Source organism: Esox lucius, chromosome 11, assembly GCF_011004845.1.
Source record: "Esox lucius isolate fEsoLuc1 chromosome 11, fEsoLuc1.pri, whole genome shotgun sequence".
Lineage (NCBI taxonomy): Eukaryota > Metazoa > Chordata > Actinopteri > Esociformes > Esocidae > Esox > Esox lucius.
This window is the reverse complement of record NC_047579.1, coordinates 14,000,272-14,053,344: the sequence shown is the minus strand read 5'-3', so window position 1 is coordinate 14,053,344 and position 53,073 is coordinate 14,000,272. Positions and strand designations below refer to the sequence as shown.

Here is a 53,073-nt window from a genome sequence, read left to right as displayed (position 1 = left end):
AACTGTCACATCAATCCAATGTCTTTGGTGGTCTGTGTTTAGTCAAGTATTTACAGCATATGCACACACACAAAACTTACTCTAGTAGTTGATTAACCCACTCTCGCTCTACTGTTGTTCTCACCAGCCTGTCTAGTAGTCAGTTAGTTGACAGAGAGCAAGACAACTAAACAAAAGCTGAGGAACCAGATAAACATTATTTAAAACTTTACATAGAAGGTGATGAATACATAAAACATACGATATGAAAAACCAAGCTAAGGAGATTATATAATTGTTATTTTGTGAGTGCAATTTTATAGTTTTATTAAATTAGAAATATATGTTAGCATTTAAGCTAACGTCTGACATTTTTATCTACAAAGAAAGTGAAGGAAGTCGTTTTTAATGATAACAGAGCTAAACAGAGAGAGTGTCTCCTAAGTAGGTCATTATCAATGTTTAAATCCTGCTCAGCATAGCAAGTCAGCCTACATTTATATTCACTATACATTTTTATATACTTGATGTGGCCAATAAGTAACAACTTATAATGTACAGCACCAACAATACTGTTTCTGTTTTATCTCCATTACACTGAATGTAATTTACATGTCACAAACATGACCAAACCAAGGTTACTAAAACAGATACTGTATTGACTTCAAATGTCTGTTAGCTCCTCCTACTGTTGACTTATGTAATACATGTTTGGAGGCAGGTCAGTTAGCACAGCTGAAACTGAAAGTAAAGTTCCTGCACAGGATCCATTTTGATTTGACGTAGAAGTGTAATATATATTTTTCAATATTTGAACTGAAAAAGAGAAGACAAATTGTTTCATAATGATTCATCAAAGAACAAACCAGAGAGAGTGATCATTTGGAGTAAGTCATTATCAGTGTTAATGTAAGTTGTTGTAACTTCAATGTAGTTAGTCAGTCCACGTTCTCAAATGTGTTGATTTGTTGTCAGTAAAACTTAAGTTAAAGTTAAAGCATAATTTAGTTCTGTGTTTGTTATTTAGTGGTATTTCTTTGATTATAGTAATGCTTGTTATTCTTCAGTTTGTATCTGATCCAGACATTGTGTCTTCTAGTCTTTGATTCTTAATCCAGGAAGTGTGTGTTTCTCTCCATTATGTGCTTACAGGTCTAATCAGATAGAGAGAGAAGAGGGGACTGCCTCTAAAATGAGTCTCTCTGGGGAGAGGGAGGAGGGCGCCTCTGCCTCTAAAATAAGTATTTTTGGGGAACATGACACCACAGCTAAGAGGTAAAATTATATTCATTTGGTTTGTGAATGGGTTTCCACATCTGAGGTCAGAGTAGAAAAGTGACTGAATATTTTCCCTAAGATGCATTAAATGAAGCTGGTAAAATGGGAGTATAATGAATTTTATTAGTAAACCCACAAAAGTCAAAATAGTTTGGTTTGTGTTCTAGATACATATTCATTATTATGGGCTTTTGAGCAAGACAACTAAACAATGGCTGAGGAACCAGATAAACATAATTTAAATCGTTATACAGAAGGTGCGGAATTCATAAAACATACTATATGTTTTGCTATTTTAATGAACACTCGGACCAAGGGATGAGGTTCCAATTGCGGATCGCAACCGTCTGATTTATTTTTACGGCACAAGAGGGCTGAGGCAAGAATCACAACGAGATGGACAGGCAGGAGTTCGGTATCCGGTTGACAGTTCGAGAAGGCGACGGTACGGGCAGGCTTGGCAGAATAGTCCACTGGGCAGGCAGGCAGCTCAGAAGGCAGGCTACACACGGAGACAGACAGGAACAGGGCAAGGGGAGAGAATAACAACCGGTAGGGACAACAGTAGTTCGCTCGGTCGCTAGGCAAAGGGAGACACTGAGACGCAGGTGTTAGTATGCCAGTGATTGTGACCTTGAATGAGAGCTGCCGTGAGGGCGCAGTGGTACCGGGCAGAGGGCGCGGGAGGCTGGTGTCAGGGCGTTGCGAGGACCTAACAGCTATGTCTAGGTACTGGTGTATCTGGTTATTAATGTTTGAAATAATGGTTTGTCTTTAATATTGATGCAATGGGTGTTTTAGTGTAATCAGTCAGTTGTTAAACTGCACTTTCAAAATGTGTATTATATCAGTATAATATTTATCAATGTTAACTTACACTTTTCATGTGTGTAATACTTATTGATGTGGATGTTTTTCAATAATAATTATGAACTCAATTACAAAATCAATATGATCTTATTGTAACATTTACACAAAACAGTTAAGCTTCAAAGATTCTTAGTTGGTTCAAACCCACCAATCAATCCTAAGTCCACCATATTCAAAACACTCTGGGTCCTCCTTCATTATTAATTATAGGGTCCAGAAAGAGACACACACTCACTGTGTCCAAATACACCAATCACTACTTAGAAAGTCCACTATGAACAAAAACACTCTGCTGTTTTGTATTTTACAGTATCATTTCCAGGGACCATATAAAGGGACCAGCATCTCCTGTACCCAGCTGTGTGTCCATGAAGAGTGACCGGTCTATGAATCAACCTATAGGGTTCAGAGAGGGAGACGTCTCTACTGATCAAAGGTAATACAAACTCATGGGTCAATGTCAGTGATTTTCAAAATTGTCTCTTATTTGTTTATTTTGTTTCCATTATCTGATTGCCACAACAACAGCTAATCTTCCTGGTTTCAACATTTAACGAAAAATACATTACAGGCAAACAACATCTTAATAATGTAAATACATTTAACAAAAACATGTATGAAGATGACATTAAAAACATCATAATATAAACACTGGAAAGATAATTTTTACGTTTTTACGTCTCTCAGTGTTGTTTTTATTATCCATAATTACTTTTCCTGTTTTATAAAACTTTTACTATGAAAGTCTATCCTTATAAAAATGGAAAACATTTGGTCCTACTAAGGTACTTCCACTTATAACATGGATGAGTCTGAATTATATAAATGTATCATGCTGTTGGACTTAAAATATGATGGTCCTACCATTAATAACACCATGCTATTACATCATTCATACCATTGCATAGATATAGATCATGGAAATGGTTAACCTGCATTATACATTATACCATGGTAATTAATAATTAAGATTAATTACAAAACGTATGTCACTGTATTTATTCAAATGCATTACATGAAGCTGGTACAATGGGAATATAATGCATTATAGTAATAAACTCAAAATAGTTTGGTTTGTGTTATTGATACGTATTCAACGTTATGGGCATTTGTAATATTCATTTATAGGTCCCAAGCACGTTTTGGGTTCCCTGTGTTATCAACCAGTAATGTGGGAGAACATGAAGTGCTGTATATTCTAAGAGGTGTTGGTCTTGCCAGCAGAGGGAGACACTTACTCTATTAGTTGATTAACCCGCTCTCACTCTAGTGTTGTTCTCACCAGTAGAGCCCGGCGCGGGACTGTTTTCTTCATCCCACTCCCGCCCGCTCCCGCCGAATTTCTGAGCATTACCGCCAGCACCCGCAGCGTATGTGTTACACTCCCGCCCGCTCCCGCAATATGTATGTCCAATCCCGCCCGCTCCCGCAATATGTATGTCCAATCCCTCCCGCACCTGCAATATGTATGTCCAATCCCGCCCGCACCTGCAATATGTATGTCCAATCCCTCCCGCACCTGCAATATGTATGTCCAATCCCTCCCGCACCTGCAATATGTATGTCCAATCCCTCCCGCACCTGCAATATGTATGTCCAATCCCTCCCGCACCTGCAATATGTATGTCCAATCCCACCCACACCTGCAATATGTATGTCCAATCCCGCCCGCACCTGCAATATGTATGTCCAATCCCTCCCGCACCTGCAATATGTATGTCCAATCCCTCCCGCACCTGCAATATGTATGTCCAATCCCTCCCGCACCTGCAATATGTATGTCCAATCCCTCCCACACCTGCAATATGTATGTCCAATCCCTCCCGCACCTGCAATATGTATGTCCAATCCCTCCCGCACCTGCAATATGTATGTCCAATCCCTCCCGCACCTGCAATATGTATGTCCAATCCCGCCCGCACCTGCAAAACTGTATGTCCCATCAGTGTCTCTATGGCACTGCACCATTATACCTCAAACAAATCATAACTCCCCTTTCTGCCTCACGCCATCTCCGCTCTGGACAGGCTAACCTCCTACAGCCTCTGAGGACAAGGCTGCGAACAATGGGTGACCGTGCCTTCTGCTCAGTTGCATCAGCTCTGTGGAATGCTCTCCCTGTTCATCTAAGGGCCCCACAGACTGTGGACTCTTTTAAAAAGGGCCTGAAAACCCATCTTTTTAGAAAAGCCTTTTTTGTTTAATTATGTTATTTTAATGTCGCTGTTCTATGCTTTTAGGCTAGTGCATTGTAGCACTTTGAGGTCATTTAATTGATATAAAGTGCATTATAAATAAAATGTATTATTATTATTATTATTAAAACTCTGAGAATTTATTCCCGCACAATAATAGAGATGCATTGAGTTTGTGTCTTCTCTCGTCCGTATTTGTATTGCTATTATTAAAGAGATTCAATAATAGCAATGGTCCTGGTGTAAATGTGAAGAAAGCATGTCTGGAAGCAGTTAGCCTGAACACAGAACGTTTTTTATTATATAATATATTAGGCTATATAATTTAGTTTTTATCAAAAACTTTGCACCATCACATGGCAAATAACTGCTTTGCAAAAAATAAAATAAAATAAATAACAATATGATAAACTAGGCTACATGAAAAACAGCCTGCTCAACACAACACTGTCTGGCATCATCACGCCTCTTGACCTAATTAACAAATGGCAACGAGAGGCTGTACTAAAAAAAACAACACTAATAAGTAACATAAAATAAACAACATAAAACGAATTAATTTAAGAAATGAATCACTTTGCAATGTTGCTGTGGAGGAAGAGAATGTTCCTTATCGACTGCGGTCCCAATCTTCTAAGATGCGCCCACAGACACTAAAGGCCCGCTCTGAAGGCTCACTGAATGCAGGGATACTAAAAATAAAACGTGCCAGCTTTGATAGCGCTGGGAAGCGCTCTTTGTTGAACTTCCACCATTGAAGCACGCTGTCTGAGTTATCAGAGAGCCGGGAGCTGAGATATTCAGCCATTTCATCATCGATCGGCTTTGGCACTGAAGCAAAGGAGGACGGATCGTCTTCCCAGTCTGCGAATCGGTCTGTGGTGATTTGTTTTTTGGCTGGTGGTGGCTCATCCTCTGCTGTGGCTGGGCTCAGGTGAAACTGCATCTTCTGAATCATTTCCTTTGCGCCTTTGGATAGGCTCATTCTGTTATTCATTTATATTTTTTATTTATTCATTCTCTCCGTTTATATTTTTTTGACTGCATTTCACTTATTCTATTGTCATTGCATTGTGTTTTTTGTGTTTGTTAGCCTACCTTTACCACTTCGTCTTTTTCATCTGGGGGCAGCATCCGTAGCATTCGCATTTTAGGAGTCAGGAGAGTTGCAATCCTGTACATCATGTGGAGAGGTAATGCAGATGTGTCACTGGTGCCCATCAGTTCTTCCAGACGCGAGGCACACACATTGGCCACTCCAGAGAGCAAGGGCTCCAGCATTGCTGCTTGGCAGTGTTCAATGAGTTTCACGGACCACGGCAGTGGAAGTGATGCGCTGGGAGTGGAGTTGTCAGACTCCAAGTCATTAGTAGCTTCCTTGAATAACTTAAGGAACGCAACTACTGTTTTTAAAGTATTTGCATTGATCTGTGCAATTCTTTCATACTGGTTATTTCTAAGCAGTATGGTGGAGATCTCCTCATGCTGTTGCAGTATGGAATCCAGCATTTCATAATTTTAATTCCATCTTGTATCGATGGATTGCTTGAGGGATTTCTTCAAGCTGTTTTGCAGACCTGAATGAAATATTTCACCAGTTTTTTTGCACTGGTCAACAGTTCAAACAGCTCAGTACTTTCAGCCGACACGTCTGGTGGAAATGCACTTGATTGGGTGACGTTCAGGATGTGCGCGTTGCAGTTCAGCCTGGTGGTTCCACGTTCAGTGACAAACACAACACGGCCATATAGAAGTGACGCATCTATTCCAAATTCACAGAGTTTCTGGAAGAGCAGGCTCCTGATATTCTCCCCTGTTTTTGATACACCACTCTCAAAGGGAGCCGCGAATAACACCCTGGAAACGAGGTCGAAGTTGTTGTTTGTATAATGGATGGTGCCGGATATGACTGAAGTTTTCTGGTAATCCTCCGTCCATATATCTGTTGTGATGGCACATCCATATGTTTCAATGATAGGCTTTATCTCCGCTGCCACTGACGCCTGCAGTACTTGGGCTCACCCCTCGACATGTCTGGATACAGTGGTTGGATGAGGTCAAACATCTTTTACATCAAATCTGCCATATTTAGCGGCGAGGGCAACTAAGTGTTGCGATAAATCAACAAAGCCTTTCCCGGCGACAAAGTCATATGGCCTTATGTCTAGACAGCACAATTCCACACATTTCTCTGTAGTTTCTTGTTTAATGTGTGTAGGGAGATGTTGTTTATCCTTGAAAACCAGCTTACTTTGACCAGGTAGAACAGAGCAGGTGTGTCGCTTCAACCCAGACGTGCCGGATTTGTGCCCATTGTAGATTAGTATTTTTGCACATTTGTCACAATGAACGAAGTTCAGTTCCTTTCCATCTTTATCACAAACAATTGAGAAACTTCTCCAAATGTCAGACTTGCCTTGCTTGGGTTTTGTGCTGTAAATACCTTGTTTGAGGTTCTTTTCCACATCATTTATTGACATCTCCATCACAACTTCCAATCCTGCGTTGGGTTTTTTTTGCCGCCCATTCCCGCCCGCAGTTCAAACCGCCTGCTCCCGTGAGGTTTGCGTTGGGTCCCACGGGACCCAATCCCACTGCAGCCCTCTAGTCACCAGCCTGTCTAGTAGTCAGTTAGTTGACAGAGAGCAAGACAACCAAACAAAGACTGAGGAACCAGATAAACATTATTTAAAACGTTATATAGAGGGTGAGGAATTCATAAAACATACGATATGAAACACCAAGCTTAGAAAACTATATGTACGATATAATTGTTATTTTGTGATTGCCTTATTATAGTTTTTTATTAAATTATGAATATGTCAGCATTGAAGCTAACGTCAGCTATCGGTATCAAACACACACACAGGAGGCACCAATGTATGTAATCTGTTTTTGTTAGAAATAGTACATTTTTAAAAATTCCATTCCCATTAAATGACTTCCAATGCCTTTTTTACAAATGGGTTTTAGTAACTTCCGATTTAGAATTGTATTGTGGCCTTGTAAAAGGAAAGAGACTTACAAATTATATTAAAAAAAATATATTATATGCAAACCAGTTAAATTCTTTGACATGTTTTTTAACTGTGAGTTAACAGGATTTAAGAGCCCACATGTTTCTATTACAAAGCTACAATAGTCAATGTTGGATTATGAATAGTAGCATTTATTTATTTTGTATTTAAAAAAAGTTGTTAGTTCTGAAATTGGAAGCACAAAACTGTGTGAGTCTGTAAAACTCTGGAAGTGTAGATGTAATATCATGTTTTGTCCACAGAGACCAACAGGAGAGATCAGAGTCTGAGATTCTCAGTGGTCAATCTGTCCAGAGTCATCAAACAGACCTGTCCTCTATATTCAGTGTATGTGGTCCTGTTATGTACATTTGTTTTTGTATACCTCAAGTAAGGTTAACCTGTTAATCTTTCGTGTATTTGTTAATATTGTTCTGATAATTAAGTCACTTTAATTCAGTCTAATTTCAGCTTTTTCAATTTCATTTTTTCACTTTCAGTTACTTGAACAGAATATCATGACATTTGTGAAGAAAGAGTTAAAGAGGTTTAAGACAATGCTGAGTTCAGATCTCCCAGAAGGATTCAAGAGTCAGAGGGAGGATGAGGAAGGTGTGGACCCTGAAGATGAGAAGCAGGAGAGCAGTGCCAAAGAGGGGGCTCTGAAGATCACACTGCATGTCCTGAGGAACATGAACCAGAAGGATCTTGCTGACACACTGGAGAAAAGTAAGAGTTGTCTGACTTTACTGTTGAATGTTCCAAATAATATTATTGTGACCTTTAAACAACATATAACAACCTCTTCTGCGTTGAAAAACTTAACATAGAAGAAAGAAAGAGACGCGAGACCGATATCTTACAATTAGAGGTGCACAATATATTGATTAAATACCGCTATCGCAATAACACGTTGCACAATATAAAAATAGAAAATTACTTTTCACTAGATTTGAGATTTAAACAGTTCAAAAAATCTCAAATGATGAATGCGCTGCCCAGAAATACAATAGGCACCTTTTACTGAAACACCAGACTCTTCTAGTGAACAGTGTTCAGATTTCTTTTTGCGGAAGCTTACAAAGCTTTGTGTAGCTAGTTTGCAGTCTGTGTCCATGTGATCATTTGTTTTCAAAATGATTTTGCTTTTAGTGTTGATTTAGTGTTGATTAAGTACTGTGTTTAAAAAGCCAATACCTGTGACTGGCCCTGTTTGAGTGATGCCAAGCCTTCCTCCACTGTAGAGACTAAGCCTGGGGGCATATCTTAAGAAAAACTTTAGATTACATTGAAGTGCCAGAAAACCTGGTTCACCAGTCTAATACTTGGTAGGTCTCCCATGGGAGCACCTATATCCATGAGGGAACGTTGCACAGTCCTCATGCTGATGTTTGTTGAGGGCCCAGCATTGAATTGAAATCGTGTGAAACAATTCTTGCTAGTTGACGCTGGTCACGTTCTCCCACAGCACTGGCAGATGCAACCAATGACATTCATGGCTGGCGTTGCTATGTATTTTGAATGGGCTCATCTGGACCAGTTTTTCTAAAACTTCAGTGTAGATTCAACTTCATTGTCATTGAACAGTACAACAAGTACAGTACAACAAAATGTAGTATCATCTAACCAGAAGTGCAAATAGAAGAGGATAGAAAATGTACAAGTATTAAGTATAATGTAAGTATTAAGTATAATGTTAGTATTAAGTATAATATAGGTATTAACTATAATATAAGTGTTAAGTATAATATAAGTATTAAGTATAATATCATTATTAAGTATAATATAAGTTTTAAGTATAAAGTATGTACAAGTGGGATTTATAAATGTGCAATTAATGCAAATGCAAGTACAAATCACAGTTCTGATCCCCAGTTTGCTGCATGTCTGGAACTCTAAAAGGTTGTACAGGGTTGTCAGGTCTCCTGTACCACCAGTACAACATGTCCTGTTCTGTAGACATGGTCTTTATTTATTCATGTTGTATCAGTCCAGTATGACTGTCAGTTGAAATAAACCCTTGTGTTGTAAGAAAACTAGTTGTTTTCATATGTTATTAATCTATTTTGATGGGTTTTCCCATAACCTTTGTGTTTTTACATTTGTTTAAGAATATATCTAAATTAATATTTCAATAATCATGATAAATATCACAGTATCACTCTTTGTCAATATCGTCCTATTACAATACAGCCATTTAAAGCAACATTCATATTCTTATTATTGTCTTGTTATTTATTAATTGATAAAATACAGAAAGCATTTATAGGGACATCATTAATATCATCTGGGTTATTTATTTCAGATGAGCTTGCTGTGATTTGCCAACATGATCTCAAATCTAACCTGAAGAAGAAGTGTCAGTGCTTATTTGAGGGTATCGCTAAACAAGGGAACCCAACACTTCTCAATAAGATCTACACAGAGCTCTACATCACAGAGGGTGGAAGTGGAGGAGTCAATAATGAACATGAGGTGAGACAGATTGAGACAACAGCCAGGAAACAAGCAAGACCAGAGACAGCAATCAAATGTAATGACATCTTCAAACCCATACCTGGACAAGACAAACCTATCAGAACTGTGCTGACAAAGGGTGTTGCTGGAATTGGAAAAACAGTTTCTGTGCAGAAGTTCATTCTTGACTGGGCTGAAGGAAAAGCCAATCAGGATGTCCAATTTGTATTTCCCCTCCCTTTTAGGGAGTTGAATTTAATGAAAGGGGATAAACTCAGTTTGATTCAACTCATCAATCATTTCTCAGTTGAAACCAATAAAGCAAGAATCTCTAACTACAACAAATACAAAGTTGTGTTCATCTTTGATGGTCTGGATGAGTGCCGACTGCCCCTTGACTTCCAGAACAACAAGAGCTGTTATGATGTGACAGAGTCAACCTCAGTGGATGTGCTGCTGACAAACCTCATCAAGGGAAATCTGCTTCCCTCTGCTCTCCTCTGGATAACTACCAGACCTGCAGCAGCCAATCAGATCCCTTCAGGGTGTGTTGACCAGGTCACAGAGGTGAGAGGGTTCAATGACCCACAGAAAGAGGAGTACTTCAGGAAGAGATTCAGTGATGAGGACCTGGCCAGCAGAATCATCTCACACATAAAGACATCAAGGAGCCTCCACATCATGTGTTACATACCAGTCTTCTGTTGGATCGTTGCTACAATCCTTGAGCACATGATGACTACAGATGATAAAGGAGAGCTGCCCAAGACCCTAACAGACATGTATTCACACTTCCTTGTGTTTCAGTCCACACACAGGAATGTAAAGTATGATGGGAAAAAAGAGACAGAACCACACTGGAATAAAGAGAGCATTGTGACACTGGGAAAACTGGCTTTTCAACAGCTACAGAAAGGCAATCAGATTTTCTATGAAGAAGACCTGAAAGATTGTGGCATTGATATCAATGAAGCATCAGTCTACTCAGGAATCTGTACACAGATCTTTAAAGAGGAATGTGGGCTGAACCAGGACAAGGTGTTCTGCTTTGTCCATCTGAGTATTCAGGAGTTTCTAGCAGCTGTCTATGTGTTTCTCTCATTCAAAAACAAAAATAAGAATCTAATGGATGAACAACAATCAACTGATGGAAACGTTTCAGTGCAGTTGAGGTACGAGCCTGAAGTAACATTTTTCAAGACTGCTGTGGATAAAGCCTTCCAGAGTAAGACTGGACACCTGGACCTTTTCCTTCGCTTCCTTCTGGGTCTCTCACTGGAGTCAAATCAGAAGCATTTACAAGGTCTACTGAGAGAGACCAGAAGCAGCTCACAGAGCCATGAAGAAACCATCAAGTACATCAAGGAAAAGATCAGGGAGAATCCCTCTTCAGAGAGGTGCATCAATCTGTTCCACTGTCTGAATGAACTGAATGACCGTTCTCTAGTGGAGGAGATCCAAAGATACCTGAGTTCAGGACATCTCTCCAGAGAAGAACTGTCACCTGCACAGTGGTCAGCTCTGGTCTTTGTATTACTGACTTCAGAAGAGGAGATTGATGTGTTTGACCTGAAGAAATACTCCACATCAGAGAAAGGTCTTCTGGGGTTGTTGCCAGTGATCAAAACCTGCAGAACTGCTCTGTAAGTACAGTCATGCAAAATTACCCCCCCCCCCCCAACACAAACCCTCTTTTACATCTACAGTATATTTACTGACATGACAGCACTGATGATTTTCTAAATAGGAGGCGTCGCTGGGATCACAATACATTCGGGGCTGAGACATATTCTAATATTATTCTGAACTATTGTTCTGTTTGTGTCATCATAATTATCTCTCTCTAGGCTGTCAGGTTGTGGAATCACAAAGAAAGGCTGTGCTTCTCTGGTCTCAGCTCTGAAGTCAAACCCCTCACACCTGAAAGAACTGGATCTGAGCTACAATCAGCCAGAGGATTCAGGAGTGAAGAAACTCTCTGCTTTGATGGAGGATCCACAATGTAGACTGGAGACTCTGAGGTGAGTAATAATAGTTAATTAATGTTATAATATTACAACAGAGGTGTTAGACTACAACAAGGGATTAAAAACAGCTGCTGTTGTCAATGGGTGAACCTCCACCAGCCCTGAGCTCCCAGCAGGACAAAGTCCCCAACCACCTGGTGAAGTCCACTGTTCACTGGTACAATATAAATGTTCACTGCTCTTCTATAATCAAACCAGCATGAGAATAATGACCAGATGAGATTTTATTAGCAATTATTCAGTAATTTTGTGATCACCTGGCCACTTCTATGGCATTAAACATTCAGTTCATGAAAATAACATGATATATAACTAAGGAACGTAATCAGGGAAACTACACAACTCTGTGGTCTCAAGCAGCTAGTTTCCCTATATATTCATACCTTTGAACATACCGTGTCCAAACACAACCATCAATGAAAGTGATCTTCTACATCTGGGTTATTTAGACAATATGTTTTTTTGGGGAGAACATGGTCTGAATCCATCAGCTAGTTATTCTTTTTCGGACCATCGGTCCTAGAGTTTGAGGAAGTCAGATGAGGTCAGTCTTTCCATCCAGCTGTGAGTGTGAGAGATATATATAGTCCTGATTGGTTAATAACTGTATGTCTTTGACATTTTAAATGGTGTTATTTGAAAAGACAGATGCGATGTTCAGGGCTATTCTATATGCTTTATTTAAATGTTAAATCATAGTGAATGTTTACATGGAGAAAGACAACTCTGAGCCCATATTACGACATTTGTGTTATATTTATATGGTGAAACCAACCGGGGTCATTTTGACCCCAATATAAAATAATTCAAATTAGATTAGATTCAACATGAGATTCTGTTCAGAGTTTCCAAATATACTGTATGTAGGATAGTTGGCAATATAATTGACTAATCAAAGGCCATAAAAGAACAGATTTTACTAGATACATTGACTTAGTCTAATTATCATTACAGTCCTACTTTCCAGGTTTATCAACCATTCAAACATATTTTCATTTCAACCCTCTGATGTCCACAGATCCACCCCTCTTTGTCTGTTTTTATCATTCCTGCTACTCCCATCTTCACATTCACACACACACACATTTTTTTTACATCTATAGTATTTTTATCGACAGAGAACACTGATGATTTTCTATATAGTAAATTACATTCTAGTGTAATTTATTGGCAATGTTAGTTATACAAGTTCACAAGACAAAGATGTAATATATTGAGGATATTCTAATGTTATTCTGAACTATTGTTCTGTTTGTGACATGATGATAATCTCTCTCCAGACTGTCAGGTTGTGGAATCACTGAGGAAGGCTGTGCTTCTCTGGTCTCAGCTCTGAAGTCAAACCCCTCACATCTGAAAGAACTGGATCTGAGTAACAATGACCTGAAGGATACAGGAGTGGAGAAGCTCTCTGCTCTGCTGAAGGACCCACAATGTAGACTGGAGACCCTGAGGTGAGTAACACAATTGACAACAGAACAATTTACATGACAACAACACAACAGAGCGGCAACACAACAAAAGGGGAATACAAAAATCTTCTGTGTTTCCACCTCTACCTGCTCTGAGCTGCCAGCAGGTCCAAACCTCCATCCCTGGTAAAGACCAAACCCTGTCAGACATCCCAGCAGGCCTGGAGGAAAACACAACACAACTAACAGGACCACCATTACAAACATGAACATATTCTTACATAATAAATATTAATTTCTGTTAGTCCAAGTCCATCACACATTAGAACTAATCTTCATTCCACCCCTCTGATGTCCACTGATCCACCATTCATTCCCACTGTATTATTGTTACACTCTTTCTTATTGAAGACATCCCTTCATTCTACCATGTTGTCTCATAGGGACTTGAACTTCCCATCTGTTACATTTCTTCATGAATTGTCTGGTTACATCATACTGATGCTGCCCAGGGATCCATCATTGTGCAGAGTAATTTGTCTCAGTTCTTCCAGGGTGAATGGGTGGAAGTCACACAGGGCTGCCTTGTCATGTTGCACTCTAGCGACTCCTTGTGGTAGAGTGGCTGACTGTAATCTCAGTCATGGTTGTTAAGCTGCGGAATGTGTTACCCTCAAGCACACGTGTATCAGATAAACACTTCCTAACTGATTGAGCAGTGTCATTAGAATCGGAACAGCTTGGTAAAACATGCTTATAAGATATACTCACCTAAAGGATTATTAGGAACACCTGTTCAATTTCTCATTAATGCAATTATCTAATCAACCAATCACATGGCAGTTGCTTCAATCCATTTCGGGGTGTGGTCCTGGTCAAGACAATCTCCTGAACTCCAAACTGAATGTCAGAATGGGAATGAAAGGTGATTTAAGCAATTTTGAGCGTGGCATGGTTGTTGGTGCCAGACAGGCCGATCTGAGTATTTAACAATCTGCTCAGTTACTGGGATTTTCATGCACAACCATTTCTAGGGTTTACAAAGAATGGTGTGAAAAGGGAAAAACATCCAGTATGCGGCAGTCCTGTGGGCGAAAATGCCTTGTTGATGCTGGAGGTCAGAGTAGAATGGGCCGACTGATTCAAGCTGATAGAAGAGCAACTTTGACTGAAATAACCACTCAATACACCCGAGGTATGCAGCAAAGCATTTGTGAAGCCACAACACGCACAACCTTGATGCGGATGGGCTACAACAGCAGAAGACCCCACCGGGTACCACTCATCTCCACTACAAATAGGAAAAAGAGGCTACAATTTGCACGACCTCACAAAAATTGGACAGTTGAAGACTGGAAAAATGTTGCCTGGTCTGATGAGTCTCGATTTCTGTTGAGACATTCAGATGATAGAGTCAGAATTTGGCGTAAACAGAATGAGAACATGGATCCATCATGCCTTGTTGGCCCCTTAGTGCCAATTGGGCATCGTTTGAATGCCACGGCCTACCTGAGCATTGTTTCTGACCATGTCCATCCCTTTATGACCACCATGTACCCATCCTCTGATGGCTACTTCCAGTAGGATAATGCACCATGTTACAAAGCTTGAATCATTTCAAATTGGTTTCTTGAACATGACAATGAGTTCACTGTACTAAAATGGCCCCCACAGTCACCAGATCTCAACCCAATAGAGCATCTTTGGGATGTGGTGGAACGGGAGCTTCGTGCCCTGGATGTGCATCCCACAAATCTCCATCAACTGCAAGATGCTATCCTATCAATATGGGCCAACATTTCTAAAGAATGCTTTCAGCACCTTGTTGAATCAATGCCACGTAGAATTAAGGCAGTTCTGAAGGCGAAAGGGGGTCAAACACAGTATTAGTATGGTGTTCCTAATAATCCTTTAGGTGAGTGTTTGTCCCAATCTAGTTAATTCATTTTGACTATCCCGTAACTTCTGTGTGGATGTTGAGACAAGGCAGCATAATGCAGCATAATGCCTTGTCTCAGCATCCACAGGTCATAAAAGAGAATTTGATTAGAGATGTGCATGGCAATTATTTTTACTATTGATAATTCCTCAGCTTTTGTTATTGAATAGTCGATCCCACCCACTCATACCCAAAAGAAAGGTATTAAATGAAAAAAATGAATGTAAACTGTAATATGTTATACAATAAATTCAACATTTTATTTAAAAATGTAGTTAACAAGCTCAATAACGATTTAATATAAACAAGTAGGCTAGATATACTTTTACTCAGGAGCCATTTAGATTCAGAAATGCCACAACAGCATCAAATAGCCTAATGCATAGACCTGACAAACCGTTTACAAGTAATTTAGTTCATATTATTGTTACAAGCTTTTACATTATTTACAATACAAATTAACTATAATGAACTATGAACATTGTCAAAAAACCTGCATTTTTTCCCATGAATTAGCGCAGATATATGTATAAATTACCTTACATTAGCTAATGTTTTCTGGCCATAACAACAAAATACCAAATGTATTAGACCATCTAGCCAGCTGTTTCTATATATACAGTCCCTTGAAACTATACTTTCCAAACGAAACTACACTTAATATATAGACTGACAGAGTTACGTTTCAGTCTATATAGACTAACAGAGTTACGTTTCAGTCTGCATTAAATCAAACAAACCTACCGATGTGTTCCAGTGAATAAACAAATATCTTTGGGAGGAAGCTTAATAGGAATAAATTATATAAAATGAATTAATCTGGCTAGCGCATCCATAAATGCTAAATCTTAACAAAAATATAAAGAATCATTAGGCAATGTCCATATTATTATGATAATTTATTCTTGTTCAGTAGAATTAGCATGTCCATGTGCTCCGGGAGCAGACGGTGTTCCACCTTGTCCCTTTTATATGCAGAGATTTCACTGGATTCTCAATCTTTTAATGATGTTATGTACTGTGGATGATGAAATCCCCAAACTCTTTGCAATTTAACGTTGAGAAGCATTATTCTTAAATTGTTTTACCATTGGCCTGCACAGTCTTTCACAGAGTGGTGAACCCCTCCCCATCTTCTGAAAGACTCATCCTCTCTGGGATGCTGTTTTTATACCCAATCATGTAATTAGACAATAAACCTAATTAGTTGTATGCTCCTTCACCAGGTTTGTTTTTCATTACACAACGTTTCCAGTCTTTTGTAATGTTTTGTATTATTAAGACAATAGTTTCATAAGATACACCCAAATAAAAACAATTATTTAAAAACAATAAACAGTATCGTTTGAACTTAAAAAAGTGAAACATGATCTGGCACCATAACAAGTCACAGAGTGAGAGTCGGTTACTAGGGTTGCCAACTGTCCCGAATTAGGCGGGAGGTCCCGAATTTAGAGCCTAATTAATTTGTCTAACCACTCAAAAACGGTAGTCAAAAAACGGGACAAGTGAGGTCCCGTGCGGGACAAATTAATTAGGTTCAAAATGCGGGACGTCCCGCCTAATTAGGGACAGTTGGCAACCCTATCGGTGACACTACCCACTGGGGCATCGATGGACTTAAAATGCAAACAACAAATAAATGACTAAATAAGGTGACCAGTAGAGGGTGGAGTTTGAAAGTCTCAGGCACCAAACAACCATAGAAGCCTGTATTTTACAAGAGGATTTGGAAAAAGCATGTGATCAAACGAGGCTTCGTACATCATCAATCACATGGTATTACAGCGATACAAGACTCAGCCCTTTAACATGGATTAGAATGGATTGACATTTCAAAACAACCCTTGATTGGAGAGTTTAGTTCAATCTCCTGATCAACAATAGCAGAGTGGCAGCTGAAATAGTGTTTTGTAAATAGTTTTCTTTTATAAACCTGGCTTCTTTTCAATTGAGATTTAATTACCAGGGGCTAGGTTGATAGATTTAGTCATAGATTTCAAACATGTAGTTTCTAAATGGGAAGTTACTTCTTCAAAATCTTGTGATCAATGACGTCTGAATCTTTTATTACATGATTTTTTAAACCTTGTTGTAAAATGCTCCCAGTTCTGTCTTGGATGCCAAGTTGCTTTCACTCACTGACCTCTACTTGACACCTAATTCACCATTTTATGTACATTCTACAACAGGTTGGTCAAATAGGTGGTGTTGGGGACATGGGTTACAGGCAGTGACATGAGACACTATCAATTAATGTTCAAATAACTTGTTTCATTTCATATATGCTATGACACTTTATCCTAAATATTACTATGGATAAACAGTTTAAAATAAATGTTTCCCTGGGAGGCAACCCCCCCATTCTGACTGAACTCATAACCTCAATTTATTTATTGCTGATCAGATGTCACTATTGTGAACTTTTTAGTTTAGTAACTGAATTCATCTTTAGTCGCTATTTCATCTTTTTTATATTTTTCAAAGGATTTAAAAAGCCTTGGTTGCCCATCAGTACTTCAAAGTTCAGAGACTTTGTTAATGTGAATCATTTGTGAAATCATGATAATATCTGTGCAGGCTGTCAGGCTGTCTGGTCACAGAGGAAGGCTGTGCTTCTCTGGTCTCAGCTCTAAAGTCAAACCCCTCACATCTGAAAGAACTGGATCTGAGCTACAATCACCCAGGAGACTTGGGAGTCAGACTGCTCTCTGCTGGACTGGAGGATCCACACTGGAGACTGGAGACACTCAAGTAAGTCCTGTAGATGTTTTCTCTATCAGTAATCAGCAATGTAATTTTTTGTAGCATGAACAATAATTGTTAATTTGAGGAAAACATTATTTCTTGTATCCATGAAATTCAGTTTTCCCCTAATATATATATATATATATATATATATATATATATATATATATATATATATATATAAATATTCTAACTCTGTGAATGAACACACCCCACCCAAAATATGATTTAAACTCAACTCATCCCTTCTTCTCTCAAACCCAGTCTTAATCTCAGCCTCTCCCCCTCATATCACCCACACTGCCTCAACACATGTTCCACTGTCTCAACTTCCTGACAATGGTCACACTGACCTGTTGGATGTTTCCCTATCAGATGTAATGTATTGTTTAAATGACTGTGTCCCACCCACAGTCTAGTTAACACAGATTCCTCCACTCTGCTCCTAGCTGCCCTCCTTCCATCCCCAACTACACCCTGTATTCTGAACAGGTGTCTGTCTGTAGTGTCTCCATTCCACTGCTCCTGCCACCTCCTCATCATCTCAGTCCAGACAATACATTTATCCACTTCTCCTCAACTCTCTCAACCTGCTCAATCCAAGTCAGTCTGGCATCAAAATACACCCCAAGGAATCTAAGACCCCCACCCTCTCCAAATCCTTCCCATACAATCTCAGCTGGACCTCATCACCCCTCTTCCTTGTGTAAAAAGACGTCCACCACTGTCTCCCTGTTCACCTGTGTCTTCCTGACCTCTGCTTCTAAACAGAACACAGGGTCCATAGTACCCCTCCCCTTCCTGACCTCTGCTTCTAAACAGAACACAGGGTCCATAGTACCCCTCCCCTTCCTGACCTCTGCTTCTAAACAGAACACAGGGTCCATAGTACCCCTCCCCTTCCTGACCTCTGCTTCTAAACAGAACAGAGGGTCCATAGTACCCCTCCCCTTCCTGACCTCTGCTTCTAAACAGAACACAGGGTCCATAGTACCCCTCCCCTTCCTGACCTCTGCTTCTAAACAGAACAGAGGGTCAATAGTAACCCTCCCCTTCCTGACCTCTGCTTCTAAACAGAACACAGGGTCCATAGTACCCCTCCCCTTCCTGACCTCTGCTTCTAAACAGAACAGAGGGTCAATAGTAACCCTCCCCTTCCTGACCTCTACTTCTAAACAGAACACAGTGTCCATAGTACCCAGTTGTCGTTTATTTCTGACTACCAAGTTATTGGAGGAGGGGTTGTGTATGTTGTGTTATTGGAGGAGGGGTTGTGTATGGTGTGTTATTGGAGGAGGGGTTGTGTATGTTGTGTTATTGGAGGAGGGGTTGTGTATGGTGTGTTATTGGAGGAGGGGTTGTGTATGGTGTGTTATTAGAGGGGGGTTGTGTATGGTGTGTTATTAGAGTAGGGGTTGTGTATGGTGTGTTATTAGAGGAGGGGTTGTGTATGGTGTGTTATTGGAGGAGGGGTTGTTTATGGTGTGTTATTAGAGGAGGGGTTGTGTATGGTGTGTTATTAGAGGAGGGGTTGTGTATGGTGTGTTATTGGAGGAGGGGTTGTGTATGGTGTGTTATTAGAGGAGGGGTTGTGTATGTTGTGTTATTGGAGGAGGGGTTGTTTATGGTGTGTTATTAGAGGAGGGGTTGTGTATGGTGTGTTATTGGAGGAGGGGTTGTGTATGGTGTGTTATTAGAGGAGGGGTTGTGTATGTTGTGTTATTGGAGGAGGGGTTGTTTATGGTGTGTTATTGGAGGAGGGGTTGTGTATGGTGTGTTATTAGAGGAGGGGTTGTGTATGGTGTGTTATTAGAGGAGGGGTTGTGTATGGTGTGTTATTAGAGGAGGGGTTGTGTATGGTGTGTTATTGGAGGAGGGGTTGTGTATGGTGTGTTATTAGAGGAGGGGTTGTGTATGGTGTGTTATTGGAGGAGGGGTTGTGTATGGTGTGTTATTGGAGGAGTGGTTGTGTATGGTGTGTTATCAGAGGAGGGGTTGTGTATGGTGTGTTATCGGAGGAGGGGTTGTGTATGGTGTGTTATTAGAGGAGGGGTTGTGTATGGTGTGTTATTAGAGTAGGGGTTGTGTATGGTGTGTTATTAGAGGAGGGGTTGAGTATGGTGTGTTATTGGAGGAGGGGTTGTTTATGGTGTGTTATTAGAGGAGGGGTTGTGTATGGTGTGTTATTAGAGGAGGGGTTGTGTATGGTGTGTTATTGGAGGAGGGGTTGTGTATGGTGTGTTATTAGAGGAGGGGTTGTGTATGTTGTGTTATTGGAGGAGGGGTTGTTTATGGTGTGTTATTAGAGGAGGGGTTGTGTATGGTGTGTTATTAGAGGAGGGGTTGTGTATGGTGTGTTATTAGAGGAGGGGTTGTGTATGGTGTGTTATTAGAGGAGGGGTTGTGTATGGTGTGTTATTGGAGGAGGGGTTGTGTATGGTGTGTTATTAGAGGAGGGGTTGTGTATGGTGTGTTATTGGAGGAGGGGTTGTGTATGGTGTGTTATTGGAGGAGTGGTTGTGTATGGTGTGTTATCAGAGGAGGGGTTGTGTATGGTGTGTTATCGGAGGAGGGGTTGTGTATGGTGTGTTATTAGAGGAGGGGTTGTGTATGGTGTGTTATTAGAGTAGGGGTTGTGTATGGTGTGTTATTAGAGGAGGGGTTGAGTATGGTGTGTTATTGGAGGAGGGGTTGTTTATGGTGTGTTATTAGAGGAGGGGTTGTGTATGGTGTGTTATTAGAGGAGGGGTTGTGTATGGTGTGTTATTGGAGGAGGGGTTGTGTATGGTGTGTTATTAGAGGAGGGGTTGTGTATGTTGTGTTATTGGAGGAGGGGTTGTTTATGGTGTGTTATTAGAGGAGGGGTTGTGTATGGTGTGTTATTAGAGGAGGGGTTGTGTATGGTGTGTTATTAGAGGAGGGGTTGTGTATGGTGTGTTATTGGAGGAGGGGTTGTGTATGGTGTGTTATTAGAGGAGGGGTTGTGTATGGTGTGTTATTGGAGGAGGGGTTGTGTATGGTGTGTTATTGGAGGAGTGGTTGTGTATGGTGTGTTATCAGAGGAGGGGTTGTGTATGGTGTGTTATCGGAGGAGGGGTTGTGTATGGTGTGTTATTAGAGGAGGGGTTGTGTATGGTGTGTTATTAGAGTAGGGGTTGTGTATGGTGTGTTATTAGAGGAGGGGTTGAGTATGGTGTGTTATTGGAGGAGGGGTTGTTTATGGTGTGTTATTAGAGGAGGGGTTGTGTATGGTGTGTTATTGGAGGAGGGGTTGTGTATGGTGTGTTATTAGAGGAGGGGTTGTGTATGGTGTGTTATTGGAGGAGGGGTTGTGTATGGTGTGTTATTAGAGGAGGGGTTGTGTATGTTGTGTTATTGGAGGAGGGGTTGTGTATGGTGTGTTATTAGAGGAGGGGTTGTGTATGGTGTGTTATTAGAGGAGGGGTTGTGTATGGTGTGTTATTGGAGGAGGGGTTGTGTATGGTGTGTTATTAGAGGAGGGGTTGTGTATGGTGTGTTATTGGAGGAGGGGTTGTGTATGGTGTGTTATTAGAGGAGGGGTTGTGTATGGTGTGTTATTAGAGGAGGGGTTGTGTATGGTGTGTTATTGGAGGAGGGGTTGTGTATGGTGTGTTATTAGAGGAGGGGTTGTGTATGGTGTGTTATTAGAGGAGGGGTTGTGTATGGTGTGTTATTAGAGGAGGGGTTGTGTATGGTGTATGATGGGAGGAGGTGTGAGTGTGTTTTCGGGGTATTGTGTAGTGTGTTTGTGTGTGATTGAGGTGTTGTGTATTTTGTTTGTGTGTGTTTGGGGGGTTGTGTGGTGTGTTTGTGTGTAATTGGGGGTTGTGTATTGTGTATGTGTGTGATAGTGTTGTGTGTATTGTGTTTGTGTTTGATTGGGGGGTTGTGTATTGTGTTAATGTGTGATTGGGTTGTGTATGGTGTGTTTTTGTGTAATTGGGGGTTGTGTATTGGGTTTGTGTGTGAGTGGGGGGTTGTGTATTGTTTTTTGACTGGGGTGTTGTGTGTGATTGGGGGGTTGTGTGTTGTGTGTTTTCGGGGTGTAACATTGGAGAGATGAGGCAGTACATGTGGTCAATATTGTTCATTCTGAGACTGACTCTTCTGTGTTGTTTTCAGTTTTCATTGAATGACAACGAACCCTGACTAGTGTTGAACAATCCTCTCTTTTTGAAGGGCTATTTTTGGGGAACGTTGGAAACCAATTCACATTAGAGAATGAAACCATTAATTTACTTAACTTCTTTCATTTACTTAAGTGTAACAAGCGCCCAAGTGTAGATCGCAATTTAGATCATCATTTGATTAATTGTCCAACCCAAGTGTGGTGTGTTTATGAAGGGGGACAAGGAGAGGTGGTGTGTGTGTGTGTGTGTGTTGGGAGGTGGGTTGTGTGTAATGTCTGTTTGGTTGTTTGTGTTGCAGTTATGTAAGGTGTGTGTGGTTGTGTGTGTGTGTGTGTGTGGTTGTGTGTGTGTGTGTGTGTGTGTTTGTTTGTGTGTAAGACAGGTTGTGTGTCACTGAATGACAGTCTGCTCCTCTGCTTCTTCCACAGTATGGATCATGGTGGAGAGTGGATGTTGAAATCAGGACCGAAGAAATGTAAGTGATTTATAATACAGAACACAGCTGGTGTGTGTGTGTGTAAGTTTGTGCATATTCGTTTCATTCTGCATGTGTGTGTTTAATATGAATGATGATGATGTGTAATATTGTGTCTTGGTCTCATCCATCAGATGTCTGTGATCTCACACTGGACCCAAACACAGTAAACAGAAACCTCTCTCTGTCTGAGGAGAACAGAAAGGTGACAAGGAGGAGAGAGGAGCAGCAGTATCCTGATCACCCAGAGAGATTTGAGGTCTATCCACAGGTGTTGTGTAGAGAGGGTCTGTCTGGACGCCGTTACTGGGAGGTAGAGTGGAGTGGGAGAGGGGCTGAGATAGGAGTGACATATAAAGGAATCAACAGGAGAGGAGGGGATCTTGACTGTTGTCTTGAATACAATGACAAGTCCTGGATTCTGGAATGTTATGATGACAGTTACTTTGTCAGGCACAATAATAAGACATCTGTCCTACCTGTCACCTCCTCAGACTCCCACAGAGTAGGAGTGTATCTGGACTGGACAGCCGGCACTCTGTCCTTCTACAGGGTCTCCTCTGACACACTGACCCACCTGTACACATTCAACAACACATTCACTGAGCCCCTCTATTCAGGGTTTGGGGTTTACTATTCTGAGTCCTCAGTGTCTCTGTGTGAGATGGTCCCTGTGTCAAACACAACATGATGTTTCACTCTAATCATGGTCATGTTCAGTAGGACACTATAGTTTGTCACCTCCTCTCTCCTGCTGTCCCTCTGCTTTTCTGCTTCTCTTCCACACACTCTCTCCTCTTTTCCTCTCCTCATCCTTGCTCCTCTCCACCTCCTCTCTTGCTCCTCTATTCAACTTCCATCTTACTCTCCCTCTCTCACCTCCCTATTTTCTCCTGTTCTCTCTCCCTCTCTTCCTCACCTCTTCTTCTGTTCCTCTTTGTTTCAAACTCTACTCTTCTCCTTTTTTGTCTCCCTCTACTCCTCCTCTCCCTCTGCTCCTTTCTTCCTATTCTTGTCACTTCCTCTCCTCCTTGTCTTCTTCTCCTCTACTTCTCTCTCTACTCCCCCTTTCCTTTCCTCTTCTACTCCTCTTCATCGTTCCCTCTCTTGCTCTTCTCCTTTCTTCCTTTCCGTGTGTCCTCTTCCTCACCGTCTTTCTTTCTGAACCTCTCTTTTCTCTCTCCCTAAACTCCTCTTTCCCTTTCCTCTACTCCCCCTCTCCTCATCTCTCCCTCTGCTCCTCTCTGTCATCATGACTTCCTCCCCCCTTGTCTTCTCCTATTTTTCTCTACTCCTCTTTCTCTACTCCTCTTTTCTTCTCCCCCTCTACTTCTCTCCTCTCTCCCTCTCGTCTTTGTCCCTTCTGCTCCTCTCTTCATCTCCCTATATCCTTTTCCTCCTCCTCTTTCCTCCTCTCTTCAACTCCCCTATCCTCCTCTGGTGTCTCCCTCTCATCCTGTCTTTCTTTTCTCTTGAATTACTCCTTACTCCCTCCTCTCTTCCTCCTCTCATATTCTTCTCCCTTCCTCTTCCTCTCTGTTCTTGTCATCTCTTTCCTCCTCATCCTCTTTGTCTCTCATATCCTCCTCTTTCCTCCCTCTCCCCTGCTCTCCCTCCTCTCACTTCATCTCCTTTCCTCCTCTTCCTCTTCTCTTTCTTTCTTCCTCTCCTGCTCTCCCCATTTCCTCCTTCAACTCCCCCTCTCCTTCTCTACTCTCTTCCTCTCTTCTCTCTCTCTGTTTTCATATATATTCAATTCAAAAGGTTTTATTGTGATGGGAAACAAATGTTTACATTTCCAAAGAAGTTAGAAAAAAACTTTATTAAATGTAATTGTTAATGTTTTTGTTGTGTGTTATTATCTTCTATGTACATTGTTTTTTAACAAGGTGCCAGAGCAAAACTCTATATAAATGTAAATAACAGAAATTAAATGAACTGTACAATATAATGTGTTTATTAAATCCTTGATGTTGCACCAGATGCCCTTTTATTATTTCACCCAATAGATTTGGTATCAGGACCCATATTCACAAAGCATCCTAGGAATAAAAGAAGCTCATATCTTGCTGATTTAGGAGTCACTCTTAAAATAAAATGGCTGTGTCAGTCCTAAATTTAGGCCTAAGAGAAATTGACAAAGCATTTAGGGCTAAAAGCCACTTCTAAATCTGTGAAAAGTTACAAGTAGTCAAGAGGTTACCAACAAACAGAAACAACCCAAGAGTATTATGATCATAGAGCTGGTCAGGGATGCTGTCACTTCACCAACAAACAGAAACAACCCAAGAGTATTATGATCATAGAGCTGGTCAGGGATGCTGTCACTTCACCAACAAACAGAAACAACCAAAGAGTATTAGGATCATAGAGCTGGTCAGGGATGCTGTCACTTCACCAACAAACAGAAACAACCCATGAGTATTATGATCATAGAGCTGGTCAGGGATGCTGTCACTTCACCAACAAACAGAAACAACCCAAGAGTATTATGATTATTGAGCTGGTCAGGGATGCTGTCACTTCACCAACAAACAGACACAACCCAAGAGTATTATGATCATAGAGCTGGTCAGGGATGCTGTCACTTCACCAACAAACAGAAACAACCCAAGAGTATTATGATCATAGAGCTGGTCAGGGATGCTGTCACTTCTCCAACAAACAGAAACAACCCAAGAGTATTATGATCATAGAGCTGGTCAGGGATGCTGTCACTTCACCAACAAACAGACAAAACTCTCAGGACTGAGAGAAGGTGCAGTAAAAACAGCGGAGTCAATCTCAGGTGGGTTTTAATAAAGAATAAACAAGAAGTCCAACGTTGCTCGAAACACGAGACAATAACACACAAAGACTAGGGGAGCAGAGGGTAACATATATACTGGGGGAATCAAGTAAATGAGGACCAGGTGCACTAAAGAAGACAACAGGTGAGATGAACTGATGGGAGGGGCGTGGTGTCAGAAGGACCAGGTGCACTAAACAAGACAACAGGTGAGATGAACTGATGGGAGGGGCGTGGTGTCAGAAGGACCAGGTGCACTAAACAAGACAATAGGTGATGAACTGTTGGGAGGGGCGTGGTGTCAGAAGGACCAGGTGCACTAAACAAGACAACAGGTGAGATGAACTGATGGGAGGGGCATGGTGTCAGAAGGACCAGGTGCTCTAAACAAGACAACAGGTGAGATGAACTGATGGGAGGGGCGTGGTGTCAGAAGGACCAGGTGCTCTAAACAAGACAACAGGTGAGATGAACTGATGGGAGGGGCGTGGTGTCAGAAGGACCAGGTGTACTAAACAAGACAACAGGTGATGAACTGATGGGAGGGGCATGGTGTCAGAAGGACCAGGTGTACTAGGTGGAAAAGAAAGAAAAAGCTGCAGTGGTCCGGAGCTGTATATCTCAGTCATCTGTCAGTAGAATATTACATCGAACAATAAACACCCTCCCCAGACCCCATATCATGTGATCAAATCATTCAGTTTCCTCATGATGTTCAACAACTACAATGAAACAAAGCCGACTTCATGGTCATAGCTGGACCACCTGGTGTAGTTGGTTCTATAGATGGGAGATGGGACATAGCTGGACCACCTGGTGTAGTTGGTTCTATAGATGGGAGATGGGACATAGCTGGACCACCTGTTGTAGTTGGTTCTGTAGATGGGAGATGGGACACATAATTGCAAGAATTATTGCACCTTCAAAAGATAAATGTGCATTTCTTTACGCGCTGCCAGACATGTAAGAGGCTGACAATTTGCTGAACATGTCTTGACTAGTCAGTATGTCATTCTTGGTTTCATGTTTAATCAGTGACACCCTACATTTTTATTTTAATATCTTAATTTCAGTGTGACAACATGACATCCATCTACAGTACTACAAAGATGAATTCACTGACAGAGACCCCACCCCTGTCAGCCAATCACTGTGGGCATAGTCATTCAGCTTGTTTGTGGATCATGACATCATCCATAGCAACGGGTTCAACCACACCCTTTCTCTTAGCTTATGACTTTTCCCAAATCCTTAGTAAAAGTTGGTCTTAGCAGCTTTGTGTTTAGGTTTTATGAGGAAACTTTTAGTGCTGTTTGCTCCTAGTGGCAAGAAACATTTTTTTGTGAATACGGCCTCTGGTCTATACTGGAAATTCTTTCAAATTCTGCAGTCTGCAGAATAGAAACACATAGTGGCTACTGTTGGCACTTCTTTACATGTTCCCTCCTTCTCTCATCTCCTCACTCTTTCAGGGGCTCCTCAGAAGGGCTCAGTCTTCCGATTCTGATTCTGTCTGTCAGACATTCAAACACACAGAGATTCTGTCCTGTCCATGGTGTTGACCCTCAGGGGCCAGGTGTGTCCTGTCCATGGTGTTGACCCTCAGGGGTCAGGTGTGTCCTGTCCATGGTGTTGACCCTCAGGGACCAGGTGTGTCCTGTCCATGGTGTTGACCCTCAGGGGTCAGGTGTGTCCTGTCCATGGTGTTGACCCTCAGGGACCAGGTGTGTCCTGTCCATGGTGTTGACCCTCAGGGGTCAGGTGTGTCCTGTCCATGGTGTTGACCCTCAGGGGCCAGGTGTGTCCTGTCCATGGAGTTGACCCTCAGGGGTCAGGTGTGTCCTGTCCATGGTGTTGACCCTCAGGGACCAGGTGTGTCCTGTCCATGGTGTTGACCCTCAGGGGCCAGGTGTGTCCTGTCCATGGTGCTGACCCTCAGGAGTCAGGTGTGTCCTGTCCATGGTGTTGACCCTCAGGGGTCAGGTGTGTCCTGTCCATGGTGTTGACCCTCAGGGGCCAGGTGTGTCCTGTCCATGGAGTTGACCCTCAGGGGTCAGGTGTGTCCTGTCCATGGTGTTGACCCTCAGGGACCAGGTGTGTCCTGTCCATGGTGTTGACCCTCAGGGACCAGGTGTGTCCTGTCCATGGTGCTGACCCTCAGGGGTCAGGTGTGTCCTGTCCATAGTGCTGACCCTCAGGGGTCAGGTGTGTCCTGTCCATGGTGTTGACCCTCAGGGGTCAGGTGTGTCCTGTCCATGGTGTTGACCCTCAGGGGTCAAGTGTGTCCTGTTCATGGTGTTGACCCTCAGGGGTCAGGTGTGTCCTGTCCATGGTGTTGACCCTCAGGGGTCAGGTGTATCCTGTCCATGGTGCTGACCCTCAGGGGTCAGGTGTGTCCTGTCCATGGTTGACCCTCAGGGGTCAGGTGTGTCCTGTCCATGGTGCTGACCCTCAGGGGTCAGGTGTGTCCTGTCCATGGTTGACCCTCAAGGGTCAGGTGTGTCCTGTCCATGGATCTTGAGAAGGTCTGTATGGAGGATTGGGCCAAAATCCCTGCTGCAGTGTGTGCAAACCTGGTCAAGAACTACAGGAAATGTATGATCTCTGAAATTGCAAACAAAGGTTTCTGTACCAAATATGAAGTTCTGCTTTTCTGATGTATCAAATACTTATGTCATGCAATCAAATGCAAATGAATTACTTAAAAATCATACAATGTGATTTTCTGGATTTTTGTTTTAGATTCTGTCTCTCACAGTTGAAGAGTATCTATGGGTACAGACTTTTACATGCTTTGTAAGTGGGAAAACCTGCAAAATCAGCAGTGTACCAAATACTTGTTCTCCCCACAGTATGTAAAATATGCCATTTTTAACTGTGTGTAAGTACCTGCTTAATATATACAGATACATATACAGTACCGTTTAAAAGCCAATTTCCTCCTACAGCAGGACAATGACCCAAAGCACAGCTCCAAACCATGCAAGAACGTTTAGGGAAAAAGCAGTCGGCTGGTATTCTGTCTATGATGGAGTGTCCAGCAGACACCGGATCTCAACCCTATTGAGCTGTTTTGAGAGCAACTTCACTGTATGGTACTTAAATGCCCATCAAGCCAATACAATTTGTGGGGGGGTTGTGGGAGGGGCCACCCGTTGGAAGCATGGGGTGAAATCTCTTCAGATGACCTCAGAAAATTGACAACTAGAATGCCAAAGGTCTGCAAGACTGTAAGTACTGAAATTGGAGGATTCTTTGATGAAAGCATTGTTTTAAGGACAATTATTATTTGAATTAAAAATCATTATTTCTAACCTTGTCAAGGACTATATTACCTACTCATTTTGCATGTATGTTTAAAAATTTTACAAAATCAAATAGTGCAAGAAAACGTGTCCAGCAACAGTTAGTAAAATTATAGTATTTGAATGTGAAAGTACAAATAAACATAATACAATACAAAATAAACAAGGGCAAGAATGGCAGTAATATAAAAAAGTGTGACCTACCAGCAATCGATAGTTATTGAATCATAGATACATCAGTGCAATAAGCTTATGAATGGTGGCATAACACTACAACTACAGTCAGAATTAAGAACATTCACACAGAGCTATAAATATATGTAAGAAGTTAATGTTTCATATAGGATCTGTCTCAATCATTGTGAAAGCTTTCTATCTAAATTACGTTCAGTATAAGCCTAGAATAACATGTTCCAATTGAAACAGTTATGTGATTTTCATTACTGTCTGATATGAAACAACATCCTTCCTACCTATAACGCTCAGAGACAGTACAACCTTTGAGCAATAAAAAGAGGTTCCAGTATGCAATAACAACTAGAGATAACCAAGAGGAAAAGGACATGTGTGTTAAGACTACTGAACGCTGTGCTTCTAAATAAAAACGAGTCTACCCATGGAGAAGTGTTGAGTTGCTGAGTTGAATCCTACTGTCAGGCTCGTTCCTGGCTCAGTGGGGATCAACGGCTCTCTCCCTTCTGCAGAAGTGACTTCTAAAACGTCTGTCTGACTCTTGGTGTGGTTCTTTCTCATTAGACAAAATAGACTATATAGAAGTTTGGTGAACTGAACCTAACAATATATTAAGAGGATAATGCAATCATATATATAACACTGTACATAGCAGTAGTAAAAAAAAAAAATACAGTACTGGAGTTTAGCAGCAATATTGGTTGTGCTGGAGATGTCATTCATATTCACGCCAGTTCCCTTGTATCCCTGCGACATCTTCTCCCACCTGCACGGTCAGCTGCCCCTTTCTGGTTCCTGGGGACTTGGTTCTGGACAGCCTCATCAGTGGCATCCCGGTTGGAAAGATTCTTCCTTATGGCTCCTGTAATACAGTAATCAGATATTGTACTTAAATGGTCTGACATGATTTTGAGAATTGCATGATATTCAAGACAAATGAAATGTTTCATGAAGACAACATTCTAGCGCAACTATAGTCTTGTTTTTACCTGATTGTAGAGCCAGCTGTGCCCTCGGCTTGACATTCTCTTCAGTCAGATGTTTATCAGAAGCTAAAAAGCACAATGTAATGTCAATAGCTTAATAGTGAAATGAACAAAACTGACATATACATGTCATTTCAGAAAGGCTTACAATCAGAACTCAAATCGCAGTGTCCGCCAAAATGTTCATTCTTACCTTCATGTGCAGAGCTATAACTTCCCCCTACCTCTGCCTTCTTGCCCTTAAAAAAATAAAAAATAAAATTGGAAGCAACATGCTTTAATAACAAGTTAAGCATCTGGGTTAAGTGAATGAACCCACACTTACCTATGTAGCCAACCTCTACATGGTGCCTTGGAGTACTGTGCTTGCTCCATCCTAAAAATAAACATAAAAGTTGGTGAACAGGTAAATATGGAGAAACCAAGTAAACATTGCAGCAATTACGAGATCAACATGTAATTCCCATACCTCCAGGGCTGCAATCCACAGGGTATTGTGGTGTAGATGTGTGTCCTTGGGGTGGTAGGGGCCCACGCTGGAACGGTTTTCACTCCTCTGGCGATACACACGTTTGGTCTCTCACGTGTCTAGGAAAAGTTAAGGTTTTGTAAGCATTTACCCTGCAAAACATATTTTCATTCCAAGTTTTAAATTGTTATTATGTTTTCAAATTCACCTGCATGCTTGATGAGCTTACAAGGGACACTCTCCCAGGTGTCTTCAGGTGGTGAACATGTTCTGGCAAACTTGTCGTGGCTGAAGGACTTCCTGCTGGTGATGCTGTATGGTGGCCAGTAGCAAAGTCCTCCTTTGAGCCACAGGCGTGGAACTGCTGCCACACAGTCATCCTCCTCCGGGAACAAAACTACAGAAAACGCCATCACCTGAAAGCAAAGTTTAGAAAAGATGTTTAAAAAAACGGTAGCATAAGACCCACACAGGCTAGCTAAGAACAATGTGGATACACAGACACCTCAGTAACAGAATTGCAACAGGTCTAGGTTTAGCTAGTCTATCTAAATGTTACTGCCAAGTGTAACGTTATCCACATGATGTGGATTACGTTACACAAAGAAACACGATTTAGCCAATGTTACGTATCAGTTGATAAAAGTTACAAGGAGTAAGCAGATATTGTTGATACCCTAAGAAACACGATTTAGACAAGTTAGCCAACGATGTTACCGTACCTATTCAACTGTTGATAGGCGAAGAAGCACAAAACATCCGAACTTGAGGATAAACGAACAAACTAAATATAGTAATCAACCAAACTTTTGGCCACACTAATAAACAAGGGTTACTGTAGGTATTTAATCTCAGGCCAACGCTGTTTTTTTCAAGCTCAGTTTCTATAACTTGTTTTCCCGCCAATGGTTTAAAACTTGCGTTCAGTTACCAGTAACTTGACTAAAGAATTTGAATGTTAATAGAATATTGCAAACAGTCATTGTTTAATGCAAAACAGTCATTACGTTCTTACTCAGTAACCTAACAACACTTAACGCTAGTTATTTATAATAAAACTGAACAGAACTCACCATAGCTATGTAGGTGACTCAGCGTTCAACAATTTTCGGTCTGATGTCCAAAATATCCTTGATCTTTGTTTGTTTCGGGAGTTCATTAAATTGTAGTAAAACAATGTGCTAATCCACATGTGGTATTGTCCAATTCAGAGCATATAGCTTATACCTAATAAACTTTGAACAATAGTTGACGAGAGAACCAAGTCGCTAAAATGAATGTTCCTTCTAGTTTGCACGGTACAACAGCGTGAGATCCAATTGACGATTGTCTTGCCTTACACATGTGCAATTCGCTATAGCGCCATCTACAGACACGGCATTGTTTAAACACAGTAAAGAACTGTCCCCCATGAAGCATTAAAGTCGAGGCTACAGACGAGTTGTGCCGGTACCATGCAATGGAAAATGGCCATTAGTTCGATAAATATTATGGTAAGCAATGGCGAGATGTGTTTACTGTACATGACTACACAAAGGTCCTTTACACAAGCAATGGTGCAATAGTCAGTCTATTTTATTTATAAACTACCAATGTTGACCAAAATTTCTGTACAATAACATTTTACAATATTAAAATAAATCAAATAATCAGTATAAGAATAAAAGGGGTACAATGGCATCTCTGCTGGAAGAAAATGGCAACACAAGCAGATACAGCAGACTAAAGCGCCGCCCTCTTTTCGGTGGCTAGCCCCCAGCGTAAGGCAGTCGGCCGCTGGTGGAAAGCCGTCTGAGATGCAAATTAGCATATCAGGAGAAAAGCGGCAAAAGCTGGTGGCCCCCTGGCTGTACGACATTATAACCGCCGGCGGCCCGCCAGCAGCAAAACGCCGGCGGCTCACTGGGTACTTATGGTGGCCTCATCCCATCCTGGTTGTGTGGGTATGTCCTCCATACACAGGAGCAGCACAGCGTGGGTTTCCCAAACTGCATTGACAGTTCTACTTTTAAAGTTCCATCGTACAGCGGGTGGCCTTGGAATGAGTCTCTGTGTTGCCTCAGCAAGTGCTGCAACACATTTTGGAGCGCCAGAGGCTGTGCAAGTGGAGTAGACCTAGAAGGACCACTGCATGTGCTGCCACCATCAGGCCCAACAGGGACATGACGGCCCGAACTGAACAGGTTGAGGGCAGAGAGCAGATTGAGAGCCCTCGTGTCTGAAACCCAAGTAAGAAACCTGCTGGTCTGGTCTCGGAATGCTGCTTTTCCAATTCACAGCGGGTCCCAATAGCGTCAGAAGGGACACCACTTGGAAGGTGTGTATCCTGGCTAGTTCCAGGGACAAGGCTAGAATCAGGAGATCGTCTAGATGAGCTAAATTCCGGATGCCCTCCCTGCATAGTGCCGTCTCCAAGCGTTTGGAGAAGGTGCATGGACCAGAGCGTAGCCGAATAGAATCCTCATATACTCGTAGACCTGCCCTGAAAGGCAAACCGGAAACACTTCCCGTGTCTCCAAACGATCGGGACATGGAAGGAAGCATCCTTGAGGTCTATGCTCACACAGAAACCTCCCAGTAGGAAGGCTTCCAACAGGCGATTAGTGGTGAGCATACGGAACGGTCATTTGGCTACGCGTAGATCCAAGATCTGTCTCACTCCTCCTGTTTTCGTGGGAACCAGGAGTAACAGGAGTAAAAAACATCCTGTCCGAGATCCTGTTCCTTTGCTCAACAGTTCCGTTATCTCCGACAGGAGATCAGAGGCTCTGTAGGCGATGACATCACTGTCTCCACTATTCCCGAGAAGGGAGGGGGAGCAGAGTGAAACTGAATTAGATAACCCAGTCTGATTGGTCGATCGAGCCAGGCTGACATGGTACAGTGATGACGCCACAACCAATAACGCTCTGAGAGGAGGTTAGGGTTTGAATTCCCTCTCTGCCCTAAAGCCAAAGCACCTTTCAGCCTTTTTATTAAAGACACAACACTTATTATTCATAAACAGAGAAAAATAGTTTTAGTACAAACCCCCCCACACACACAAACTTTGTTTTAACTTACACACACACACACAGACACACACACATATTCAGTCCACACTGCTGTAGATGATCAACAATACATTTCCAACATCTTCCATCTTGTTTGTACGTCCTGTTTATTAGATGTAGTTATTTTTTTGCTGTATTTGTTAATATGTAATTCAACTTTCCCAAAATAACTTTGACTTAAGTTACTTCAGTTTTAGTAGCCAAATCATTTTATTAGACCCGGAGTAACCAATAAAAGATGTTGCTACAGAGAAAGAGAGAGCCACCTGGTGGATAGGATCAGCTACTACATGGCTCAGGGTTTCACTTCAGGAAGGCCCACTGTTTGCAAGCTGCCCAAGTTTCAAAATATGTAATGGTTGTATGCAAATAATACATATAGAAAACCACACAATGAAGTTGTCACTTGCTGATGTGAAGTGTGGACCAGAGATATAGAGTCTACTGCTGTATGATGATCGGGTGGGGCCTCAAATATGACAGCCCTAAATTACGTCTTAAGAATTGATGTATTCCCTGAGTCCTGAAGTGCACCCTCATTCAGTACTTTCCACAATATTAAAAGCATTGAAAAACTGGAGGCACAGGCTAATAGAAAATATAATAGAAATATACTAAATTTATATGTATTTTTCTTTAAATCCAGTAGAGGGAACCGAACACTTCATAAGGAAAGGAACATGCTTTTAATCTTAATCGACACCTGAGGTTATAGACTCCTCCCAAAGCAAATATCTGATTGACAACGCCTGAACTTACATAGGCTTTTTTAGTTTGTGATCCTCCCAAACAAATGGTTTAGTTGCCAGATGTTTCATCTAACAGAGTTTCTACATGGTGAGTTACATGACAAGTGCTGTATGGAATATTGAGACGTACCGGTAAACTGTACAACATCGGAGGCTCCACTTTTCAGTTTTCACTAATACTATTGGTCCATTTCCATGTCAATGAAGTACTGAAAGGTTCCCCAGTTAAAGGAACGTATTTTGATGATTACACATTAACAATAGTTAGGTTGTTTGTCGTTGTAGCCTCGTTTGAACGCTACACTTGAAGTAAATCTGTACTGAACACTGTGAGGGCACTTTGTACGGGTACAGTCTTTCTGGTTTCAGTCACTATGTATTCATGTCATGTCAACTAGTGTAGTGAGCCTCATGTGTGTTGAGCCCAGTGTTAAATCAGTTTATTCCACTACATATGGTTATTGTCACTGTGAACATGAGTTGGTTACGTTGAATTTCATTAGCCTATAGCCCTATAGTGTCATATAGTGACGTTATTAGAATGCGGTTTAATTAGGGGAAAATAGTGATGAAGGGCATAAAATGCACGGTCAGCCACTGCCAGAATGTCAGTAATGTCCCATGTTCACTGGACCTCAATAGTCTGAGGAGCAACTGCTTCTCTCCTGAATGCTGGATTCACAACAGAGAGGAAACAACCCGGCTGAGTCTCCTCTCCTTTCTGCTATCCTGGTTGACTTACGGCCCCGCCAGGCTCTTCCCTATTAGATGGATCCAGTGGTTCTTCTTTTCTCTGTTCTGTTCTACTTATTGTTCCTATAGTGGGAAACGTTCCCTCAATTAGGCATGACCATCGGGGAACATGCTCCAAAACACACCCCATTTATTACTCATTATTTTAAAGGGTCCCATGAGAGGCTCTGTGAGAGCAGGCAAGCTGCCTTTATTTGGTCTGTTCCCCATTAACTGAAAAACAGAATCACAACACAGAAACCAATATCCTTTGTTAGTCAAATGGAAACCATTCCACAGGTTGACTTGAAAAATATTGATCAATATATTTTTGTACAATTGGATTATTTATCTGTATCATTCCTGGATGGGTCTTTCTAAAACAGTGTTGGTCTTTTCTACCAGTCCACTGAAATGTCACAGAGTCCTGAATGGGTCTTTCTAAACCAGTGTTGGTCTTTTCTACCAGTCCACTGATATGTCACAGAGTCCTGAATGGGTCTTTCCAAACCAGTGTTGGTCTTTTCTACCAGTCCACTGATATGACACAGAGTCCTGAATGGGTCTTTCTAAAACAGTGTTGGTCTTTTCTACCAGTCCACTGATATGTCACAGAGTCCTGAATGGGTCTTTCTAAAACAGTGTTGGTCTTTTCTACCAGTCCACTGATATGTCACAGAGTCCTGAATGGGTCTTTCCAAACCAGTGTTGGTCTTTTCTACCAGTCCACTGATATGACACAGAGTCCTGAATGGGTCTTTCTAAACCAGTGTTGGTCTTTTCTACCAGTCCACTGAAATGTCACAGAGTCCTGAATGAGTCTTTCTAAAACAGTGTTGGTCTTTTCTACCAGTCCACTGATATGACACAGAGTCCTGAATGAGTCTTTCTAAACCAGTGTTGGTCTTTTCTACCAGTCCACTGACATGTCACAGAGTCCTGAATGGGTCTTTCTAAACCAGTGTTGGTCTTTTCTACCAGTCCACTGAAATGTCACAGAGTCCTGAATGGGTCTTTCTAAACCAGTGTTGGTCTTTTCTACCAGTCCACTGATATGTCACAGAGTCCTGAATGAGTCTATTCTAATGAAATAATTGGGTTAGGACTATATGTATGTATGTTTCATTAGAAGTAAAATGTGCCTAGATAATGAGAAACAACAGAAACCTCTGCGTTCAGATTCTCTCTCTGTGGGCCACGCTCTGCCAAACTCAAGAATGTGAAATGTTTACATTGACCATCTGGCATGAGGGTTCTTGTGGAGGTAAAAATGTGATCTGTGAAAGGTAAAAATGACCTTTAATGTATAGGCTAGCTAACAACCATCTTTAATGTGGGAAATACTGGAACATTCACCTGACGACCTCTGTGCTGCATATTTCCAATAAAACTGAACTCATATCTTTCTCGATATTAAACTGATTCTCTACTATTAAATCCCTATTCATAACAGCTAAATTCTAACAGATTTGGTAGCCATGAACCATAAGGAAGGTATTCCGACCTAGGCTTTTTTGCTAGAGATCCTGAAAGACGAAGCTGGCTGCATGCACCCTTAAGAGAGTCGGTCTTCTCTGTTCCTATGAACAACTGAACAGTTGGTGAGTCTGAAACCCACACAATTTAACCAACGAATTGAGAAATGCAAGAGCATAGGTAGTCAAATAAGACCTTTCCAGCACACATTGAGTTTTACTTACTCAAACATGTTCTGAGGGCAGAAAGAAATTAATTTGTTCAGACGAACACCCAATCGAAATGGAGAGGAGGCGGTGCTCATGAATGTTTCAAGGTGGATAAAATAAATGAATGTCAAGTGAATGTTATAACGACCAGAAATTCACCTCTGAATGTTAATGTAATCAAGTAATTTAGCATAAACTTCATTACAACATAACAGTCAACAGACATTAGCAGAATTGCACGCTATTTGATGTAATTTGAAGTGTTCATGAGCACTGCCTCCTCTACATTTGGATTGGATGCTAGCCTGTACCAAACACATTTCTTTCTGCCCTCAGGACATGTTTCAGTAAGTCAAACCTGCATGTAAATGATGGCACAATGCGCACCATGTAAATCTTGTTGTGGGTATAGAAAGTCTGTACTCGTTTGATTAAGTTCAAAGTTCAAAAGATTTATTTGTCATTTGCAATAACAAGTTACGGCAATGAAATGCTTAGTTTTCCAACTCCCGACAGTGCAGTTCAAAGTTAAATAGAAACAGTACTTATAATTAAAACAAATAAGATAACACAATCAATCAGTAATAACACTATACAAAAACACACATTAATAATAATAACTATACTGTAGTGCAATGTAAAAGTGACAGGTGTGCATGGGACTGTGGATGGAAGGGAAGATGGGTCCCTGAGTTGAGCAGCCTTACAGCCTGAGGAAAGAAACTGTCCTGTAGCCTGTTAGTTTTGGACTGAATACTCCTGTACCTTCTGCCTGATGACAGCTTGGTAAACAGTCCATGACATGGGTGGCTGGGATCTGTAATGATCCGTTTGCTCCTCCTCCTACACCTCTCTGTGTAGAGATCCTGCAGGGATGGCAGGTCAGACCTTGTGATGCTCTCTGCTGTTTTAATCACCCTCTGAAGTGCTTTACGGTCGAGGGCGGTGCAGCTGCCATACCAGGCGGTGACACAGCCGGACAGGATACTCTCGATACTGCATCTGTAGAAGTTGGAGAGTATCCTGGAATCCATGCCAAATCTCCTTAATCGGCGTAGGAAGACAATGGTGTTGGAGACGTGAGTTGCCAGGCAGTCGTGGGTGTAGAGAGAGTACAGGAGTGGGCTCAGCACACAGCCCTGGGGGGAGCCAGTACTGAGAGTCAGAGAGGAGGAAGTGGTGTTGCCCATCCACACCACCTGGGGTCTGCCCATCAGGAGGTTCAGAATCCATCTGCACATAGAGGGGTCAAGACCCAGATCCCTGAGTCAGACCTTGAGAACACGGCCTGAGATGTTTTCTGGTCCAGGAGCACAGGATTGTGCAAACAAGGCAAATGAGTGATGTAGGAAGGTAGCATGTGCTGCCTGGATATGGAGATAGCAGCAGTGATGTTCCTGAGGTAGACATGCATGTGTAACAACTGTAGAAATACACAATGGCAGTTCTAAATTTGCAAAGACACAACTGAATGTACAAGGTGTATGTGCAACTGAAATGCAGGGATTGCAGCGGTGAGGTTCCTGAGATAGACACATACCTGTTACAACTGAAAAACTTTCATTATCAGGCTTGGCAATCAGAGTAGTAAGGAAGAAGTGTAACACATTCCCTGAGAGGCGGGGGGGTGTGGTTAGTGATGGGTCACACAGTTCACAGAGTTCTCTAAGTCACAGAGTTAGGCAGGGGTTGCAGTAGATGACCCCACTAAACTCTGTGACCTTAGAAACTAGGGCTGCATGATTTCTTTGAAAATATTGGAATTACGATTGATTCGCAATTTTCCAACATGGGTGTAATCAGCATAGATAATCTCATTTAAAAATAGAGATCATAGCCTACATAATTTGCTATAAAAATGAATAAAAATCTGGTTAACATTTAGTGTTTTCTATTTTGTACTTTGAAGCTGCAGCCTGAGTGGAACTATTTGATTAACTGCTTATTTAATGCAGTGGTGTTTGCTGTGTTTGTGCCGTTGCCATAGCTGGTTAGGCAAAATATCTCAACCTTTAACCCTGCTGCTCTGTATGTGGGACATACAGTTGTGCTCAAAAGTTTGCATCCCCTTGGAGAATTGGTAATACATGTACCATTTGTAAAGAAAACATGAGTGAGCAGGCAAAACATGTCTTTTATTTCTTATGGGATTCATATTCAACTGTAGGTTATATCAGAATGGCACAATCATAAAACAAATCATGGCAACAAAGAAAATAATTAACTGATCCATGTTAAAAATTCTGCATACCCTTAGTTCTTAATTCTGTGTATTGCCTCCTTAGCATCAATGACAGCGTGAAGCCTTTTGTAATAGTTGTCTATGAGGCCACGAATTCATGCAGGTGGTAGAGCTGCCCATTCGTCTTGGCAAAATGTCTCCAGGTCATGCAAAGTCTTTGGTCATCTTGCATGAACCGCACGTTTGAGATCTCCCCAGAGTGGCTCGATGATATTAAGGTCAGGAGACTGTGATGGCCACTCCAGAACCTTCATCTTTTTCTGCTGTAACCACTGGAGGGACAACTTGTCCTTGTGTTTAGGGTCCTTGTCGTGCTGGAAAGTCCAAGAGCGTCCCATGTACAGCTTTCGTGCAGAAGAATGCAAATTGTCTGCCAGTATTTTCTGATAACATGCTGCATTCATCTTGCCATCAATTTACACATGATTCCCTGTGCCTTTAGAGCTCACACACCCCCAAAACATCAGTGAGCCACCACCATGCTTCACAGTGGGGTTGGTATTCTGTTCACTATAGGCCTTGTTGACCCCTCTCCAAACCTAGTACTTATGGTTGTGAACATAAAGCTCTGTTTTAGTTTTGTCACTCATGTCAAGGTGCTGTCAGGCATATTGTAACCTGCCTTCTTTGTGACATTGGCACAGTAAAGGCTTCTTTATGACAACTCGACCATGCAGCTCATTTTTGTTCAAGTATCGTCATATTGTGCTCCTTGAAATTTCTATACAGACTATTTCCAGAGCAGCCTGTATTTCTCCTGAGGTTACCTGTGGGTTTTTGTTCTATGTTTGATTTAATCATCTTTTTACAATTTTATGTCACTTTATAAAGAGGACCTCAGCATAGTTCTTCTGAGTGGTTTTTTATGATGGTGGAGCTAAGACAGGTCTTGGAGCAACGGATCAAGATTTAGTCACCCGCGCTCCTCCGGTCGGACTATGGGACCTGTCCGGTACAATGTCATTTAAAAAAATAACAATGTGTAAAAGAAAATGTAATCGGTCTTAAGTCCAAAGTTCTTTAAAGGTTTTTTAATTTTTACATGTGCATGTGATAATGGATATACAGCCACCCAGTATGACCGCACTCCGAGTAATCAAAGAATCTAGGTATGACAGACCACCTAGTATGACCACACTCCGAGTAATCAAAGAATCTAGGTATGACAGACCACCTAGTATGACCTCACTCAGAGTAATCAAAGAATCTAGGTATGACAGACCACCTAGTATGACCACACTCCGAGTAATCAAAGAATCTAGGTACGACAGACCACCTAGTATGACCTCACTCAGAGTAATCAAAGAATCTAGGTAAGACAGACCACCTAGTATGACCTCACTCAGAGTAATCAAAGAATTTAGGTATGACAGACCACCTAGTATGACCTCACTCAGAGTAATCAAAGAATCTAGGTAAGACAGACCACCTAGTATGACCTCACTCAGAGTAATCAAAGAATTTAGGTATGACAGACCACCTAGTATGACCGCACTCCGAGTTATAAAATAATCTAGGTACGACAGGCTTCTTTGTAGCTTCTTCACTGGCCATGCCCCATACTCAAATTACTCACACATTGAACAAACTAAGATCTCTTCAACAGATTAGCAGAGGACCCTATGGTCTGTTAATTACTAATTTACCTAGGTCACAGCATACTAAATGAAACCACCATAGAAATGAATATTAACTCATAACTGCCAATGTAATATAAAATGATAATGACATCAAAACATCATATATTGCTTCTCAATTTAAAATTTCTATCACATTCCATCCTTTTATCATGACCAAATATGCCTACAGTAATATTAAATCACAAATTCTGGATTTATGTCAGACATGATGGTAATATTTACTGCACTGGGTAACACACTGCCTATGCTACCACTGGTGTTACTGAAACCAATGAGCAATTAGCATTCCTAGTGGGTTCAACAGTGATATCGGATACCTAGCGTATAAAACCAAAATCCATGGGGGATTCTGTGAATGTCTAGTTATGTTCATATTCACCTGACAATTTATTAAACTATTCAATTGAATGCCAAACAACAAGGCTACATGAAAACATCTGAGAGTATGATTTCCTACTGGAACAGGTGTGAGATGACATGGGGATTTGACAGAACGGGGAACAACTACACATACTGTACATAACATGAGTCATTAGCATATTTAAAATTCAGTATAATTACTAAAGGTGCTTTCTTTGAACAGTAATTAGTCCATACACACCATTCGTCCAGGTGGCTGTTATTATTCACGTCCTGCTGTTGGACAATGGAGATGGCACTACTTTACTTTACTTGAGTATGCTAGGTCTATCCAGTGACTGAGAAGCAGTGTGATCAATAAAATGGGGATGCTTTTCCTTGCCCTGCAGTAGGCACTTTCCTTCAGGTTCTGCAACTATGTGTCAGTGAATCCATGTATCACTTTCTGCAACCTTCACTGCAGCTGAAGTGGTCAGGAGCACTCAGTATGATCCTTTCCATCTTGGATCTTTCCAGCACTTCCTGCGTAGATCCTTCACCACCACAAAATCACCCGGCTCAATCCTGTGGTTGCCTGCGTGTTGGAGCGCTGGTAGAGTGGCTTTGACTCTTGGGAACAGAACTTTCTAAACATTATTAAGACTTTTACAGTATTCACGCGTGTCCTCAGTCTTTCACTGGCACGTCAACCTATTCCAGGAAAATGGTAGTCCAGTCACATGGTCATGAGAGGGAGAGAAAAACAACATTGGTTTAATATTTTCTACCACCCAAGCACATCAGAACTAATGGCAGCACCTGTATCCAGGCAAACCCTGTTGGCCTGTAATTTTGCCAATCTTGATTTCAACATGCTATTAACATATCCTACTGCTTTCCTCCCTGAGGATGGTCATAACTACTGCGTGTTCACAAATCAATTTTCAAGGCTTCTGACATTGAGGTTGTTACCTGGTTGACAGAGTGGGTACCATTGTCTGATGTCAGTCATATGGGATTATTTTTCTGCACATCACTTTTACTACCTCATCTGTAGTGCTGTGCCTGTATGGGAATGCTTAAACCCATTCAGAAAACACCACTGATTACCAAACCGCATTTCTTACCTTCATAGGGAGTCAACTCAACAAAATCCATCATTAGCTATAAAAAATACACCTTTACCAATATTGTAATTAACACAGAATAGATTCCTTTTACAGAAATTCTCAGCAAAAACAATTGTCAACCATCCCTCCTTGTCACACACGGGTCCTTCTTGCCATGTGTCAATTAAGCCAAAAAAAAAAATGAACAGGACCATGGTATGGCTGAGCACAAATACCCAGCCAGTCATACACCAGAGGGATCAATAAGAGAAGACACAGTCAGTCAAACACCAGAGGGATCAATAAGAGAAGACACAGTCAGTCAAACACCAGAGGGATCAATAAGAGAAGACACAGTCAGTCAAATACCAGAGGGATCAATAAGAGAAGACACAGTCAGTCAAACACCAGAGGGATCAATAAGAGAAGACACAGTCAGTCAAACACCAGAGGGATCAATAAGGGAATACACAGTCAGTCAAACACCAGAGGGATCAATGAGAAGACACAGTCAGTCAAACACCAGAGGGATCAATAAGAGAAGACACAGTCAGTCAAACACCAGAGGGATCAATAAGAGAAGACACAGTCAGTCAAACACCAGAGGGATCAATAAGAGAAGACACAGTCAGTCAAACACCAGAGGGATCAATAAGAGAAGACACAGTCAGTCAAACACCAGAGGGATCAATAAGAGAAGACACAGTCAGTCAAACACCAGAGGGATCAATAAAAGAAGACACAGTCAGTCACACACCAGAGGGATCAATAAGAGAAGACACATTTAGCGTTGGGAGTATGAGCTCAATAACCCATAACAAGAATCGTCTGTATAAAGAATATGGAATTAAAGGAAGAAAAATCCAGAGCAAAGTGGTGAATAGATTCACCAGGAAAAGGAAGGAGGCCAAGGTGCTTCCACAGTATAACAAAATCATGCATGGCACCAAACGAATAAGGAGAACCAATACAGATCAGTGTAGATTCATGGATCCACACTCCTGTTATCCAAAACAAGCTCAGGTAAAAGCAAACAACTCAACATAAGCAAAACTGGATAGGCCAGAAACAGCACGGGAATCTGATGTCTACAACATGAGTCATCGTGATGCATAGTGACTACAGCCGACATAGTATTTGAAAAGAATGGTTCTAACAGGTGTTAAAGGCAGGGTGATCAGGTAAACCCAAACATGATACAGATACTAACAGGTGTTAAAGGCAGGGTGATCAGGTAGACCCAAACATGATACAGATACTAACAGGTGTTAAAGGCAGGGTGATCAGGTAGACCCAAACATGATACAGATACTAACAGGTGTTAAAGGCAGGGTGATCAGGTAGACCCAAACATGATACAGATACTAACAGGTGTTAATGGCAGGGTGATCAGGTAGACCCAAACATGATACAGATACTAACAGGTGTTAAAGGCAGGGTGATCAGGTAGACCCAAACATGATACAGATACTAACAGGTGTTAAAGGCAGGGTGATCAGGTAGACCCAAACATGATACAGATACTAACAGGTGTTAAAGGCAGGGTGATCAGGTAGACCCAAACATGATACAGATACTAACAGGTGTTAAAGGCAGGGTGATCAGGTAGACCCAAACATGATACAGATACTAACAGGTGTTAAAGGCAGGGTGGTCAGGTAAACCCAAACATGATACAGATACTAACAGGTGTTAAAGGCAGGGTGATCAGGTAAACCCAAACATGATACAGATACTAACAGGTGTTAAAGGCAGGGTGATCAGGTAAACCCAAACATGATACAGATACTAACAGGTGTTAAAGGCAGGGTGATCAGGTAGACCCAAACATGATACAGATACTAACAGGTGTTAATGGCAGGGTGATCAGGTAGACCCAAACATGATACAGATACTAACAGGTGTTAAAGGCAGGGTGATCAGGTAAACCCAAACATGATACAGATACTAACAGGTGTTAAAGGCAGGGTGATCAGGTAAACCCAAACATGATACAGATACTAACAGGTGTTAAAGGCAGGGTGATCAGGTAGACCCAAACATGATACAGATACTAACAGGTGTTAATGGCAGGGTGATCAGGTAGACCCAAACATGATACAGATACCAACAGGTGTTAAAGGCAGGGTGATCAGGTAAACCCAAACATGATACAGATACTAACAGGTGTTAAAGGCAGGGTGATCAGGTAGACCCAAACATGATACAGATACTAACAGGTGTTAATGGCAGGGTGATCAGGTAAACCCAAACATGATACAGATACTAACAGGTGTTAAAGGCAGGGTGATCAGGTAGACCCAAACATGATACAGATACTAACAGGTGTTAAAGGCAGGGTGATCAGGTAGACCCAAACATGATACAGATACTAACAGGTGTTAAAGGCAGGGTGATCAGGTAGACCCAAACATGATACAGATACTAACAGGTGTTAAAGGCAGGGTGATCAGGTAGACCCAAACATGATACAGATACTAACAGGTGTTAAAGGCAGGGTGATCAGGTAGACCCAAACATGATACAGATACTAACAGGTGTTAAAGGCAGGGTGGTCAGGTAAACCCAAACATGATACAGATACTAACAGGTGTTAAAGGCAGGGTGATCAGGTAAACCCAAACATGATACAGATACTAACAGGTGTTAAAGGCAGGGTGATCAGGTAAACCCAAACATGATACAGATACTAACAGGTGTTAAAGGCAGGGTGATCAGGTAGACCCAAACATGATACAGATACTAACAGGTGTTAATGGCAGGGTGATCAGGTAGACCCAAACATGATACAGATACTAACAGGTGTTAAAGGCAGGGTGATCAGGTAAACCCAAACATGATACAGATACTAACAGGTGTTAAAGGCAGGGTGATCAGGTAAACCCAAACATGATACAGATACTAACAGGTGTTAAAGGCAGGGTGATCAGGTAGACCCAAACATGATACAGATACTAACAGGTGTTAATGGCAGGGTGATCAGGTAGACCCAAACATGATACAGATACCAACAGGTGTTAAAGGCAGGGTGATCAGGTAAACCCAAACATGATACAGATACTAACAGGTGTTAAAGGCAGGGTGATCAGGTAGACCCAAACATGATACAGATACTAACAGGTGTTAATGGCAGGGTGATCAGGTAAACCCAAACATGATACAGATACTAACAGGTATTAAAGGCAGGGTGATCAGGTAGACCCAAACATGATACAGATACTAACAGGTGTTAAAGGCAGGGTGATCAGGTAGACCCAAACATGATACAGATACTAACAGGTGTTAATGGCAGGGTGATCAGGTAGACCCAAACATGATACAGATACTAACAGGTGTTAAAGGCAGGGTGATCAGGTAGACCCAAACATGATACAGATACTAAGGTGTTAAAGGCAGGGTGATCAGGTAAACCCAAACATGATGTTAAAGTGTTTAAGGCAGGGTGATCAGGTAGACCCAAACATGATACAGATACCAACAGGTGTTAAAGGCAGGGTGATCAGGTAAACCCAAACATGATACAGATACTAACAGGTGTTAAAGGCAGGGTGATCAGGTAGACCCAAACATGATACAGATACTAACAGGTGTTAATGGCAGGGTGATCAGGTAAACCCAAACATGATACAGATACTAACAGGTATTAAAGGCAGGGTGATCAGGTAGACCCAAACATGATACAGATACTAACAGGTGTTAAAGGCAGGGTGATCGGGTAGACCCAAACATGATACAGATACTAACAGGTGTTAAAGGCAGGGTGATCGGGTAGACCCAAACATGATACAGATACTAACAGGTGTTAAAGGCAGGGTGATCAGGTAGGCCCAAACATGGTGCAGACTGAAAAGCATATTTTAGCTCCAGGAAGACTTGATCCCCTTCTAGAGTCTTAACCAATAAAATCAGAGACTACAGTTATGGAGGTTCAATTAAGGTCTCTCAGCAGCAACATTAGGGAGACTAAGTCCATGAACTGCAATACCCGACCACCTATACAAACAAACACCAACAAAACATCATATGCCATTAAATGAATGGTATGGGCATTTTCAGAAAACTTGTGCCCAATCAGTGGAGAGGGAGCGACCCTCAGGTTTGACGTCATGACAAAGGTACATTATACTAGCCTCACAAGGATGGGCTCTAAATAAAAAACTGTATGACTTATCAGCAATACAACCACAATGAAAATAAAAGGACAGTCTTGCAGACATTCATTTAGGGGTAACAAAGTATCAACATACAGTATAAATGAGCAACCTTATGGAAGATTAAAGTGCTTCAGATTGCAAAACAGGGCGTGGAAAAAACATGGCGAGCCACAGTGGTCACCAGATGGCATCTCAAATCTTATCCAACAATAAATCAAAACTCAAGAAAAACAAGTAAAATGCCTAATCTACCAGAACGAAAACTATAATTGAGAAAGGATGGTTACAAGCTACAAAGGTACTCTATCATTAACAGTTGAATTTTACAAGCCCTCATTTTATTTTTTTTATAATTATAACAATACTTGTCAAAGGTGTTCTCACCGGAAAGAATCAATGTACTACATGGGGAGTCACAGGTTTCATGGACAGTACCATGATAAACCAAGGCATCAATACATGGGGAGTCACAGGTTTCATGGACAGCACTGTGATAAACCAAGGTATTTATACATGGGGAGTCACAGGTTTCATGGACAGCACCGTGATAAACCAAGGCATCAATACATGTGGAGTCACAGGTTTCATGGACAGCACCGTGATAAACCAAGGCATCAATACATGGGGAGTCACAGGTTTCATGGACAGCACCGTGATAAACCAAGGCATTTATACATGGGGAGTCACAGGTTTCATGGACAGCACCGTGATAAACCAAGGCATCAATACATGGGGAGTCACAGGTTTCATGGACAGCACCGTGATAAACCAAGGCATCAATACATGAGGAGTCACAGGTTTCATGGACAGCACCGTGATAAACCAAGGCATCAATACATGGGGAGTCACAGGTTTCATGGACAGCACCGTGATAAACCAAGGCATTAATACATGTGGGGAGTCACAGGTTTCATGGACAGCACCGTGATAAACCAAGGCATTAATACATGGGGAGTCACAGGTTTCATGGAGGGCACCGTGATAAACCTAGGCATCAATACATGGGGAGTCACAGGTTTCATGGACAGCACCGTGATAAACCAAGGCATCAATACATGGGGAGTCACAGGTTTCATGGACAGCACCGTGATAAACCATGGCATCAATACATGGGGAGTTACAGGTTTCATGGACAGCACCGTGATAAACCAAGGCATTAATACATGGGAAGTCACAGGTTTCATGGACAGCACCGTGATAAACCAAGGCATTAATACATGGGGAGTCACAGGTTTCATGGACAGCACCGTGATAAACCAAGGCATCAATACATGGGGAGTCACAGGTTTCATGGACAGCACCGTGATAAACCAAGGCATCAATACATGGGGAGTCACAGGTTTCATGGACAGCACCGTGATAAACCAAGGCATCAATACATGGGGAGTCACAGGTTTCATGGACAGCACCGTGATAAACCAAGGCATCAATACATGGGGAGTCACAGGTTTCATGGACAGCACCGTGATAAACCAAGGCATTTATACATGGGGAGTCACAGGTTTCATGGACAGCACCGTGATAAACCAAGGCATTAATACATGGGGAGTCACAGGTTTCATGGACAGCACCGTGATAAACCAAGGCATTTATACATGGGGAGTCACAGGTTTCATGGACAGCACCGTGATAAACCAAGGCATTTATACATGGGGAGTCACAGGTTTCATGGACAGCACCGTGATAAACCAAGACATCAATACATGGGGAGTCACAGGTTTCATGGACAGCACCGTGATAAACCAAGACATCAATACATGGGGAGTCACAGGTTTCATGGACAGCACCGTGATAAACCAAGACATCAATACATGGGGAGTCACAGGTTTCATGGACAGCACCGTGATAAACCAAGACATCAATACATGGGGAGTCACAGGTTTCATGGACAGCACCGTGATAAACCAAGGCATTTATACATGGGGAGTCACAGGTTTCATGGACAGCACCGTGATAAACCAAAGCATTTATACATGGGGAGTCACAGGTTTCATGGAGGGCACCGTGATAAACCAAGGCATTTATACATGGGGAGTCACAGGTTTCATGGACAGCACCGTGATAAACCAAGACATCAATACATGGGGAGTCACAGGTTTCATGGACAGCACCGTGATAAACCAAGGCATTTATACATGGGGAGTCACAGGTTTCATGGACAGCACCGTGATAAACCAAAGCATTTATACATGGGGAGTCACAGGTTTCATGGAGGGCACCGTGATAAACCAAGGCATTTATACATGGGGAGTCACAGGTTTCATGGAGGGCACCATGATAAACCAAGGCATCAATACTAGCTGTCAGTCGTTCCACTCAGCCGTCATTGGGATTCATAGGGTGGTCCACGTAAGCTTAAGTTGTATTACGATTTGTTCAGTGTTGCATGTCTTATCAATGTCCATTTAAGCCTTTGCCCATAAATGTCCAAAAACTCTGCTAAGGTACAGAGCTTCAGAGAAAAGTGGCATCTGTCATTGAGAAGGAGGAATGACTTCCTGGGCCTGAGACCCAGTTTGAGGCATATTGGCTAGTAGCCACGTTGGGTCCCCTGCTGGTCATGGCCTCATTCGCATCCAATTCCCCCCTCTTGTTCTTGGCCATGCCTTCTTCGGAACTCGGTGTCGCCTGTACCTCTATCTTTTGGTAATTGTCTTCCTGTGGTAATTCCCTTCTTGTGTTCTCCTATTCCCATAATTTCCTTCAAAACATCCGTAACACCTTCATATCGTCATCACATCCCCATCTTCCAGAGACTTGTAACCTCCCGCAGCTCCAACTCCAATCCCACACTGCCCTGTCGTAAAGTTGCTGTGGCCGTACTAAAAGACCCACATTCCTGTGAGGACAGAGTTAGGTGGGGGAAGGATACAATCTGGCCTCTTTGTCTCATCATCTCAGTTAAACGTTCCCCAGTCTTCTCTCAATCACTTTCAACATCATTGCATCATTTCTGCCCGCGTCGGTCTTTATCTTCAACCAGCTGTTTCTGTCCTCAAACTTTCTACCAATTCACATCCACTTTCATTGTGCTTGTCTACTCCATCCCATTTACCAAAAACAACACTGTTTAATGATTTTAGAACTACAGATCCAAGTCCATCAGTCAGTGTCGGGCATTATGTACAAATGCAAACACATTAACTCCAGGAGATGCAACAATTGACCATCCTTAAATGAGGAAATCCCCATGTATTGGGCATAATCTAATCTTATTTACAGGCAACTAATTTTTAATCCCATGCTTTCTCAACTACTTACAACTTATGTTTTTAATAATATTACCAACATGGATATCTCTCATATTCTCATACTCCATCTTAATAATTAAAATAACAGTTCTGCAAATTTCATGATAAATCATTCCGCATTCGCTATATGTTTAAAAAGAACTATAGAATCAATACTCAAACTGTCAACAATTTAACTTTGATACTTCCACGAGTTGATTAACTTCCCCCAAGGAAATTGTCTCCACACTTGTTGTGCCAACTCCACCTCCACACGAGGTTAAGTTGTTGCTAAATTAAAAATATACATAAATCCTCCCCTGACTTACTACATCGATATCACTGCCAATCTCCCTCTTTATTTAATTTTTTTACGAGGGTTACCTTTCTACATGGAGTACAGATCAACCAAACACAAATCAACAAAATTATCACCAAAACAAGAATTAACAAGACAAAAGTCACAAAAACCACATTCATACCACGCATACCAGGTCTGTTAACTGACTCTGACACGGACAGTTTCAACCTGTTGGTATATCAGGCCTTCACAACGAAAAGCTGTGTTCTAGAACAGATGTTGTCGGGGATCACACAGAAACCCCAGGTACCTCCTGCAAATCTAAATCCCTGTATCCTCTTGGGAAACACACGGGAATCCCAGTCCACACAGGACATGACGCTAAAACCCACACTCACACAGATATGTCAGAGTTTCTAAAACCCACACTCACACAGATATGTCAGAGTTTCTAAAACCCACACACACACAGATATGTCAGAGTTTCTAAAACCCACACACACACAGATATGTCAGAGTTTCTAAAACTGACACTCACACAGATATGTCAGAGTTTCTAAAACCCACACTCCCACAGATATGTCAGAGTTTCTAAAACCCACACTCACACAGATATGTCAGAGTTTCTAAAACCCACACTCACACAGATATGTCAGAGTTTCTAAAACTCACACTCACACAGATATGTCAGAGTTTCTAAAACCCACACTCACACAGATATGTCAGAGTTTCTAAAACTCACACTCACACAGATATGTCAGAGTTTCTAAAACCCACACTCACACAGATATGTCAGAGTTTCTAAAACCCACACTCACACAGATATGTCAGAGTTTCTAAAACCCACACTCACACAGATATGTCAGAGTTTCTAAAACCCACACTCACACAGATATGTCAGAGTTTCTAAAACCCACACTCACACAGATATTTCAGAGTTTCTAAAACACACACTCACACAGATATGTCAGAGTTTCTAAAACCGACACTCAAGCAGATATGTCAGAGTTTCTAAAACTGACACACACAGATATGTCAGAGTTTCTAAAACCCACACTCACACAGATATGTCAGAGTTTCTAAAACCCACACTCACACAGATATGTCAGAGTTTCTAAAACCCACACTCACACAGATATGTCAGAGTTTCTAAAACCCACACTCACACAGATATGTCAGAGTTTCTAAAACCCACACTCACACAGATATGTCAGAGTTTCTAAAACCCACACTCACACAGATATGTCAGAGTTTCTAAAACCCACACTCACACAGATATGTCAGAGTTTCTAAAACCCACACTCACACAGATATGTCAGAGTTTCTAAAACCCACACTCACACAGATATGTCAGAGTTTCTAAAACCCACACTCACACAGATATGTCAGAGTTTCTAAAACCCACACTCACACAGATATGTCAGAGTTTCTAAAACCAACACTCACACAGATATGTCAGAGTTTCTAAAACCCACACTCACACAGATATGTCAGAGTTTCTAAAACCCACACTCACACAGATATGTCAGAGTTTCTAAAACCCACACTCACACAGATATGTCAGAGTTTCTAAAACCCACACACACACAGATATGTCAGAGTTTCTAAAACCCACACACACACAGATATGTCAGAGTTTCTAAAACTGACACTCACACAGATATGTCAGAGTTTCTAAAACCCACACTCACACAGATATGTCAGAGTTTCTAAAACCCACACTCACACAGATATGTCAGAGTTTCTAAAACCCACACTCACACAGATATGTCAGAGTTTCTAAAACCCACACTCACACAGATATGTCAGAGTTTCTAAAACCCACACTCACACAGATATTTCAGAGTCTCTAAAACACACACTCACACAGATATGTCAGAGTTTCTAAAACCGACACTCAAGCAGATATGTCAGAGTTTCTAAAACTGACACACACAGATATGTCAGAGTTTCTAAAACCCACACTCACACAGATATGTCAGAGTTTCTAAAACCCACACTCACACAGATATGTCAGAGTTTCTAAAACCCACACTCACACAGATATGTCAGAGTTTCTAAAACCCACACTCACACAGATATGTCAGAGTTTCTAAAACCCACACTCACACAGATATGTCAGAGTTTCTAAAACCCACACTCACACAGATATGTCAGAGTTTCTAAAACCCACACTCACACAGATATGTCAGAGTTTCTAAAACCCACACTCACACAGATATGTCAGAGTTTCTAAAACCAACACTCACACAGATATGTCAGAGTTTCTAAAACTCACACTCACACAGATATGTCAGAGTTTCTAAAACCCACACTCACACAGATATGTCAGAGTTTCTAAAACCCACACTCACACAGATATGTCAGAGTTTCTAAAACCCACACACACACAGATATGTCAGAGTTTCTAAAACCCACACACACACAGATATGTCAGAGTTTCTAAAACCCACACTCACACAGATATGTCAGAGTATCTAAAACCCACACTCACACAGATATGTCAGAGTTTCTTAAACCCACACACACACAGATATGTCAGAGTTTCTAAAACCCACACACACACAGATATGTCAGAGTTTCTAAAACCCACACTCACACAGATATGTCAGAGTTTCTAAAACCCACACTCACACAGATATGTCAGAGTTTCTAAAACTGACACTCACACAGATATGTCAGAGTTTCTAAAACCCACACTCACACAGATATGTCAGAGTATCTAAAACCCACACTCACACAGATATGTCAGAGTTTCTAAAACTGACACTCACACAGATATGTCAACGTTAAGTGGTGCTTTCATGGCCCGTTAAGCTATTCCCCTGAAACAGCCCAGCAGAAAACGGCCCTCACCTATTCTGTAGAGAAAGCCGTTTCCCCGCCAACTATCCCAGGGAAAATGTAAATGAAACCACCATAGAAATGAATATAAACTCATAACTGCCAATTTAATATAAAAATTATAATAACATCAAAACAACATATATTGCTTCTCAATTTCTATCACAAGCTCAACATTACCACAGTCTAGTAGCCCACCAAGTCCGCCATTTCACTGTGGGCGCAGTACGCACAGCAGGTCTGTGGGTTGTCGGTGCCAAAAGGTTCATATCCAGTGTCATCCACAGATGTGTCATGTGCAGAAAGCTGAGACGGAGACTGGAAAATCAGAAAATGTCAGATGTTCCTGCAGACAGGTTGTCTGTAGATCCTCCATTCACACACACTGGGCTGGATGTGTTTGGCCCATGGAGTGTTGTGACACGTCCAACAAGAGGGAGCAGTGTTGAAAACTAAAGATGGGCTGTCATATTCAGCTGTTTAAGCACCCGAGCAGTTCACCTGGTGGTCATAGAGTCAATGTCGGCTTCATAATGCTTTGTGCCACTTCTTGGCTATCAGAGGGCCAGTTCAGCATCTGCGTTCAGACAGAGGGACAAACTTCATCGGTGCCTGTGGGGAACTGCAAATCAACACAGAGGACACAGAGATCAAAAACGTCATGCTAGATGGAGGCTGCACCTGGTCGTTTAATGCACCACACACAT

The 53,073-nt window shown here is 41.6% G+C and overlaps 1 protein-coding gene across 1 annotated transcript; it reads left to right on the top strand.

Annotated features, from left to right (window-relative positions):
- The first annotated feature begins 720 nt into the window (after positions 1 to 720).
- LOC105008867 (NLR family CARD domain-containing protein 3-like) lies at positions 721 to 33,115 on the top strand. The gene is made up of 13 exons (XM_034294929.1): positions 721 to 866; positions 1,132 to 1,254; positions 2,438 to 2,563; positions 7,603 to 7,687; positions 7,840 to 8,068; positions 9,645 to 11,439; positions 13,104 to 13,136; positions 26,906 to 26,949; positions 27,054 to 27,134; positions 27,239 to 27,319; positions 27,424 to 27,504; positions 27,646 to 27,833; positions 33,044 to 33,115. The coding sequence occupies exons 2-13, from the start codon at positions 1,172 to 1,174 to the stop codon at positions 33,113 to 33,115; spliced, it is 2,898 nt and encodes a 965-aa protein (XP_034150820.1). The 5' UTR covers positions 721 to 866; positions 1,132 to 1,171.
- The last annotated feature ends 19,958 nt before the right edge of the window (positions 33,116 to 53,073 follow it).

What these genes read in the sequence shown, in the direction of transcription:
- LOC105008867 (XM_034294929.1), top strand. Translation starts at nt 1,172, where the DNA reads ATGAGTCTCTCTGGGGAGAGGGAGGAGGGCGCCTCTGCCTCTAAAATA. An exon ending in ACCTGTCCTCTATATTCAGT is followed by an intron (nt 7,688 to 7,839) that starts GTATGTGGTCCT and finishes TTTCACTTTCAG; the next exon opens with TTACTTGAACAGAATATCAT. An exon ending in TGTTGACCCTCAGGGGTCAG is followed by an intron (nt 26,950 to 27,053) that starts GTGTGTCCTGTC and finishes GTTGACCCTCAG; the next exon opens with GGACCAGGTGTGTCCTGTCC.